At 35.6% G+C, this 68,649-nt stretch overlaps 4 protein-coding genes across 5 annotated transcripts; all 4 read right to left on the reverse strand.

The window, feature by feature from the left end:
• Nucleotides 1-20,440: 20,440 nt before the first annotated feature.
• Nucleotides 20,441-22,630, reverse strand: LOC136814116 (uncharacterized). Its single transcript, XM_067070622.1, has 7 exons — nt 22,587-22,630; nt 22,356-22,432; nt 22,022-22,218; nt 21,693-21,767; nt 21,349-21,578; nt 20,871-21,113; nt 20,441-20,633 (listed from the first exon to the last, which is right to left on the reverse strand). Exons 1-5 carry the CDS (start codon nt 22,628-22,630, stop codon nt 21,459-21,461), a joined length of 513 nt encoding a protein of 170 aa, XP_066926723.1. The 3' UTR covers nt 20,441-20,633; nt 20,871-21,113; nt 21,349-21,458.
• A 14-nt stretch (nt 22,631-22,644) lies between these two features.
• Nucleotides 22,645-23,409, reverse strand: LOC136814117 (uncharacterized). The gene is made up of 3 exons (XM_067070624.1): nt 23,281-23,409; nt 22,965-23,177; nt 22,645-22,825 (listed from the first exon to the last, which is right to left on the reverse strand). The coding sequence occupies exons 1-3, from the start codon at nt 23,328-23,330 to the stop codon at nt 22,645-22,647; spliced, it is 444 nt and encodes a 147-aa protein (XP_066926725.1). The 5' UTR covers nt 23,331-23,409.
• A 4,208-nt stretch (nt 23,410-27,617) lies between these two features.
• LOC136814118 (uncharacterized) lies at nt 27,618-29,191 on the reverse strand. Its single transcript, XM_067070625.1, has 5 exons — nt 29,135-29,191; nt 28,801-28,997; nt 28,472-28,546; nt 28,127-28,357; nt 27,618-27,890 (listed from the first exon to the last, which is right to left on the reverse strand). The coding sequence occupies exons 2-5, from the start codon at nt 28,924-28,926 to the stop codon at nt 27,618-27,620; spliced, it is 705 nt and encodes a 234-aa protein (XP_066926726.1). The 5' UTR covers nt 28,927-28,997; nt 29,135-29,191.
• Nucleotides 29,192-34,634: 5,443 nt separating this feature from the next.
• On the reverse strand, nt 34,635-55,262 carry LOC136814121 (uncharacterized). 2 transcript variants are annotated; one of them, XM_067070629.1, is made up of 15 exons: nt 55,138-55,262; nt 51,228-51,387; nt 49,613-49,790; nt 48,676-48,800; nt 47,412-47,519; nt 46,676-46,870; nt 45,059-45,148; nt 44,590-44,643; nt 43,332-43,385; nt 42,772-42,825; nt 39,001-39,048; nt 38,722-38,790; nt 36,732-37,024; nt 35,807-35,931; nt 34,635-34,734 (listed from the first exon to the last, which is right to left on the reverse strand). In XM_067070629.1, the coding sequence occupies exons 4-15, from the start codon at nt 48,707-48,709 to the stop codon at nt 34,656-34,658; spliced, it is 1,203 nt and encodes a 400-aa protein (XP_066926730.1). In that variant the 5' UTR covers nt 48,710-48,800; nt 49,613-49,790; nt 51,228-51,387; nt 55,138-55,262; the 3' UTR covers nt 34,635-34,655. The 2 variants fall into 2 exon arrangements, with proteins under 2 accessions (XP_066926730.1, XP_066926729.1); XM_067070628.1 differs by lacking the exon at nt 55,138-55,262 and adding an exon at nt 53,685-54,015.
• Between the last annotated feature and the right edge of the window lie 13,387 nt (nt 55,263-68,649).

The following is a 68,649-nucleotide window of genomic DNA, read 5'->3' on the forward strand; positions in this document are numbered from 1 at the left end:
CAGTCTTAGTTGAAGTGTATTAAGCTTATACTAACTGTTTATGAGAGCAATACCGTAAAATATTGAGCGATGTCACAAAGTATTGTCTCGAGCTTGCGAGGGCAATACGTTTGACTGAGGTCAATATTTAAGGTATTGCCCGAATAAACGGTCAGGAAAGGGATTATTACCCGAGTTTGACCTTTTTTGTGTCCATGTTTGGCACTTTTGTATCGATAAAATCAAGGAGAGCTTTCTTTTTTTCCTGGCTTTTTACTTCAAATTGACGTCATAAAAAATAGGAAAAACTATCGAACCAATCGAAACAACGTTACTATAACGACCCAGCGGTCTATACCGTGGAATACAAACTTTTTTCGAACGTCACTGAACCAATCAAATTGCGTAGTTTTGTTTGTATCGAATATTGCCCTGCTACTCGGGTAATAATGGTTGATATACAAAAACAGATCTTATTTGTTAAAAAATCATTTGAAAGTTTTCTATCTGAATAATGGAATTCGGCAATCAGCAAAATAAAATATCTTTAAAAAAATGATTTCATAAATTACGTCACGAGCACCACTTGCCTCGTTTTCAAATGACTGCTGCTAGGGTAATTAAATCCTATGAGAATCAAGTCGTACTTTTATCAATTAAAAACATTGTTAAAAAATCTTTTGGAAGTCAATTGTCATGGTAATGATTCTGAAACGAGACAAACCGTTGGCATAACGTAATTAATGAAACTAATTTTTGCAACTTTTACACGCTTTTTATACCACCATGTTACGCTTTTATTACCCACAATATCGACAAATATTAATCGTTTATTAGGCGAAATTTTCGACTTTAAGTCGTCTTGTAAAATATGTAATGCCCTCCTCGAGCTAATAGCTTCTAGTGAAAACATGCAACCATTTATTTAAAAAAAATTAATTTATATAGAAGAATATAAACTTCAGGTGATTTTTTTCTCCAAAAATTGCAAAATGACCCCCTACAATTCAGCACATAAGAGTAAGTTCTCTTGATAAATATAACGTTTACTCTCGGGTACGTAATAAACAGGGGGTGTGGAATAAGCAGGGTGGGTAAAAATAATCTCAAAACTTAATAAGCGGCGGGGGGGGGGGGTTGGAATAAGAATGTCTTGGGTGGAAAGTATTTGAAATAGAGGCTAATACAGAAGAAAAAGGGCAAAAAAAGGAAATTTTCAAAAACATATTTTCCCAAGAATTAATAAGCAGGGGGGGGGGTTGAATAAGAATGTCCTGGGTGGAAAATTTTCGAAAAATTAATTAGCGGGGGGATGCGTATTAGGTACCTGAGAGTAGTTAAAATTAATAAATGTTCAAAAGCTAAATAAAGTCAAACGTAAAAAAGCAGAAGATCAGAGAAATTAATTGATAAAATAGTTAAAATATTAGGGTCTTTTTGTCAGACTAAGTTTTGATGTTCTGAAATTTTTGTAATACTTTTTACTTTTTTTCCTGTTATATGTAATATCAACATCATCCAGGTTCAACAATTCCTCAATAAGGTTATCTTCATTCCATTTCATTTCTCTTACAAGCTGAGGAAATAAAGTCAGCTGAGTTTGTTTTTCCTTGTATTCAACAACAAGGTCAACTATATAATTTGGCGAGCACTTTTTAGGATTCATGTTTTTGTTACAATGTGGGCATAGTAAAAAAACTTTTCGTAAGTGATTCATCGTGCACAATTTTCTTTTGACATTTAGCAAAACGACATGTGATAAATTTCTCTATTGTAGAAGTCATAATTTCAGAACATGAAAGAACGACGTGATACTTCATGGTGACAGCTTGCCAACTGTATTCTGCATCAGACTCAATTTGGCTATACGTAGTAGTAAATGTGGTAGTCAGCCGCATGTGTTTCAAAAAATTAGTCGCAATATTTGTGAAGATGTAAGTTGTTTCATGCTTTAATGAGGAAATCTATTCAGTGCCCCAAACTGACAAATTCATGCAACCGGTCTTATCAAGAAATTTTGCTTCTCTGACAGTTCTTTTGTTACCACTAACATTAACTTGACGACTTGATACCACTCGTTGAATTTGGCCTTCTATTTTAAACGTGCCAGTTGGTTGAATGGCATTAATATCAGTGACAGAAATAGCATTTACTTCTTCAAAATCAAAATTCAAATTGTGTTTTGGGACTGGAGACAGCTCTGTTCCTTTTATTGAGGGATTGAAGAAACTTCTTCCTGACTTGATAGGTGACACGTTGCTTAAAAGAACTGCTTCTTTTTGTTCACAGAGTGACTTGAAATATTCATGGCTATACGTTTTGTCGGACATCACAAGTACCTTCCTTATTTGAACAGAAGTTATCTTTATATCGACATCAAAATATTGGCGGTTATTGTTTGAAGTTAAATCATCTTCAGGTAAACTATCAAATCTATTTTCATCAATCGTGACAGCTTGGTATCTGATGTTGTTTGGTTCACCCTTCTCATTTTTACCGGTTAGCCACTTTAAAGCATCAACAACCTTTAGTCTACGTACTCTGAGCTCTTTAGATTTATTATCCTTGCCATCAAATTTAAAAACTATAACAGGTATATCTCTGGGCTACCTTGGCAAAACATTTTCAATTTTCTGAACATCATGTGGCAAAGTTAACACATGTCCTTTATAGGCTTTTTGTCCACCATTTGGTTTCGTATAAACTCGAATAACAGGAAAAGCACGGGCAATCAGCATTTCCTCAACTTGCGTAAGACCTTGAAGCTCTACTGGGACCGTGCTAGGTATCATATCATTTTCTTCGCTAAACTTTTTCTGTAAGCATTTTTCTTTCTTACACCTTGTACATTCATAATTATCTGGCGTAAACTTCGTTGACGCTGTTAATTGCCAAGCTTCTTTGCACTTTTGCACTGAGTTGTAGTCATTTCTAAACTTTTATTGAATTTGTTGTTCAATCTTTCATTACAAGCATCACTTTTTTTCTTTTCTTCAAAAGTCTTATTGGATTTTTTGTTTAAATTTTCATTGCTACAATCATCAGTTTTGTTCTTTTCTTCAAAAATCTCATTGGATTTCTTGTTCAATTTTTATTGCTATGAGCATCAGTTTTCTTCTTTGCATTATACCGCTCACGTCGCTTTGCTCTTATATATTCTCTATTTCTTTCATAATATTCTTTCGCGTAATTGCTACTTTTCTCTTTATTCATTTCACGATATTCTTTTGCTTTCTCTTTATTTATCTCACGATATTCTTTTACTTTCTCTTTATTCATCTCACAATATTCTTTTTCAGTTTCTTTATTCATCTCACGATATTCTTTTTTTTTCTTTATTCATTTCATGATATTCTTTCTTAGCTTGTTTCAATTTTTCTTTACTCTTCTCACGATAATCCCTTTCAATTTCAGGTTTTTCTTTATTTCCTTTACTAAATTTGCTTCTTAATGGATAATTTTTTGAATCACAACTTTTTCACACAACTGGTCTAGAAACTGAAAATGTATATTTGATTCAGAGGCATCTGGTATCCTGTTACAATCATCATCTTTAACATAAAATCAGAAAAACCAGCCATTTTTTGGCTATTATAAAGACTTGCTAAATCGTTATAAATCAAAACGTATTCTTTACAGTCATCTATATAACTCCAATGCCCATTTTTAGAAACAGCACATACAAAGTGTTTCCCCTAAATTTCTTACTAATCTTTTTAGAACGTATTTTTTTCCTTGAATCAAAATTTGCTCATCAAAAAATATAACTTGATTTATATCTGAGTGAAATTCAACTAAAAAAACCTTTGGATATGTAAAGGAATCTAAAAATAAGTCTTCACAAATTTTGCCACATGTGCAGCACAACCTTTTCTCACATAGTAGATTCAAAAGTTCTTTCCAATCATTTATGTTCTGTTATGTAATTTAGCATATCATACTCCTGAGCAATCTGTACATTGACCTGTCAATGTAAAACCTACGCGGAATATATTTTTTTCTTCATCGGTCATGTAGTTGTCTGAAAAAATTTCCTGAAAACTGCGCATTACAATCACAATTAGCAAATGATGGACATTTTTCAGCTAAGAAATCCCTAGCCTGGATATCCAGACCGTAAACTATTTCACCGTCTAGTTTTTATAATCTTTTCTCAGGTTTACGGTTTGGTCGAAGTAACTCGTCTGCAGGGATATCTGTCCCTGCATATGCGGGTGTCTCTAATTGGTCAGTACGCGCCCAGTCACTGAGCAGAATTTTCGCTGGGTTTTGATATTTTTCGATGCGCCCGTATAATTTATGGAAAAAGCTGACCTTGCAAAATAAGATAAACAAATGAAAAAGAAAACACAAGTTCATTTCTAAACAAAATGGCCGCTGGAAAGGAGCCTTTATGAATGTGGCTGATGCTTTGATGTACTTTAAAGTGGTTTTGAAAGAGGTTTTATGGTAAGTAATTATGTGTGCCTGCCTGGGTTTACAAAGTTTTGAGATTCTGTCAACAAGGGTTTACTCATAGACTGTGTCATTCAAAACTGTATAAGACTTTTTTAGTTGCACCAGACTCTAAAATTTTAGAAACTTTGTATGTTGAGGTAAGAGTTTTTTTTTCTGAAATTTTGAGTCTGGATACCCAGGCTAAGAAATCCCAAACAGGCTGACGAAATTGAGACAGGAGCATTTCATTTTTAACATTTCCAACATTATAATAGTTCAAATTCAATAATGCAATATATTGTTCTAAACACATATCAATGAGTCTAAAAAATTCACTTTTGAGCTCTAAGTTCTGAATGAATTCTCTCAAAATAATAAAGATTATTTCAAGAAATGAGTCAACAGCACAAGTATAAACTGAGCTTTGCAATCTGCAAGCATTCAAAAAGTGGATATCTGTTATTTCACTTTTCTCATTTAAATCTCTTATCAGAGAAGTCTTTCCTTTTAAATCTCTTTTTAGAGAAGTCTTTCCTTTATCAAATTCATTTGAAGCCTGATAGTATCACTAGAGGATACTTTGTCAGTCATATTAGAGGGATTCTACAGTAGAACCTCTAATTAGCGGACACCATCGGGGAAAGGGGTTGGTGTCCGCTAATTAGAAGTGTCCGTCTTTTAGAAACTTTTGATTTCGGAGCTCCAATTTTGAAATTAGGCCATCCCAGGGTGTCAAAAATACAAAATTGGGGTCTAAAGTACTTATCTGCAGACACTAGGCCATAGAAGAACAAGAGGAAGGTCATTAAAACGCAACAATTTAGTTTTTAACAAATAAAAGAAAGTCAGTGATTTATGATTTCTTTGGCCCACCTGAATTCGTTGAATGGGTCAAGGGAAAACTGGAAATTTGCAGAAGTAATTTGAATAATAAGACTAATAAGTGCTGGAAATAAAAATATCTAAAAAATTTTTTTTTCGATTTTGGACGTCTGTGACCCGTTTGATATTCAATGTCCGCTAATTGGAGAGCTAAAATAGGGGTTTGGCCATTTCGTGCGAAAAAATTTGTCCGCCTTTAAGAGTGTCCGTTAATTAGAGGTTTCACTGTATAAAATATAAAATCTATTTTATACCTTCTACTTTCTGAAACCAACTGGTCCCAAATTGCTTTCGGAATCCCTTTCGTTGCTTTTTGTTGTTTTATTCCAAGCTATGACTTTGGAGCGCTAAAGACGCTAAATTTCTGTTCATGGGTGTTGTTGTATTCCAAGCTATGACTTTGGAGCGCCCAAAACGCGAAATATCTGTTCGCGCGGTCGAGCTAGCTTAAAAGCTCACCACACGGAAATCTTTTAGATGCTGTCACTAGGTTTAATCGTCCCGTTTTTTTTGAACAATTTTTTCGCCAGCTCGATCCCCAGCACGGCCTCGTGAAGCAACATAGGCTCCCTTCGGGAGCAATCAATCATTTTAACCTTTCCGCCCCGAAAGACGTATCTGATACGTTCACCATACGTTCCGAAAGACGTATCTAATACTTTTTTACATATGTCTCTACATTTGGTCTTGTCTCTTTTGCTGAGGTTCTGTAAAGTGCTCAAAATTATCATAATGATAAACTAGAAACCCAGGGCTTTCCGACGATATATAATTCTCATATGTTTCAATCGCATAATTATGCAAATTTATGCCATGCTCTTTCGAAGATTTTTGCCAAGTCCGCGAGAATTCATTTTTTACAAGATGGCGACCAAGAAAACACAGTTTAGAACTGCTGAGGAAATCAATCAATTTTTAGATGATTTAGAGTCAGATTTTGATGATGATGAAAATACTGATGAAAGTATTGTATCTGAAAATGGTGTGAGATTGCTTTACTTCCATTTTGTTGTTGTTTTGAGTGTTTTTTGACCCAAGAATTAGGCAAATATTAGACCATAGACCGACAAAGTAAATGATATATGGGCAAAAACTGAAGTCTTATCTCTGTTTTCTTTCACAGAAATCCCTATCAATGAAGTTGTAGATGAAACGTACCGTAGCAGGCAATTTTGATTCATTTCTTGACGAGCCATTTCCTGAGGAACAGTTAGAGGAGGAAGATCAGATACAGTTTGATGACCGAAATTCAGACAATCACGAAGACCAGTTTGAAGATCAGTTTGAGCAGGTTCAACTTGATAATGATGAAACAGAAAGTGACGGAACCGTCCCCCTTGCGTTCTTCCAAATCGTGCGCGAATTCGTGGGGGTCTAGCTTCAAGAGGTCGAAGATGTCGAACATGCAGCCTGTGTTTTAATGCGCAGCACAGTTGCTGATTCTGATTGATCAAGGTCATCTATCGTCACATTGGGAGGTTTCGGAAACAACAGTAGAGGAGATAATCGAATCTGATGGGGATGGATCTAGCACAAACAGTGACGTTGACCTTCATCAAATAAACTCGACACCAAATGAAAGGGGAAAATCTAAACGAGGAAGAAAGTCAAGACGTGGGAACCGTGGAGTTGGACGTGAGAATCGTGGAGTTGGACGTGGCAGATCAACTAGACAAGATATAGAACGAGATGACAATGATGGAGAAGCAGAACAAGGACGACAAGAGAAAAGGCGTTTTAGATTTTCAGGAACTCCTGGTTGTAAGAATGTACCTGAAGGAAAGTTTGACCCACTCAGTGTATTCAAAATTTTTGTTACCGATGACCTTGTTGAATGTATAGCGTATTCAACCAACCAGTATGTTGAAATTATTATAAACACAGCAGAAATTCAACATCGTATTGCTACTACAAAAAAGAATCAAATGTCAAATGATAGAAGCCTGTAACTACCGATGAAATGTGGATGTATTTAGCTGTGACTATGCTAATGGGGTCATAAAGAAACCAGAATATAATCTCTATTGGAGCAAAAGTCACTTCTTTGCCACACCTATCTTTCCACGTCTAATGAGAAGGGATAGGTTTGAATAGATCAGAAAATGATTAATTTTACTGCCCCAGAGGATGAAAAACCAGACGTCTCAGAAAGCTACGCAATACAATGTATTCGCAATAGATGAATACTTATTATTGTGGAAAGGCCGTTTGTCCTTTCGCGTATATATGCCAAACAAACATGAAAAATATGGTGTCAAATACTAGAGCTGGGTCAGAGAAGAAAATTCGCGTACAAAGAACAAGAATAAGTTTGACTCGAAAACCTTTTTACACAATACTACAAATATTTGGAACAATTTGCCCACTGATCTTCGCCCGTACTAAATCTTTGGTTACATTCGAAGCCAAAGCGAAATCTCATTTTTTTCAATAATCAAAAATTCTTTTTCCTTTTTCTGTTCTTTTTGGTATTCCTGCTTTAGTTACTGTTCTTGTTCTGTTCATAGTGGCCCTTCGTGGAAACAATTCATTAGCTGCCTAAAAGCTATTGAATTTTTCGGAGCATGCCACTTAAAACATATGTTATTATTATTGTTATTATTGTTATTATTATTATTAGAATAATGAGTTTTTTCACGGCACTGGATTTGAACGAAATGTATTTGCTCTTTTTGCTGTGAAAAGGTTAGGAATTTTTACGAGACGATAGTCGATAGCGATAGTCACCTTGTTACCGTATTAGAAAGTCGGAACTCACCTTATTAACATGGTTGTCACCTTTTAACACGGTTGTCACCTTTTAACACAGATGCCGTAATATTGTCACTTTATTCACAAGAAGTGTCACCATTTTAATAATGACGCTGTTTTTGCCTATTCCTGTTCTGCTTTTTGAATTTTAACCCTTGTGGTGCTAATCCCGTCTATAGCCGTGGCAATAGGACCGCTTAGTTGGCAGGCAAGAGACTTTAGTCTTCCTTTGCCATCTAGGAAGATAAATGGATAGAGTACATACTTTGACACATAATTCAAGCCAAGACTAGTTTCTTGGGAAAATACCTAGGAGTATCTACCTTATCGTTTTTTGAAAATTTTGATTTTTGTGGCCCCGGGAACGGGTTTTTGCACCAAAACGAGGCTAATACTTTGGTGCAGCCTGAGGAGCCTTTGAATTTTCAAATTGAGCTGAAATCTGATACACTTGTTCCTTGGCTGAATACCTGGGGATGTTCTTTTTCATTTTTTAAAGATTGTGATTTTTAGGGCCTGAGGACCAGTTTTGGCATCAAAACGTGGCTAAAACTTCAGAGAGTCCAAAAATCATCGGTCTGGGCTGAAATTTGGTACACTTGTACACTGAATCCCCCTGGGGTGTTTTTTTATTACTTTTTGTTTTTGGGCACTAGGTACGAGTGTTAGCGCCAAAATGAGGCTAAAAACTCTGGGAAATTAAATCCAAAAAATATCGCGACTTTTTTGGCTCGTGAAATTTAATCTGGCGAAATTTAATCCTATTAAAGTAACCTCAACGAGTTTTTTGGACCTACCCTGGTGGGGAAGAGGTCCTATAAATTAACCGATGTCCGTCCGTCTGTCCGTCCGTTCGTCCGTCTGTTACCAGCTTTTCTCAAGATTGGCTCATTAGTTTTTTCTGATTTTTGGCACAATGATGCAAAATGGCAATGCCCAAAATGTGAATGAGCCCGATTTTCGAAAAAATATATATATTTGGGCAAATTTGGGCCAAAAACTGCCTAAAAATAGGGTTTTTTGGACTGTGTGCAAAATCCTGTCATTACTTTTTTCTGATTTTTTGTACAAAGATGGAGGGCAAGATTCTCTAAAGAATGGCTGAAGTGGTTTTTCCCGGAAAATTCTTATTCGCCTTTAAAAACGGATTTTCGTATTTTGGGGAAATTCCCTTTAACCAAATAAGAAAATATAGCTTTACTCAATGTTGACTCATAATTTTTTTCTGATTTTTTGTGACAATGATGATAATACCTAAAATGCCCAAAACATGGCCGAGTTCGATTTTTGAGAAAAAAATTTTTCCGGTTGAAAATGCCGGAAATCGCCGTGATTGCAGATTTTCATTGGATTTTTTCCTTATATTCATTTCTATGTTTTTTACACAAAAACATTATTGATAACAATGCTCACCATCAAGCATGATTCAATTGTCAATAAAACTGATTTTTGCGACCAGAACTTTCTATTTATTTTTTCCCTACAACCCTTCCCTCTCCCCCCCATCAACAATCAATGATGAATTTATTGCTTTATGCATTTTCGCTAAAGGCTATATTTTCTAACTGATTTTTTTCATATTTCTCCTCACATTGCTATCTAACTTTCATCATCAGGTAGGTCCATTCAGCATCTAGCTTGTTCATCCTGATTGTAGATTGATTGCTCTTTTTGAGCCAGGCGGTAAATTTTTGATTTTTTTGTTTGAGCGCCTTCAGTTTTTTTAATTTCCTACTTGTCGATGTCGATCAGATGGTTTTGGTCTCATTGCTTGACTGAACCTGTTAGGTGAGAGTTGATTTTACGAGGTGATTTTGGAATATTCAAGTTATGTGATTTCGCTGAATTTCGGGATACCTATTTCCACCAGAGCTTGGAGGTAAAGTGAAAGACAATTCTTTTGTTCGTTTCGATTTTTTCGTATTTGAACTCCTATATGCATGTATAGTACAATTAATTAATTTATTATTTGATGGTGAGGGGGGGGCGGTTCAACCTTAGCTCGCCGGTGTATAAGCTGTAAGAACGAAAAGAAGTTAAAAGAAATGAAACGTTTAAAATGAACTGAAAGTACGAAAAATGACGAGATTTAAAACTTACGGCCTCCCAAATAAATGTACGAAAATCCATGAAACACTATATCAACGTAAAATTGTTACTCATACGCATGCACAGTACAATTTGTTAAATTTAACCGAAATGAAATACACTTCCCCACACAAGGTTATTCTACGTCATCTTTAAATTATATTTTTATAACTAAAACGGGATTGCTCCACATTTACAACATCGAATTCAGAAACTTATACACCACAATGATTTATTACACGTCAAAAATGAGGATGGTTAATTTTTAATTTCTCTATAAATTTGGGTAGCAAATTCTTTCAACTGACCAATTTGTACATATGAGTTTTATACTACTCTTCTGTTTAGGGCATTAAAAACTTTTTTATTTATTTTTTACTTCGGCAGTTGAAAGCTTTGCTACCCTCTCCGTTCACTAGTTCACTCCAACACGACTTCGTATTCGAAGACGGTAACTTATCTAAAAGCTGGTTTTTAAATAATAGCCATAAATGCTAAGTAATACCAACTAAATTAAGTTGGTATTTTGTTGAGTAATTTCAGCAGCTTAATTACACCAAAATATTTCATTATGTTCAATATGATGTTTGTGATATAAACGATTAAAAGTTGGCACCCAATCAGAAGCTAGCGAGGTTCTGAGAGAGTGGTTTTAGAGCGATGAATGAATGAGCCTTATTTTATACTGACTAAAATATTAACAGAATCGTAAAATCAGGGTAAAATCTAATGGATGTCAATTTAAGTGTACATTAAAAATGTTGTTCGTGCTCATTTGACCAAGCAACCCCAAAATTCATGCCATCACGCCAATCTTTTCGCGATTTCAAGCCATCACGCCAGAAAAATTAATTTTCACGATCATGCCTGAAAATCAAACTTTCACGCCCGAAATTCAATCGAAATCGATTAATGTTACAGATAACGTTACGTCTATGTCACACTTAAAGCAATTAGTAAGTAAGGGCTGTTTCCATGCTTTACGACCGTATGATCCGTTGGGATCCTGGCCACTGGCCAACCCAGTTGAAAATTTGTCCTCAATGAAAACATACAATGGAAAAACTGGGTGGGGCACAAGAAGAGAGACAATGTTTTTATCATATTGATGAAAAAACTCCTGAGACATTTTATTGAAGGTTTTTGGAACTGCCTTTTAAAATCCTTCTAAATTTTAAAACGCCTGAAACTGAAGCATCAGGTTTTGGAAATCGATGGTAAACAATGATACCATATTTCCTTAAAATGGACTTTTCATATGGAATTTAGTTTCTAAGGAGGGCCGATAAAAGGAGGAGGATAAAATCTTGGCGGAAATGAACTTTCTAAGTAAAAAATAGCCTGGACCAAACCCTACTTCTTTATGTAGCTGACAATAGTAGGGTTTGTTACGCTTAGATAGATTTCGTGTGCAAGCGTGTTTTCAAAAAGCCTCTAAGTGAAGAAGTGAAGTGCAAAATTCTTATTGCCATCTGCAAAAGAAAGCCAACTGAATTCTCTTGGGACATTAATTTACAACAAGTTTAACTATTTTTAGCTTTTTATGACACATGCAATAAAAGTTGATTCTCACGTTAATTGTTTTCAACAAAAATGCATGTAATTAAGAAATAACATTTCATTAACAAAGAAAAGTTTTCAAACACTCCATTGTCTCTAATAACTCTAGATACACACATGAAAACCATATAACCGTTACAAACCCACACACGGCAAGATTTTTTTTAAAATAGCAGGCCGGTAACTAAGGCCGGTTCAAAAGGGCTATCATATAAAATAAAACACCACCTAGCCGAGAAAGATTTATATTCAAGTTGGTGAAGCAGCGCCGCGATATAGGATCAGCAAAATTTAAAGGAAGAAATTTCGGCGGAAAGAAAATTTGGCGGATTTGGCCGAAATCCGCCAAATTAAGTTCCCACAAAAATGTCTTTTTTCCGCCATCCGCCAAATTAAATTCCCACCACATTAAACTTTTTGAAAATGTGTCCCCTTTAAAGGTGGTTTTTGCTATTCTTTAGCTGTTTTTACGCCATTTAAAGGTTAAATTTTTCAGCAACCGCCAAATTAAATTCCCGCTAAAATTTCTTCCTTTAAGGTAGCTATATGAAATGTTTTAGAAATCCTCTTGCCCATAACAAAATAAATATAAAGGGTTGAGCAATAAAGCATCTAAGGAGGTCCCACCATGGTTTGAGCCGCCGGGCCCAAAGAATTTTTGTAAATTAGGGCCTTATAGCTTGGCTAAAATGGCCTTGGATTAGAAAGCACAATAAGTATCTATAAAACAAGGCTATGTATCAAACCAAGACATTAGATTTCACGATTACCCTGAACAGTACATTTCACCCCATCACGCCTAGATTTGCTTAATTTTACGATCAAACCAGACCTCAATTTCACGCAATCACGCCTTTTCTTAGATTTTCAAGCCATCACGCCGTAAAAACCTCCGATCACGCCATCACACCAATCGCTGGGGGTCCTCTCAATATGATGCGTAGTGTGATAGGAGTAGTGTGATAGGATATAAATTAACACCGCTCAGAAGCTTGTGAGGCTCATAGAGAGCAGTTTTAAAGTGATGATGTAAATAAACAAGGAACCGTAACGGCGTGAAGGCTCAGCGAGGAGGAATAAAAAGTCAATAGATAGTAGAAATTTGTTGTTTCCTAATCGCATAGAATAAAGTCCATAAGAAAAGATTTTGGAGGTAATATAGTTTGCAACTAAGTCATTTCAAATATGTCTCATTTACCAAGAGTATATCAAATGGATCAAATTAGCGAGATACATGATGAAAGGGTATTTGCAAGTATTCTTAACTTTTCAGGTACGAAAATTGTCTATCCAATATTTTGAAAATTTGAAAATTCAGGGCATACTGCCCCGGAGGTCAAAAGTGGCTCCTTCGGAGACTACTTTCTGACAATTATTTAGCAAATTTAGCTTGCTTGATTTTTGGACCCTGACTAAACAGAAATACAGTCCAAAATTGGAAAATTTGTTAGGTCAGTCAGTGACGCCCTTACCCTGCAGGGCCAACGTTTACAGTCTCTGTTTCATTTTTTGTTGACGTTGATAATTTTCCATCTACTAGTGGCGATGTTTATCACATTAGTGTCGAAAATCGTTGTAGTTTTTGTAGTATTTTATTTTTAAAGCAATTTTTCCATCATGTGCCATATATTTACTCTTATTCCATTTTATAGCGATAATCTTTCATCCACTAGTGGCGATGTTAATCACTTTAGTGTGGAAAATCGCTATATTTTTGTAGTGTATATTTTTAAGCAATCTTTTCATCATGTGCTATTTTATATTTACTCTTATTCCATCTTATAGCAATAACTTTCCATCCACTAGTGGCAATATTAATCGCTTTATTGTCGAAAATCGCTGTAGTTTTTGGAGTATTTTATTTTAAAGAAATTTTTCCTTCATATGCTATCTTGCAGGGTGATACTCTTGCACAAATTCTATTTATCTTAATCGTAGATTACACATTACGCGTGTCTCAAACTGTGAAATCCAAATTTCAAACTGTGGTTTCCTTCTCGAATGTAGGCTGGATCCAGGTTACCCTGCTAAACATCTCACCGACACCGATTTTGCTGACGATATTGCATTAACCAGATGCGCAAAAACGTTTCGATGCCTTAGAGTCAATTGTGTTGGTCTTTATCTCAATGAACTAAAAACCGAGTACCTTACTATCAATATTAACGATCCCATAGCTGAAATCAAAACTGTGTCTGGAATTAAACTCAAAAGAGTTTTACTCCTATATTTCATCTGAGAAGGATTTCAAGGTACGCAAAGCACTTGCTTTGAGTGCATGTAATAAACTCAATAACTTTGTTTGGTCGCCTGAGTTCTTAACCTTCCAACTTAAAGTCGAGGTCTTTAAAACCTATGTTGAGCCTATTCTACTCTATGGTTTGGAGACTTAGAAGCTTAGCGCGTCCAGCTTTCGGGCCACTTACCTCGTGCATCCTCTCAGATTATTTCTTCCTTGTTTTTGTGGAAACCCAAGCTACCTTAAAGGAAGAAATTTTGGCGGGAATTTAATTTGGCGGATGGCCGAGAAAGTTTTTTTAGAGGGAATTTAATTTGGCGGATTGACGAAAAAAAACTAAATTTGGCGGGAATTTAATTTGGCGCTTGCTGAAAAATTTATCCTTAAAATGGCGTAAAAACAGCAAAAAAAATGCAAAAACACCTTAAAAGAGATCATTTTTTCGAAAAGTTTAATTTAGCGGGAATTTAATTTGGCGGATGGCGGAAAAAATAAATTTTGGCGGGAACTTAATTTGGCAGATTCTGGCCGAATCCGCCAAATTTTCTTTCCGCCAAAATTTCTTCCTTTAAGGTAGTGGCTCAAAGATCGAGAAAATTTACGTTCCCGAACGTTATCAGTAGGGACACCTGACTCGATCTCCGTGATTTGGACACTGATTGAACACGTTCTGTTAGTTCTTAATCTGTTTTATCATATATTTAGTTAAGAATGTTGTTTGTATCTAAACGATAAAACATAAAATATGTTACAAACACAAGAAATATATCTAATATCCCAACACTAATATGCGTGACCGCGACTCCTATGGCGTCAGCGAGTTTTTGCACTACAGATATTTTTAGACGATCCGAGAAGCATAATATCGACATATCGACGTTTTTAAATAAGAACATTTTAATTCGAAGAGCCTTCTTTGTAATGTTCTTAGTTTTTTTTTGGCTTCAAACCTTAAGTGTTGTTCTTAATTAATTATTTTAATTCATGTGTACGTGAACAAAAAAATGTTCTTCTTTCTATACTTTTGATTTTCCAAAGCCTCCAAATGTTCTTAATTTTTGTTTAAAAAGGTTATTATCTAAACACCGCGTAGTTTGGTGAGAGTAAGATTTAAATTCGAAATGGTGAATCGAGCAGCGCTATATTGCCTATAGCTGGAAAGTTTTGAATCTTTAATGCCTCGTTAAGCGTTAAGCCTTGTGCCCAAAAAGATGATAGAAGAACTGGAGAAATAACGTTAAGACATAAGGGATGAGCAAAGAAAGCCTGGAAGTCCCACCTACAATGCTGGTCAAAATATATTGGGAATTTTGGGTATTTCACCGTTTTTCAGAAATTAAAGTTCGGGCGAGAATGTCGATTTCGGGCTATTGTCAAATTTGGTTCACTTGGGACCAAGAAATTGCCCGAAAACCCCCAAAATCTGCCATTTTTGTCGATGACGTCATCACTCGTACATGAAGTTTCACTTTTTGGAACCAGGATTAAGAGATGCGTCTTGATAAGATCTATCAGAAAATGGTATGGGTCGTAGTGCTTCAATGACTTGATCACGAGATAATTGAGTTTTAATATCATCGATTTTTGCTGACTCAGCAGATTTTGCCCCATTTTCGAAAATAAAAATCTAAATATCTCGTGATCAAGCCATCGAAACACTTCAACCCATACCATTTTCTGATAGTTCTCATTGAGACGCACCTCTTAATCCTGGTTCCAAAAAGTTAAACTTCATGTATGAGTGATGACGTCATCGACAAAAATGGCAAATTTAAGGGGTTTTCGGGCAATTTCTCGGGCCCAAGTGAACCAAAATTGACAAATAACCCCGTTTTCGTCATCTAATCTTTCATGCCTTTCCAATGAACAGGGTTAATTTTATTTTTGAAGGCTTTTTGAAAATCATTTTTAGGGATTTTGTACTGAAAAATGACGTCATGGGACATGGACCCAAAAAAGGGTCCAAAACTTATCCAATTGATTGCGCTTTTTTTCTGGTGCATCTATAACCCCAAAGGGACCACTTTGCCAAATTTCAGCCACATACTATTTTGTTCAAGGTTAAGGCCTTTTTTGAGCTAATTCCCACATACTAAAAGGTCGAGACATAAGGCTACACTGAAGCAGTATTACATGACATTCTTCTCTTGACTAAGAATAAAAGTTACAAAGTTGACTTAAATATCCTAATTACTGTACACACTTACTTGGCTAAATCCTAGACCAGAAACTGCATATAGCACACGCAATACGGTATAAAAGAGCATCACACCAGGCTCGAAGCTAATCACGGCTCGGATCAAACAAGATCAAAAAACGCTGAAAATAGTCCGGAAATAAGACTGAATCGATGAATAACAAGAATTTAAATTATCCAGGGTCGAAAATCCAAGTACAAAAGCACGTTTTGATATAAAAGTCATACACAACTTTTTTCATAAAAGATGCTACACAGAATCACAGAATATTTTTTTATTAAGCTATGAAAATCGTGTCTAAATTTCTTAATTACCCAAGAGACTGGCCATGCTCCAGTGCAAAAAGAAAGATGAGTAGAAAACAAAAGACGCGATAAACAGGTAATCGTGCGATAAAGAGAAACAATACCTTATTGGGACTAATTTTCGCGCGTATTACCTTAAGTGGATTATTTTTGGCGGGGATTAAATGATCTATGTCCAGTACGGAAAAAAAAGTCAGATTGCACTCAAAAGGAACCCCCAAAAGAAAAGACCCCAATAATCACTTATCATGTCAAAAATACTAGGGAGATAATAAAACATATATGAATTTGAACTAAGCCCATAGTCTATTTGAGACATAGAAGGTATAGGATAGGGGCAAAAAGAAGCAAATTGAACTAAGCCCATAGTCTATTGAGACATAGGGGGTATAGAGGCATAGGGGCCCTCGTGGATTTTGATCTTTTTGATCAGTTTGATCAATTAGGGAACTAGGGGTCCTCGTGGATTTTGATCTTTTTGATCAGTTTGATCAATTAGGGAACTTGAAGTCAAAAAGAAGCAAATTGAACTAAGCCCATAGTCTATTTGAGACATAGAAGGTATAGGATAGGGGCAAAAAGAAGCAAATTGAACTAAGCCCATAGTCCATTTGAGACATAGGGGGGTATAGGGGCATAGGGGCCCTCGTGTATTTTGATCTTTTTGATCAGTTTGATCAATTAGGGAACTTGAAGTCAAAAAGAAGCAAATTGAACTAAGCCCATAGTCCATTTGAGACATAGGGGGGCATAGGGGCCCTCGTGTGTTTTGATCTTTTTGATCAGTTTGATCAATTAGGGAACTTGAAGTCAAAAAGAAGCAAATTGAACTAAGCCCATAGTCCATTTGAGACATAGGGGGTATAGAGGCATAGGGGCCCTCGTGGATTTTGATCGTTTTGATCAGTTTGATCAATTAGGGAACTTGAAGTCAAAAAGAAGCAAATTGAACTAAGCCCACAGTCCATTTGAGACATAGGGGGTATAGGGGCATAGGGGTCCTCGTGTATTTTGATCTTTTTGATCAGTTTGATCAATTAGGGAACTTGAAGTCAAAAAGAAGCAAATTGAACTAAGCCCATAGTCTATTGAGACATAGGGGGTATAGAGGCATAGGGGCCCTCGTGGATTTTGATCTTTTTGATCAGTTTGATCAGTTAGGGAACTTGAAGTCAAAAAGAAGCAAATTGAACTAAGCCCATAGTCTATTTGAGACATAGAAGGTATAGGATAAGGGCAAAAAGAAGCAAATTGAACTAAGCCCATAGTCTATTGAGACATAGGGGGTATAGGATAGGGGCAAAAAGAAGCAAATTGAACTAAGCCCATAGTCCATTTGAGACATAGGGGGGTATAGGGGCATAGGGGCTCTCGTGGCTTTTGATCTTTTGATCAGTTTGATCAATTAGGGAACTTGAAGTCAAAAAGAAGCAAATTGAACTAAGCCCATTGTCCATTTGAGACATAGGGGGTATAGGGGCATAGGGGCCCTCGTGGATTTTGATCTTTTTGATCAGTTTGATCAATTAGGGAACTTGAAGTCAAAAAGAAGCAAATTGAACTAAGCCCATAGTCCATTTGAGACATAGGGGGGTATAGGGGCATAGGGGTCCTCGTGGATTTTGATCTTTTTGATCAGTTTGATCAATTAGGGAACTTGAAGTCAAAAGAAGCAAATTGAACTAAGCCCATTGTCCATTTGAGACATAGGGGGTATAGGGGCATAGGGGCCCTCGTGGATTTTGATCTTTTTGATCAGTTTGATCAATTAGGGAACTTGAAGTCAAAAAGAAGCAAATTGAACTAAGCCCATAGTCCATTTGAGACATAGGGGGGTATAGGGGCATAGGGGTCCTCGTGGATTTTGATCTTTTTGATCAGTTTGATCAATTAGGGAACTTGAAGTCAAAAAGAAGCAAATTGAACTAAGCCCATAGTCTATTTGAGACATAGAAGGTATAGGATAGGGGCAAAATGAAGCAAATTGAACTAAGCCCATAGTCCATTTGAGACATAGGGGGGTATAGGGGCATAGGGGCCCTCGTGTGTTTTGATCTTTTTGATCAGTTTGATCAATTAGGGAACTTGAAGTCAAAAAGAAGCAAATTGAACTAAGCCCATAGTCCATTTGAGACATAGGGGGTATAGGGGCATAGGGGTCCTCGTGGATTTTGATCTTTTTGATCAGTTTGATCAATTAGGGAACTCGAAGTCAAAAAGAAGCAAATTGAACTAAGTCCATAGTCTATTTGAGACATAGAAGGTATAGGATAGGGGCAAAAAGAAGCAAATTGAACTAAGCCCATAGTCCATTTGAGACGTGGGGGGGGAAAGGGGCATAGGGGCCCTCGTGTATTTTGATCTTTTTGATCAGTTTGATCAATTAGGGAACTTGAAGTCAAAAAGAAGCAAATTGAACTAAGCCCATAGTCCATTTGAGACATAGGGGGTATAGGGGCATAGGGGTCCTCGTGGATTTTGATCTTTTTGATCAGTTTGATCAATTAGGGAACTTGAAGTCAAAAGAATTAAATTGAACTAAGCCCATAGTCCATTTGAGACATAGGGGGGGTATAGGGGCATAGGGGTCCTCGTGGATTTTGATCTTTTTGATCAGTTTGATCAATTAGGGAACTTGAAGTCAAAAAGAAGCAAATTGAACTAAGCCCATAGTCACGGTCATTCACTACGCGACATTTAGAACGGTTTGCACTGCAATCGCTTCTTTTTTTCGGAAAATAATTTGATGGCGGTGGCCGCCCCACGTGGGCATATCGAATTTGCTCATTTTGACAGTTTGAAAACGAGGCCGTAAAACATCGACAGAAAGTGATCACATGAGTTGTTCTCGAAAACAACCTTGGCAAAAGAAGGTCCTGAAGAAGTGAGGTCTCAACACCATACTTTTCTAATTTTATTGTGGTTTTTGCAAGATATGGTCAATATTGAAGGTACTGGTATGGTGCACGGCTGGAAGAAATAAAAAAAGGATGGAGCAAACTAGAAAGGTAAAATAAAGCTTTTTGGAAAGTAGAGAGGCAGGCCTATCAGCCAGTGAAAAAAAATTTTTTGTGTCATTTTTTTATTTAGACTTCTCTTGGTATGAAAAAGGCTTATATTTTGGCTTTTCGCTAGAATAATCAAGGCAATGGTTCGGTTGATTACTCTTTCTCCCACTGTGTGGAAGACATTTATCTTCTCAATAAAATTGACAATATCCAGTTACAAGAACTTGATTATAAAAATAGGAAGAAAAATTTAATTGGACTGCTTAATTTTGTCATATTTTAGTCTTTTCACAAGGGCATAAATTATTCCGGTAATTCTTTTATTAACTCAGGGGCAGCGCTGCTTTAGTTTAGACAAAATACTCTCACTATAATACTCTCAAGAAAAACTTATAAACTGGAATCAGGTTTATGCAAAGGTTTTCAAACCTACCATAGAAACAATACAAATTGCTAAAATATATATATAAACATTTGAACATTGAACTAAAATTTATGCTTATTGAAATTAATCCACATTCTACTCTTCAGGGGAAAGTTTGGTCTTCTTTGATGGTCGAAGTGAAATTGATTTTGGATGTACCATTTCGTAATGACGACTCATCATAGCATGAACACGTTGAACATCATTCTTCATGGAGTGATAATTGGTTTTCATCTCGTTGAAAGTCTTGTGTATGCTTTCAGCTCCTTGTTCGCCGTAGATTCCAAAGGATGAGCCCCATTTTGCCATGAAGTTAACCGCATGGTCCTCCAAAAGTGCAATTTCGGAGTTATCGTTTCACTTTGAAAATTCCGTCGAAAGAATGATAGTAAATCATCGATATCTTTTTCTGAGAGGTAAGTTTATTATAGTCAATTAAACCAATTCTCTGAATAGATTTTGGAATTGATAAACCAAATAACGACTAATACTGTATAGGTTTTCCTTGAAAATTAGTTTTATCTACTAGTGTGGAAAGGTAAAATGAATATTTAAAAAATGGTGCTCACGTAAGGAATTCAGTTCTTTAGGTGATATTCTATCTGCCCGGTTGATCGCAATGTGGCACTTGCTGTAGAGTCCAAATAGTGATTTGAAATTTCTGTTAAGTTTAATGCTATCATCATGTACCTCAGTTCCTGCGAACCCCTCACTGCAAACAATTATTGGCACTGTGTTGCAAAGTTTTACGATGTTTTCTTCCTAAAAATTTAAACGCAGTAAATGTTTTATTTTCATAGCATATTACCCGTTACTGTTTAACTTCTGGGAAAATGATCAAAATTACTCCATGTCAGACAGATTAATTTAAAGAGGCATTAAATTTGGACAAAATTCAATAAAGTATTAAGAATATTGGTTAATTTGTGGCAAAAAAAATTCAAAACAAAAATCTTTGCTTAGGTAGGCTAGGCCACTATCTGATATAAAACTTCATACATGTAGCATCTTATGTACATGATTGCCAATGAAACTTTTTCCGTGAAATGCCTGTCTGCAAATGTGGAGCTTTTTTAAAAGCGCATCAAGAGCAAGGGTGCATGGACCCTTCTTGATAGAGTTGGTTCCTTGTAATTGGTCTTCTGCATCATCATTTTCTTCTTCTTTCTCTTGATCCTTAACATTCTCTTCTTGATCTTCTTCTGCCACCTGTTTCTTCATAAGCTTTCCAATCTCCTTTTGCTAAAATTATGTAGATAACAAATAATACTTTTATCATATAAATTTTGCAAGATTTAATTTCTTGAGCTAAATAAATGTGAAATTTTCTGCAATGTATATTAGATTATCCAAAATTTATCTTTTGGGACAAAGGTGAAAAATTTATTTCGCTAAAAATAATCCATATTATATAGGTACGAAAGTTTAAATTCAAATTATTAGTATTAGTTTGTGGTTAACGTAATCTTTTGCTAACCTTTTTTGCCACTATTTTCATAAAATGATCAATCCTTGGATTATAAATTTTGAAAATTGCTTCTTCATTTTCAGGATTCCGACTAACTTGCATACACATAGCTGACTGGATCAATCGACATATTCGTTAGCAACATCAATCTCGTCTTCAAGAGCAGCAACGTCATGGTATGTTTTGATTATGCTTGGTTTCATCTCTCCTTTTTCAACTGCAATCTTCAGATCAATAAGCTAGAAATGAAAGGTTCCAAATTTCCTTTAATCTACAAAGCAGTATTAAATTATTAACATATTTACATTCGAATTATCAGAGCGTGGCTCAAAAATTCCATAAGTTGATTATACCTTGCATTCTTTCTCAAGTAAATCATAGAATTTCTTGAAAGTGCCCAAAGAGATATGTAAGGCTGGCAAAGCAACCTGAAATAAAAAATTAATGATTACTTGATTAAAATAACAAGATAAACTACCTAACAGGTTAACCGACTATTCAATTTTTACTTGCCTTTTTGATCATGTGATTTAATTGTGTACCAATCCAAGGAGCATTTGGTAATATGAAAAACAATGAGCAAGTCGATTTTTTATCTTTTGTTATTAACAAAGAAAAGGAGTAAAAGTTACAACAAAATAAGACTTCCAGATCAGGTTTGTTATATGGATTTTGATTTTACCTGGTCAAGTGGCACATTAAAGATTCGTTCTCCGATTACATTTTCATAAAATTTAGCTTTTGCTTTGTCATCGTGCTTTTGAAACTCTTGTAACTTTTCATCGAGTGAATCAAGGGTCCTTAACATACAGTTTCTTTGACTTCGTGGAATTTTCAATTGGCTTTTCGTGATGGTGCAAAATAGACAGGGATATCGACCTGATAAAAAAATATATTTAGTGACTTAGAACTTGCAGGAATATAAAATACATCCTAGTTATTTGGATGAGTTGATCAATGAAACTAAAACTGAAGAATAAAGCACTCAATGTTTTATTTGTGAATATAAAAATTACCTGATGCACCTGAGATACCATAAGCAGCACAAAGGAACTCGTAGTCCCCTGTTATAAAGACCCGGAAACAATATTCACTAGAAATGAAGAAAATTATAAAATAACTTTTATTCAGATAGTGATATAAGATAAAAACTAGGGTTCAAGCAATCTGCATGACAGGATGATGTCACCTGTGTAAAAGAGAATCAAAATGATAGAGTAAATTGAAAAGAAAATCGAATTTATTACTTCCACTTCATTTGCTGGAGCTCGTCGATTTGACTTGTATACATTCCAAATCCAGCCCTCAAATTTGTTCGTAGTCTTTTGCCTCAAAGTATGAGAAGATGACGGTATTGTCTTGACTGTTTGGTTTAGATGTATTACAAACTTGCATGACTCCTTTAAAAGACTTCCCACCGTGGTCTCCGCCTAGTTTAACATGTATTTCTTGATTCATTTGAGGATGGTGAATGAGCTGGTTTTCGCTAAATGAGATTTTTAAAACATTGAGTTAACTATTGTTTCCAGAATCTGTGGGGGTGTTTCTAATGTTATTCTATTTAGTTTTTCAGAATCAGAACTACTGCAATTTTGAAAAAATTGATATTTTTAGGTAAGACTTACTTGTCAAGCTTGTCAACATAGTCAACAACAAATGACGGAAGATTCTTCACATGGCTCCATGGTGCAGATAAGATGTGGTATTGACCTTTTCTATCTTTTTTTTCAAATAAGAAAGGTGACATTTCCACGGCAAACAATTCACCAGCCCACTCACGTGACACCTTACGTTGTTTATGATTTGAAGCCATTTCTATATTAAAAGACAGCATCCACCTGTAAAAAAATTCATTGAATTGACGATAATATTCAGAATGATTAATTTTTTAACCAGGAGATTTCGGCTATGTTTTTAAACATTTTAACTATGTTTATTTACCTTGCCATTGCTTTCATTTTTTCCCAGGACAATCCAAGATCTGACCTCATGGCAACGAGACTTTTTTCGTCTATGAACGGTGTGATATTCGCCTTAGTCAAAATGCTGATTCGAATGTCACGGGAAAACGATTTTAAAAGCGATGAAGTTTGGCATGCTGTTGCTCCACCAGAAACCAAGGAGATGTTGTCTTTAACCCTTTGAGTGCCAGGGTCCTTATTTCTAAGTTATTTTTAAAAAATCGCTAGTTCAAACTTTAAGGGCTTATATCTCCTGATCTAGAAGGAATTAGAAGCTCGTATATAGCTCGTTGGATAGCTTAGAGTCTCTTCTTTCTTTTGGGCGCCTTCGGCGCCGCCCCATTTAGGAAGGGCGTGGTGGGCGGCGGCCAAGGGGGGGGGGGTAGGTTAGGGAATTAAAGCAGTCAGGCCCGCTGCGCGGACCTGACTGAACTGATGAAAAGGTGCCCAGTGGTAAAATTTCAAATCAATTCACTAGAAGACATAGGGGCCCTCGTGGATTTTGATCTTTTTGATCAGTTTGATCAATTAGGGAACTAGGGGTCCTCGTGGATTTTGATCTTTTTGATCAGTTTGATCAGTTAGGGAACTTGAAGTCAAAAAGAAGCAAATTGAACTAAGCCCATAGTCTATTTGAGACATAGAAGGTATAGGATAAGGGCAAAAAGAAGCAAATTGAACTAAGCCCATAGTCTATTGAGACATAGGGGGTATAGGATAGGGGCAAAAAGAAGCAAATTGAACTAAGCCCATAGTCCATTTGAGACATAGGGGGGTATAGGGGCATAGGGGCTCTCGTGGCTTTTGATCTTTTTGATCAGTTTGATCAATTAGGGAACTTGAAGTCAAAAAGAAGCAAATTGAACTAAGCCCATTGTCCATTTGAGACATAGGGGGTATAGGGGCATAGGGGCCCTCGTGGATTTTGATCTTTTTGATCAGTTTGATCAATTAGGGAACTTGAAGTCAAAAAGAAGCAAATTGAACTAAGCCCATAGTCCATTTGAGACATAGGGGGTATAGAGGCATAGGGGCCCTCGTGGATTTTGATCGTTTTGATCAGTTTGATCAATTAGGGAACTTGAAGTCAAAAAGAAGCAAATTGAACTAAGCCCACAGTCCATTTGAGACATAGGGGGTATAGGGGCATAGGGGTCCTCGTGTATTTTGATCTTTTTGATCAGTTTGATCAATTAGGGAACTTGAAGTCAAAAAGAAGCAAATTGAACTAAGCCCATAGTCTATTGAGACATAGGGGGTATAGAGGCATAGGGGCCCTCGTGGATTTTGATCTTTTTGATCAGTTTGATCAGTTAGGGAACTTGAAGTCAAAAAGAAGCAAATTGAACTAAGCCCATAGTCTATTTGAGACATAGAAGGTATAGGATAAGGGCAAAAAGAAGCAAATTGAACTAAGCCCATAGTCTATTGAGACATAGGGGGTATAGGATAGGGGCAAAAAGAAGCAAATTGAACTAAGCCCATAGTCCATTTGAGACATAGGGGGTATAGGGGCATAGGGGCTCTCGTGGCTTTTGATCTTTTTGATCAGTTTGATCAATTAGGGAACTTGAAGTCAAAAAGAAGCAAATTGAACTAAGCCCATTGTCCATTTGAGACATAGGGGGTATAGGGGCATAGGGGCCCTCGTGGATTTTGATCTTTTTGATCAGTTTGATCAATTAGGGAACTTGAAGTCAAAAAGAAGCAAATTGAACTAAGCCCATAGTCCATTTGAGACATAGGGGGGTATAGGGGCATAGGGGTCCTCGTGGATTTTGATCTTTTTGATCAGTTTGATCAATTAGGGAACTTGAAGTCAAAAAGAAGCAAATTGAACTAAGCCCATAGTCCATTTGAGACATAGAAGGTATAGGATAGGGGCAAAATGAAGCAAATTGAACTAAGCCCATAGTCCATTTGAGACATAGGGGGGTATAGGGGCATAGGGGCCCTCGTGTGTTTTGATCTTTTTGATCAGTTTGATCAATTAGGGAACTTGAAGTCAAAAAGAAGCAAATTGAACTAAGCCCATAGTCCATTTGAGACATAGGGGGTATAGGGGCATAGGGGTCCTCGTGGATTTTGATCTTTTTGATCAGTTTGATCAATTAGGGAACTCGAAGTCAAAAAGAAGCAAATTGAACTAAGTCCATAGTCTATTTGAGACATAGAAGGTATAGGATAGGGGCAAAAAGAAGCAAATTGAACTAAGCCCATAGTCCATTTGAGACGTGGGGGGGGGAAAGGGGCATAGGGGCCCTCGTGTATTTTGATCTTTTTGATCAGTTTGATCAATTAGGGAACTTGAAGTCAAAAAGAAGCAAATTGAACTAAGCCCATAGTCCATTTGAGACATAGGGGGTATAGGGGCATAGGGGTCCTCGTGGATTTTGATCTTTTTGATCAGTTTGATCAATTAGGGAACTTGAAGTCAAAAAGAATTAAATTGAACTAAGCCCATAGTCCATTTGAGACATAGGGGGGGGTATAGGGGCATAGGGGTCCTCGTGGATTTTGATCTTTTTGATCAGTTTGATCAATTAGGGAACTTGAAGTCAAAAAGAAGCAAATTGAACTAAGCCCATAGTCACGGTCATTCACTACGCGACATTTAGAACGGTTTGCACTGCAATCGCTTCTTTTTTTCGGAAAATAATTTGATGGCGGTGGCCGCCCCACGTGGGCATATCGAATTTGCTCATTTTGACAGTTTGAAAACGAGGCCGTAAAACATCGACAGAAAGTGATCACATGAGTTGTTCTCGAAAACAACCTTGGCAAAAGAAGGTCCTGAAGAAGTGAGGTCTCAACACCATACTTTTCTAATTTTATTGTGGTTTTTGCAAGATATGGTCAATATTGAAGGTACTGGTATGGTGCACGGCTGGAAGAAATAAAAAAGGATGGAGCAAACTAGAAAGGTAAAATAAAGCTTTTTGGAAAGTAGAGAGGCAGGCCTATCAGCCAGTGAAAAAAAATTTTTTGTGTCATTTTTTTATTTAGACTTCTCTTGGTATGAAAAAGGCTTATATTTTGGCTTTTCGCTAGAATAATCAAGGCAATGGTTCGGTTGATTACTCTTTCTCCCACTGTGTGGAAGACATTTATCTTCTCAATAAAATTGACAATATCCAGTTACAAGAACTTGATTATAAAAATAGGAAGAAAAATTTAATTGGACTGCTTAATTTTGTCATATTTTAGTCTTTTCACAAGGGCATAAATTATTCCGGTAATTCTTTTATTAACTCAGGGGCAGCGCTGCTTTAGTTTAGACAAAATACTCTCACTATAATACTCTCAAGAAAAACTTATAAACTGGAATCAGGTTTATGCAAAGGTTTTCAAACCTACCATAGAAACAATACAAATTGCTAAAATATATATATAAACATTTGAACATTGAACTAAAATTTATGCTTATTGAAATTAATCCACATTCTACTCTTCAGGGGAAAGTTTGGTCTTCTTTGATGGTCGAAGTGAAATTGATTTTGGATGTACCATTTCGTAATGACGACTCATCATAGCATGAACACGTTGAACATCATTCTTCATGGAGTGATAATTGGTTTTCATCTCGTTGAAAGTCTTGTGTATGCTTTCAGCTCCTTGTTCGCCGTAGATTCCAAAGGATGAGCCCCATTTTGCCATGAAGTTAACCGCATGGTCCTCCAAAAGGTGCAATTTCGGAGTTATCGTTTCACTTTGAAAATTCCGTCGAAAGAATGATAGTAAATCATCGATATCTTTTTCTGAGAGGTAAGTTTATTATAGTCAATTAAACCAATTCTCTGAATAGATTTTGGAATTGATAAACCAAATAACGACTAATACTGTATAGGTTTTCCTTGAAAATTAGTTTTATCTACTAGTGTGGAAAGGTAAAATGAATATTTAAAAAATGGTGCTCACGTAAGGAATTCAGTTCTTTAGGTGATATTCTATCTGCCCGGTTGATCGCAATGTGGCACTTGCTGTAGAGTCCAAATAGTGATTTGAAATTTCTGTTAAGTTTAATGCTATCATCATGTACCTCAGTTCCTGCGAACCCCTCACTGCAAACAATTATTGGCACTGTGTTGCAAAGTTTTACGATGTTTTCTTCCTAAAAATTTAAACGCAGTAAATGTTTTATTTTCATAGCATATTACCCGTTACTGTTTAACTTCTGGGAAAATGATCAAAATTACTCCATGTCAGACAGATTAATTTAAAGAGGCATTAAATTTGGACAAAATTCAATAAAGTATTAAGAATATTGGTTAATTTGTGGCAAAAAAAATTCAAAACAAAAATCTTTGCTTAGGTAGGCTAGGCCACTATCTGATATAAAACTTCATACATGTAGCATCTTATGTACATGATTGCCATGAAACTTTTTCCGTGAAATGCCTGTCTGCAAATGTGGAGCTTTTTTAAAAGCGCATCAAGAGCAAGGGTGCATGGACCCTTCTTGATAGAGTTGGTTCCTTGTAATTGGTCTTCTGCATCATCATTTTCTTCTTCTTTCTCTTGATCCTTAACATTCTCTTCTTGATCTTCTTCTGCCACCTGTTTCTTCATAAGCTTTCCAATCTCCTTTTGCTAAAATTATGTAGATAACAAATAATACTTTTATCATATAAATTTTGCAAGATTTAATTTCTTGAGCTAAATAAATGTGAAATTTTCTGCAATGTATATTAGATTATCCAAAATTTATCTTTTGGGACAAAGGTGAAAAATTTTATTTCGCTAAAAATAATCCATATTATATAGGTACGAAAGTTTAAATTCAAATTATTAGTATTAGTTTGTGGTTAACGTAATCTTTTGCTAACCTTTTTTGCCACTATTTTCATAAAATGATCAATCCTTGGATTATAAATTTTGAAAATTGCTTCTTCATTTTCAGGATTCCGACTAACTTGCATACACATAGCTGACTGGATCAAATCGACATATTCGTTAGCAACATCAATCTCGTCTTCAAGAGCAGCAACGTCATGGTATGTTTTGATTATGCTTGGTTTCATCTCTCCTTTTTCAACTGCAATCTTCAGATCAATAAGCTAGAAATGAAAGGTTCCAAATTTCCTTTAATCTACAAAGCAGTATTAAATTATTAACATATTTACATTCGAATTATCAGAGCGTGGCTCAAAAATTCCATAAGTTGATTATACCTTGCATTCTTTCTCAAGTAAATCATAGAATTTCTTGAAAGTGCCCAAAGAGATATGTAAGGCTGGCAAAGCAACCTGAAATAAAAAATTAATGATTACTTGATTAAAATAACAAGATAAACTACCTAACAGGTTAACCGACTATTCAATTTTTACTTGCCTTTTTGATCATGTGATTTAATTGTGTACCAATCCAAGGAGCATTTGGTAATATGAAAAACAATGAGCAAGTCGATTTTTTATCTTTTGTTATTAACAAAGAAAAGGAGTAAAAGTTACAACAAAATAAGACTTCCAGATCAGGTTTGTTATATGGATTTTGATTTTACCTGGTCAAGTGGCACATTAAAGATTCGTTCTCCGATTACATTTTCATAAAATTTAGCTTTTGCTTTGTCATCGTGCTTTTGAAACTCTTGTAACTTTTCATCGAGTGAATCAAGGGTCCTTAACATACAGTTTCTTTGACTTCGTGGAATTTTCAATTGGCTTTTCGTGATGGTGCAAAATAGACAGGGATATCGACCTGATAAAAAAATATATTTAGTGACTTAGAACTTGCAGGAATATAAAATACATCCTAGTTATTTGGATGAGTTGATCAATGAAACTAAAACTGAAGAATAAAGCACTCAATGTTTTATTTGTGAATATAAAAATTACCTGATGCACCTGAGATACCATAAGCAGCACAAAGGAACTCGTAGTCCCCTGTTATAAAGACCCGGAAACAATATTCACTAGAAATGAAGAAAATTATAAAATAACTTTTATTCAGATAGTGATATAAGATAAAAACTAGGGTTCAAGCAATCTGCATGACAGGATGATGTCACCTGTGTAAAAGAGAATCAAAATGATAGAGTAAATTGAAAAGAAAATCGAATTTATTACTTCCACTTCATTTGCTGGAGCTCGTCGATTTGACTTGTATACATTCCAAATCCAGCCCTCAAATTTGTTCGTAGTCTTTTGCCTCAAAGTATGAGAAGATGACGGTATTGTCTTGACTGTTTGGTTTAGATGTATTACAAACTTGCATGACTCCTTTAAAAGACTTCCCACCGTGGTCTCCGCCTAGTTTAACATGTATTTCTTGATTCATTTGAGGATGGTGAATGAGCTGGTTTTCGCTAAATGAGATTTTTAAAACATTGAGTTAACTATTGTTTCCAGAATCTGTGGGGGTGTTTCTAATGTTATTCTATTTAGTTTTTCAGAATCAGAACTACTGCAATTTTGAAAAAATTGATATTTTTAGGTAAGACTTACTTGTCAAGCTTGTCAACATAGTCAACAACAAATGACGGAAGATTCTTCACATGGCTCCATGGTGCAGATAAGATGTGGTATTGACCTTTTCTATCTTTTTTTTCAAATAAGAAAGGTGACATTTCCACGGCAAACAATTCACCAGCCCACTCACGTGACACCTTACGTTGTTTATGATTTGAAGCCATTTCTATATATAAAAAGACAGCATCCACCTGTAAAAAATTCATTGAATTGACGATAATTCATTCAGAATGATTAATTTTTTAACCAGAGATTTCGGCTATGTTTTTAAACATTTTAACTATGTTTATTTACCTTGCCCTTGCTTTCATTTTTTCCCAGGACAATCCAAGATCTGACCTCATGGCAACGAGACTTTTTTCGTCTATGAACGGTGTGATATTCGCCTTAGTCAAAATGCTGATTCGAATGTCACGGGAAAACGATTTTAAAAGCGATGAAGTTTGGCATGCTGTTGCTCCACCAGAAACCAAGGAGATGTTGTCTTTAACCTTTGAGTGCCAGGGTCCTTATTTCTAAGTTATTTTTAAAAAATCGCTAGTTCAAACTTTAAGGGCTTATATCTCCTGATCTAGAAGGAATTAGAAGCTCGTATATAGCTCGTTGGATAGCTTAGAGTCTCTTCTTTCTTTTGGGCGCCTTCGGCGCCGCCCCATTTAGGAAGGGCGCGGACCTGACTGAACTGATGAAAAGGTGCCCAGTGGTAAAATTTCAAATCAATTCACTAGAAGACAGAATAAAGTAAAACAGGGCCAAATTTGGAGGTTCTTGGATCACTCGTTGACCAAAAATAGTCAAAAAACGGTCAGAATCTCAAAAAAGTGAATTTTTGTCAATTTTTTGCATTTTTTTGACTTTTTTGCTTAAAATTTCGCTGGAAAGACTCACTTTTGAATTTTTTTTTGCTTGACCATAAAGGACAATCTAATTCCTACGAGTTCGACCAAAAATAACGATTTCTAACTCAAACTGGGCATTACAGGAGGGCTTCGCCCTCCTATATAGCCCATGTCGTATATATACGACATCGGCACTTAAAGGGTTAAGAAAGTTGTTGCGTCTTTGCAATGTTCGCTTTGTCACTTCAGTGCTGTCTTTCCGAGCGTTTGGAACTTGTGTCATGATCATTGGCTATTAATGGATGTATATTACTTTAATTTTCAATATTAAGCAGATATTCGACAAGAAAAATCGGATATCGAAAATTATTCAGTCGAGCTTGATGATATTCGACGAAGCGAAGCTGAGTCGAATATCATTAAAGCGAGACTGAATAATTTCGATATCCGATTTTTCACGTTGAATATATGGTTTATCGTTCACCAATTAGCAGAAATGTATTTTACTTTTTGTCCCATTATTTTGTCATTCAGTCTTTCTCTCTTTTTATAACATTTTCGAACGTTTTACTATCTTATTATTAAGGATGTCAATTTCATTGTTTTTTTTTCTCTTTAATTACAAAACGTTCGAATTTCCTTTCTCTTTTTGTTAAAAAGAACTTTCTTTTATCTGTTTTTATTTATGTGACATTTAAATAATTATTTGATCAAAAAACTATTTTCTTGATACTCGCTGCTACAGAAGAGATATTTTGCTATCGGATATCTAAAAATATTCGACAGTGCGTTTTGCTTCGAGGTGGACGATAATCGTGATAATTCTTATAAGTTTTATCAATAATTAGTCCCTTCAAGGTACTCTCGAAATTTATCCTCCCTTATTATTCTTATAGTTTTCCCTTTCTCACTCAGACTTATTCAAAACCTGACCCTTTTTTTAAATTTGACTTCAAACCCGATTCGTTAGATATGAAAATTATAGGACAATATTTACCCCACTTACTTTGAAGCACAGAATTCTATTGATAATATACATCGAAAAAATCCACGTTACCTCTATTTATTCAGGATTTAGCCAAGGCTTGATTGGTTTTTATTGAACAAATAATCTAAGTTTATATTTTTCTTAGCTTTTAACTTTTTTAGCAATATTTTTATACGATTCAAAAAGAACTTTTTTTGAGGCTCTAGTAAAATCCTTAAAATGTATAAATATATTTCTTACCCTCGGGCCACCTGATGAAATGGCGATAGCTTTATTTGGCATTTCAGAGTTAGCCATCTTGTGTCGTATTACCGAGGCTGCAGCTTGCTCAGCGATCTTGGGTAGCTGTGAAGTTGTCGGCATGTTTAAAATATCAATCAATTTGAAATGTTCACAATGCTTCTCATGTATAGATTTTTTCTCTATGCCATCTAGTGAAAAAGTTTCTCCACATCCCTTTTCGCAACCAAGTTTTAAAGACATCAACAATCGACTAATATGCCGACTTGGTACAATGTCAGTGGATGTTATATTTTTTTTACAAGTTGGACATTGCAATTTGTCAAGTGCACTCCCCCTCAACTGACCTTAATAAACATTTAAAACAAAAATTGTGCTCGCACCCCAAAATCATGACTGGTCTTCTGCTCAATTGCAGGCAGTAGTTACATTTGCATAAATTCAATTGAGGATTGTACTTCTCTTCAAAATCTTTTAAAAATAAGTTTTCTGAGAAGGTGACTTCGATGCGAGCGGCAATTTCTATACTGGCTTGCCTTGTCCAAAACACTGGCTCGGCCTTTTTCGATGGTCTTCCTTTTGGAATCGATTTCTTTGCTTTACGTCCCCCACTTTGATTGTCGAGCCATTGTTTATTATAGTGGTGACACACGTTGCAATTTTCACTGTGGGGAAGCCAGGCTGGTATCGAAATTGGATTTACTGAAGCGGTGGGGCGTTTTTTAATGTTTCTCATTTTGGTAAAGCAGTTAAAACACAATTTGTTCGGCAGCTGAAGACCATTATTCGCTGATAAGTCCAAGTAAAACACATTCTCTAGGTCGGTTATATTTTCCCTGGTTAGGTCAGAAAGATTTATTGTTCTCAAGTTTTTGAACAGACATCCACAAACCAGACACAGGTTGTCAAGGGCATCATCATGACTCACTATTTCTAGCAATCTTGTCAATCAAAACCGTAAGAAGTCAATCTCGGTTGTTTCACTTGGTCTGCAACTTTTTCTGGTTGTGTTTTGCTTTTGGAACAAAAATTTTCCCGCGCAAAATATTTTCGAACGTTTTGACGATATTTTCGAATGTTTTGACGATTCGAATCTTGTTTTTCAAGATGGCGGATCAAAATGACAACACGGAAATGGGTTTCAGATTCCGAAAAGTGGCTGTCTATAATCTTCATTATCTTTTATAAAAAAAATGACACAATTAAGTTTACTTCGGTACAGGTTTGGAAATTTACTTGCCTTTTCAGGTTTTTTTTGTTTTTGCAATAACTTTGCTTCGTTCTTTCTCTTCAAGTCGATATTTGGCCCCTACTGCATGGAAATTCTCATGCTGATTTTGGCAGATTTTTGTATTCAAAACAGATATTAGGAGTATTTGGCTTTTTAAATTTCATTTTGAGCAACCTGTTTGTCCTTTTTAGTCAAAAAAACATCAAATTACATGTTTATTTTCCACAATATTAACTTTTTTGTGTTTTGACGCCCGCCTTACGCCATGCCGCTTCAACAAACGCCCGTGGACATTTTCAAAAACGCCCATTTTGTCAAATCTCGCGCCAAAAGCCAAAGTGAATGGCCGTGTAGTCCATTTGAGACATAGGGGGTATAGGGGCATAGGGGCCCTCGTGTATTTTGATCTTTTTGATCAGTTTGATCAATTAAGCAAATTGAACTAAGCCCATAGTCCATTTGAGACATAGGGGGTATAGGGGCATAGGGGTCCTCGTGGATTTTGATCTTTTTGATCAGTTTGATCAATTAGGGAACTTGAAGTCAAAAAGAAGCAAATTGAACTAAGCCCATAGTCTATTGAGACATAGGGGGTATAGAGGCATAGGGGCCCTCGTGGATTTTGATCAGTTTGATCAATTAGGGAACTTGAAGTCAAAAAGAAGCAAATTGAACTAAGCCCATAGTCCATTTGAGACATAGGGGGTATAGGGGCATAGGGGTCCTCGTGGATTTTGATCTTTTTGATCAGTTTGATCAATTAGGGAATTTGAAGTCAAAAAGAAGCAAATTGAACTAAGCCCATAGTCCATTTGAGACATAGGGGGGTATAGGGGCATAGGGGCCCTCGTGGATTTTGATCTTTTTGATCAGTTTGATCAATTAGGGAACTTGAAGCCAAAAAGAAGCAAATTGAACTAAGCCCATAGTCCATTTCAGACATAGGGGGTATAGGGGCATAGGGGCCCTCGTGGATTTTGATCTTTTTGATCAGTTTGATCAATAAGGGGACTTGACGTATAATTTTCTATGAATTGATAAGCTTCTTTAAGACCAAAACGAGCTCTTAACAATCATCTGTAACGATGCAAGCATTTTGGCCCTGATCATCCTGGACTGTCAACGAAGCCAAAACAGAAGAATTTCTTAAGATTTGATACGTTTGATTGATTTTATCTGACATGTGAATCTTTTTTACAAAACAATAAGAAAATAAGTTACATTACAAACTACTAGTATGCATAGTTATATATAAAGTTATGAATAATGGTTTCGGGCTAACACCACAAACAAGAAAAAACTTATTTGTTCGGGGATTTCTCCCCATTTGAATCAACTGCTCAAAATTGATTCGACAAAAAATATCATGGTTATATTTATTAAGTTTCGTACGTAAAAGTGACCGTATATCATTTTTATTATCGCAGATCCGGAGATCTGGAAGTTAAAGTTTTTTTTATTTTTTTTTTTATTATACAATACCAAAATCAGAAAAAAAACAAGAAACTAAAAAACAAAAGACTCTCCTGACTGTCCAAATTACTTTTAATTTCCAACATCATCACCATCAGCATCATCAAACTCAAGCCTTCACCGCTTCTGTGGTGTCTGACCATCTTCTACCCTCTGCCATTTTTGTTTCGATAGAAACTGTTCTCTATGGGCTTTCCTAATGTAACAGAAAGTAAAATTAAAATCATTATTAAAAGGTATAAGATTGATTGCCTTTAGCCTCCTTGCAATCCTGTATTGGCAGTGTAGTCAAAATCGATCGTAACAGAAAAAGGTTTTCCATCCATTATAATAGAGATGAGAAGAAGGAAAAGTTTCCAATAGCTTTCTTCTCAGCATTTATACTAAATACTTATTTTCCTGCGTGCATCTTGTTGGGGTCCTACATAGCCTCCCCCTTAAACGAAAAGTTTCGATAACTTTTGAAAGAATTTTCGCCATAAAATTTAGCAAGTGTGCATCAAATATAAATTGACATCTTGTGACAAACTTTCAGGATCAATGATAGGCATAATTTTTATGCCTAAAATAGACCTCCTTCTAACTTTCTCTCACTTCAATATTTTGTCTGTCAGCTCCCACTGACAAAAGGTTTCGGGGCGTTGGGTAATTGTTTGCCAACTGTCACGTGTCCGGACAAAATTACCCATTTTTTGCCCACATGACCCTATATTTGGACATCTCCGGATATGAAAATGGTATTGAGTTGAAATTTTTAGCATGATAAGATAAAGTAATGATAAAGTAGGACTCCTATCAAAATTTCAGGTCATTCTGACCACCTGTTATCTAGAAAGTGAGTATTATATGTAAAACACGGACCGGTTTGACACTTGACCGAACAAACTAGAAATTTTGCAAATCATATAATATCATCAATGCCTATCACTGGTCAAAAACGAGTCTGAGAGAGTTAGTTGGGCGGGGTTTCCCCAAAAACTTTCAAAGGAGGAGGGGGGGGGGCAAAATGTTTTGAAATTGAAAGTGTGTTTAACTGATTACAAAAAAATTTGCTTGTAGAAAAAAATTGTTCAGAATTCCATTGAAAAGAAAATGGCATGTAACCGATGCACAAATTCTATTTAAGCGTCTAATGATCTATTAAATAATGTGGCTTTTGGTTGTTTGAAAGTAAGCAGGACATAGAAACATGAGGTACAGGAGAATTTTAGAGAAAACTTCCAAATATGGAAAAAGTAAAACATAAATAAATAAATAAAACATTATACCCATTTTCGTCCTCCATATTGTTGAAGACTGTGGCGTATTCTTTAGACGACATGCCGATTTTAACAAGATTGTTTTTCAGCTCTTGTGGCATGTTCTCTGGGGAAGATTTTTCCAGAAAGATTGCCTGTAATAGTAACATTTACATTTGTTAAAGCAGAAATTTGGGAACTAGTGGGGTCGTTAATCATAATTTACGGGAAAACAATATGATCTAGCTGAAACTTTCTCCAGACCTTCTCTATAGGATGGTTATACCTCAGAAAAATTCCCCTAAAATCCCAAGGACCTTTTCAGTCAATCCAATTAAAGAATTGTATAACTTCATGCCAACTTTTTCTTGGCTGTGTCATTAAAAAAACTGATTCCATATCTTAAGGGAAGAAGTTTTCGTGGAATTTAATTTCACGGTTTTGAGTGTCAACCGCGAAATTAAATTCCGTGAAACACATAAAATTAGTTAACAATTTCTCACGAGAAAGTTTAAGCACAAAAATAACGATAATTATATGGAAAAAGTTCATGCTGTTTTAAAAAAACGTAAAAAACCTTCCTTGTGCTCGTTGGTTGAGCGATAGTTTATGTAAAACATATGTTATAGAGTGAAGTAATTTAAGCAAAAAATTTGCTTATGCTATACGTTGAAATATTCGTTAAAAAGTTAGGAGCTCTATTTCACTGAAATATAAACTGTAGTCTCCATTGTGTTCCAAGGTTTTTAGCCTAATTGACGTTACAATTTGACAATTGTAACTTTCGTGGGACTTTTTGTCTCACTTTGACGTAAAATTTTGCTGATGTTTTGGGCCATAATTAATGAACAAGAAAATATCATAAAAATGTATCGATGATAAGGCAGAGATGACCGAGTTTTCAAAATTATCGGGTAATCCCTTTAAAATTTCGTCGATCCAAAATTATTCTTACCAACTTGTTGTTGCCGGTGCCTTTATTACATCTTAATTGCACGATCTTGCAGATTTTCTTTTTTTCCAGATAGGAAAATATTGCCGTCACCAAAGTGCCGACGGTAAACTTTGCGTTTTTCTTCTTCTGCTTAACAACATACGCATTGCCAAATTTTTCGGACACCAGTTTAGTGAACGACACCATGTCTCCGGATATGTTGACGACTCTTCTGACCAAATCGAAGTCGATCCCAGAGTCGTCTTCATCCGGAATAACGACCTTTTCCAGCGTTGTGCCTGTCCCAATGATACCTGGATAAATTAATCAATGCAATCTAAACTTATTTTGTTGATTTGAAAGGGATGCCGAGGATCACAGTGACGGTTATGACGGCGAATCTCGACTCTATAAAATCGAGAACAATAGTTGTCACTGTCTTTGAGAAACTTCAACTCTCCACGAATCAACTACAGGACGCCTGTTTGAAGTATGGCATGAAAATCAATGCTACAAAATGCAAAGCCATAACACCAGCCCTCAGCCAGTTGTAATTGACAATAAAAATGTTGACACTTTTCAAGACTTCATTTTCCTTGGATCAAATGTTCCTAGTACCTCCACGGACGTCAAAAGACGAATTGCACTTGCAAATATTGCCTTTGGAAAACTAAAACAGAAGATCTGATTAAGGAGAGATGTCTCAAATGCTTTTAAAATTCGACTGTACAAAGCTCTCATTCTCCCAATCGCAATATACGGCGCGGAAACCAGGTCTCTAAGAAAGCTTGATGAAAACAAGCTCTCAGTTTTCGAAAACAATTGTATTCGCTCCATTCTACTGGGGATTAGACTCGAAGACCGAATATCACTCAAACGGCTACGTAAGAGAGCAAAACTCAAAATGCCAATTGTCTATATGATAAAAAAAGAGACGCGTGTCTTGGTTTGGGCATGTAGCAAGACTGCCCGAGGAAAGTCTAGCCAAAATATGTTTGAAAAATGAATTCCAAGGCACACAAAGAAGAGGTAGACCTGCAAAAAGATGGCAAGATAAAATCAGGGAAGACACAGGTCTTCCCTTAGCAACGGCAGAACGATACGCACGTGACAGAACCAGATGGCGAGAGAAAGTACACAAGTGGGCGAAGCCTCAACCAGAGGTGTGCTGATAAGTAAGTAAGTAAAGTTTAGTGCAGTTTCACGTATTAACGAAGTAGCTATATTTCAAATTCTGTGCTACAAAGAGTTTAGAAAAAATATCATCAATGCTTTTATAAAATTCGACCAACTCAGGAGTACCATTTCAATACATTGGAAAGTTGACTCAAAAGATAGAAAGTAGATGTCTTTTACTTTCGGCCAAAGATATATAACCTTTCTTCTAAAGTTATGGTGGTTTGCGAAAAGTGTGAATATTTTGATAAAATCACTGCGAGCTTGTTTTTGAGGGCAATACCGTAAATATTGACCTCTATCAAATATTGCCCTCGCAAGCTCGGACAATACTTGTTGACAAATTTGTTATAGTTCCAAAACGCTTTCGAATGTTTTGATGATCACCTATTTTCAGGAGATATGACTTTTCTTCCCAGAAATTGTTAAATGTCAAATAAATTTATGGCGATTCGAATGTTTTTTCTTTTTCTACGGGTGGTTCATTTGTCTGTCGGAAGGAAAAGAAAAAAGTAGAAAAACAAGCGAAACTGTCTTTTTTTCTTACTTTGTTTTATAATACCTTATTATTTATTTACTGGATTTATGGCTTGACCTAGCATCAGTTGTAATGCTACGATACTACGAACTATTGTTTTGGCTAGAGAAACTTTGATGTTAATTGTTGATTCTCAATATCCTAGCTTAAAATAATTTTTGAAAGTAGAAAATTTATTTCGAGATTCTTCAGGATTTCATGAAATATGAAATCAGTTTTCTATGGCCAGGCACGGTCACGGAAAAGTTGGTATGAAGGTTTTGTCACTCAGATGACAAATAAACAGTACATACTTACATAATTGATTGAGAGATATTCTGATGATCTGAATTGCAATTTTCATGCTCGTATCATCAATCAACATATCTAGAAGAAACAAATTTATATTTTCTCCTTGTACTTTCAAAACAACGTTTCTTTTTCCTTACCTAAAAGGGATATAGATAGAAAATACATACATGGAAATTTGGGATAGCAAAATCTCATCTTTTCAACTACGCACTAGAACAACTTTTTGGCGTATTTTTTTCAAGTAGGGCTTTTATCGTCTATGATACACATGTGTTTTACCCATACCTGTTCCTGCTTCTCTTTCTCTTTCTTCGTCTTCGTTAGATTCTGATCCTGAAGAAAAAAATCATGGTATCTTACTTTTGTGTAAAAAACACACCCCTGCCTCAGTGCCCTGAGCCTGAGTCTGAAAAAAAATGAAAATCGGTCGGGAGAAGATTTTGAAGAAAAATATCCAGTTGTAGAAATGTGAGCCTCTTTTTTCATCGGTGTGAATTTAGGATTATGTTCTAAGGGATTACCCATGGCGTTCTAAATCTACAGACCTAGTAAACGTATGCATTTTTATGACACAAGTTCATATACAGTACAATTTTTGGACCTACCACGGAGGTCCTATAAATTAACTGATGTTCGTTCGTTCGTTCGTTCGTTAGTTAGTTTGTCTGTTGCCAGCTTTTCTAGAGATTCGCTCATTATTTTTTTCTGATTTTTGGCACAATGATGCAAAACGGCAATGCCCAAAATGTGACGGAGCCGGATTTTTGAGAAAATATTTTTTGGGGCAAATTTGGGCCAAAAACTACCTAAAAATAGGGTTTTTTGGACTTTGTGCAAAATTCTGTCATTACTTTTTACTGATTTTTTGTACAAAGATGGAGGGCAAGGTTCTGTAAAGAATGGCTGAAGTGGTTTTTCCCGGAAAATTCTTATTCGCCTTAAAAAACGGATTTTCATATTTTGGGGAAATTCCCTTTAACCATTTACAAGGAAATTAAGCTTTCTAGAGATTGGCTCATTATTTTTTTCTGATTTTTAGCACAAAGATGTATTAGCAATGCCCAATGTATGACAGTATCCGATTTTAGATAAAAAAAATTTTCCGGTCGAAAATGCTTGGAATATGCCGGAAATCGCCGTTTTTTTTAATTCTAGAGGGATTTTTATCTTATACCGTGTGCGCCACAAAAAAGTTTCTCTCTTTCAAACTTATTTTCTTGAAATCCAAAATTTTTAAAAGAACCATTCCTATTTCATTGGAAAGAAGAAAGATAAACTTAAAATTTGATGGGTCATTTATTAAATTCGATTCATTAGATCAAAAGTTATGCTCAATTGAATAAAAAAATTACTTTCGGAAAGTGCTCAAAAACGTTAAAAACCGACCTATCAAATTAAACAGAAGCATAATTACATGATACATCAGTATTTTCGTTTCAGTCATTAAAAATGATAATTAGCTGTCTAAATGACCTCTTCTTATTTAAAGGAAGGTTGAATTTCAATGAAAGGAAGAAAATTCTTCGAAAAAGGCCAAAAAATCTGGTAAAATTCATAAAAATACATCAAATATGGGTTTCGAGGTAGATCCAGCCTTACATAGACTTTATCCAGGCTAGAACCAAAAATCTGAGAAAAATTTCGGTAAATTTAAATTAAATTGATTTTGATGAAGATTTTAAACCCTTTTGACCCTTCAGTTTCAAAATTTATGTGTTTAGTTACTGAAAAATGCTCTTAATCATGTAAAGGCTATTGCGATTGCCAATTTAAAGTAAAAATTTGATAGGTCGATTTCAAACGTTTTCGATCACATTCTGAAATTAACTTTTTTATTCAATTGAGCATAACTTTTGATTTAATGAATCGAATTTAATAAATGACCCATCAAATTTTAAGTTTATCTTTCTTCTTTTCAATGAAATAGGAATGGTTGTTTTAAAGTTTTTAGATTTCAAGAAAATTAGTTTTAAAGAGAGAAACTTTTTTGTGGCGCACCCGGTAGTTCTTTGTTTTTTCGCATAAAAACATTAATGATAGCAACGCCCAAGATTCGGCATGGTTTCATTTTCAATAAAACTGATTTTTGTGGCCGGAACTTACTAAAGATCACCGGAACAGCCGATTATCGCCGGAAAAACGGTTTTTCTTAAATTTCTCGAGTTTTATTCGATATATTTTCATGAAATTTCGCACACTAATGCAAAATGGACATTTTTAAAAGGTGACGGAGACTGATTTTCGAAAATATGATTTACCGGTCCGAAATGCCGGAAAAACCGTTTGTTTTTTTTCTCGAGATTTCATCATTAGTTTTTTCTGATTTTTTGCACAAAGATGCATATTAGCAATGCCCAAAGTATGACAGAATCCGATTTTTAAGAAAAAAAATTTTCCGGTCGAAAATGCTTGGAATATGCTGGAAATCTTTGTTTTTCATATTTTCTTGGGATTTTTATAAAATATTTTTTCTTTACTTTTACAAGCTGCAATCTGCATTTTCTTACTATTATTCTCATTTTTTCCTATTTTCATCTGATGCTTATCATCAGGTAGGTCCATTCAGCATATTGCTTGTTTTACCTGTTTCTTGCCAAGTGCAAGTGTGTTTTTTGACCGGGGTAGCCTGGGTTCTGTAAAATTTCACCGGGTGGACATTTTTTATTTTAATTTCTCACTGGGGTAGGTCACTCAGCTTCAAATGTCTGGGGTGAGTCATTTCTTCACTGGTGCTTAAATTTAGGCTATTTTAGAGCAAATTTTTCACCGGGGTGGATCTGACCGGGTCACTGATTCAGGGGTGTAAAAACAGTGTGTAATCCTCTCTTTTTTAAATAAGCACTTGTAAATCATTCTAGTTTTGAACTAGCCAAGAAACCTGGTTATGACAAACAGTTTGTAAAACTGTTATCTTATCTTCTGATAGTTTTTACTTTAACAAAAAAAAAAAAAAGTATTTCTCTCAACTTTCCCCAACCGTTGAAAGACTTTTCATCACACAGTCCAATACAATGCTAACATAAGTTACAGTAGTACATGAATTAGACGAGTTGAGCTTATCACCAAAGAATTAAAACCATTAGCCGTTTAGCAACCATGGTTCCCAATTCGGAAAAGTGAAATCGCGAAATCGGAAGCGAGGGATGTACTTCCGAAGTGGAACTTAATTTCCTCTTCAAAGGGGGTCCAATCTATTTTTCCTCACACTGGGAAATTACTCATACGGTCCTTTATCAGTTAACATGAGCTTCCTTTAGTCGAAAGACGCAACTCTAGCAACAACTCGGACTTTTTTTATATAAAAATTACCGTAGTCCGAAGTCTAATATGAACTAAGATAAATATGCCATTAAGTTCGGTCATTTAGTTCAGTTGAAATCGGACGCGAAAAAAAATTCCTCAAAAATCGGGTTCCATCATATGTTAGGGTATCCAGATGACCATCTTTGTGCAAAATATCAAAAGAAACTAACGAACCAATTTCGAGAAAACCCCCAAAATTGCAAAATCTGTTTTTCAGGTCGTTTTTCCCCAAAATCGACCGCGAAATTTTTTTCTCAAAAATCGAGTTCAGTCACACTCGGGGGTTTATACCCTGCCTGAGTATCAGAGGACAAGTTTTCTGTGAAAATATTGACCTCTGACGACGAATGCTATGATATTTCATCGTGCATGCCTGAACCATTTGCAAAATCTAATTGCCATTATCTCAAAGAACTACTTAAAACCAATGGGATGGAGAGAATACATTGCCTTACTTGAAACAGTCCTATTCAGCAAATATAAACCTTGTGCTTAGAACTAAAATAATTAAACCATTAGAAAGCTCTTGATTTTCCAAAAACTATGATAAAAAAATGACATTTTGAACAAAACTAAAAACTTGGCATTATTTTTCTTAAATCTTACATTTTCGACGGTGAAAAAAATTGCCTATCTCTGCCCAATATAGAACCTCAAGGTAGGTCCAAAAGTTGGATGTGTTATAAATCATAATTATCGCGATTAACAACAAGCCAACAAGCCTGTGCAGATTACTATTTATTTACTACATACCTTCTTCCGCGTCGTCTTTCTCAGGTGTTGTAGCCCTTTCCTCCAGTGCCGCATCTAGAAAATAAGCGAGTCAATTTAGTTGTCAAAATGTGGACCCATACATTGAAGAAGGAAAGCAGTCACAGGAAGTAGAATCACCTACACAATTTAACTGTCCTATTTTGCTACAAGGGTTTGAATTTAAACATGAGGATGATGATGAAGGTTACGTAATTGTTTATTTAACGTTGACCAATGGGATGGAGAGAATACATTGCCTTACTTGAAACAGTCCTATTTAGCAAATATAAACCTTGTGCTTAGAACTAAAATAATTAAACCATTAGAAAGCTCTTGATTTTCCAAAAACTATGATGAAAAAATGACATTTTGAACAAAACTAAAAACTTGGCATTATTTTTCTTAAATCTTACATTTTCGACGGTGAAAAAAATTGCCTATCTCTGCCCAATATAGAACCTCAAGGTAGGTCCAAAAGTTGGATGTGTTATAAATCATAATTATCGCGATTAACAACAAGCCAACAAGCCTGTGCAGATTACTATTTATTTACTACATACCTTCTTCCGCGTCGTCTTTCTCAGGTGTTGTAGCCCTTTCCTCCAGTGCCGCATCTAGAAATAAGCGAGTCAATTTAGTTGTCAAAATGTGGACCCATACATTGAAGAAGGAAAGCAGTCACAGGAAGTAGAATCACCTACACAATTTAACTGTCCTATTTTGCTACAAGGGTTTGAATTTAAACATGAGGATGATGATGAAGGTTACGTAATTGTTTATTTAACGTTGACAAAAAAGGTAGCTACAAAGGCTAATACTGTAAACGTCAACCTTACTTTACAAATTAGTTATTTATATACAATATTTTATGTCTCAGTAGGACTAGAGATCTTTTTGAGAAAGAGTACAGTCCTAGGACTCTCTCTCACTCGCCATTTATAGTCTTTATGTGTTTATTCTTCGTTAAGGGTTCTTGCTTCCTCGCTGAGTTTCTTAAATCTTTTTTCTTTCGTTGTTGGTGTAATCAGAGATTTGGGAAAGAAAGATAGGAATTGAATTCATAGACACGTTTTTATGATATATATTCCTTTCTTTTCCTTTCAATTCGGAAACTCTCAGAAGGGGAGGTGCTGTTCAACTATATGTACGTGAAACGACTATAAAAAGATCATTAAAAGACATTTTTATTTCAATTTTGATTATTTGAAACACAACGATGACGATGAAGTAGTATTCATATGGGAATGCTCAATTTAACAAAGGAAGTCTTTTCAGATTGGAATGAAAGTTTTTTATTTGAATGAAACTCTGCACTCTGTCGCAAGGACTAACAAGCGATACTTTTATGGACCTACCTGGTTATCAAACTAATCAGTGAACATTGAAACAATGAAACACATAAGACATAACTGGTCAAAATACAAAAAAATAAAGAAAATGAAAGCATATCTATTGAGAGAAACTATCAACACTATTGAAAAAGATTTTTGAAAAAGAAATAAAAAAGCTATTAAGCGCTTTTCTTTATAAAAACCACTATCAGAAAAATGCACAGCTTAATAAATAAGGTTAGAAAAATAATAATAAAAAAACAATTTGGCTAATAACATTGATATATGCTCATAAATAGTGATTCTTATAGATAAAGACTCGTTTTTCAGCCAAAAAAATAATAAGTGTTTACAGAAAACTCAAATCATTACCCTCCACCGTGACATTTTCATCGCAAAAAAACTAATAAAAATAATAATAACAATAATAATAATAACAATAACAAGCCAACAAGCCTGTGCAGATTACTATTTATTTACTACATACCTTCTTCCGCGTCGTCTTTCTCAGGTGTTGTATCGCTTTCCTTCATTGTCGCATCTAGAACACAAGCGAGTCATTTTGATTTCCACTATTGATAGCAGCCACATAAAAGATTTAGCCAGTATAATCATTTGAGCATATTGAAAACAAAACCAGCAATGTATATTAAAGAACATCACGGGTGCAGAGGGGAACATGGGTCAATTCGCATAGTGCAAACCGTATTTGAAGTCGTTTTTTTAAGGTGGAGTCCTGAATGGAAGCCCATTTTCACTTTTTTTTAAAAGGACCTCGCATCATTCAATACATATTCGTATTCCTGAAAGAGGGAATTTCCCATCCTAACCACAATAGTTTAGCTAGCTATGGTGTATATGCAGTTGGCTAGCTTCAAGGCGAAAGTCCTTGGGAGAAAACTTTTTTAAGGAAAAAAGATTGAAACAAACATTTGAGTGTAAATTTAAAAACTCACCTTTGTCATCCAATTTATTGACAAACCATAACAAATTTTGGACAACAGCTGACAATCTCAGCACCAACGCCTTCGCTTTCCCGTAATTTCCTGAGATATCAAAATGGGAAAATGAAGAAGAGAACACTAACAGGGACGTGGTGATCGAAAATGGGCATTGTCGGCACTTTGATTAGCCTGTACCAAACCCTACTTCTTTATGTAGCTGACGATATTAGGCATAGTAGGGTTTGTTACGTTTAGAAAGATTTTGTGTGCAAGCGTGTTTTCAAAAAGTCTATACGTGGAGTGTATTCTTCTTATTGCCATCTGGAAAAGAAAGCCAACTCTAATAACCACAGGAAAAAAAATTAAAATGGTCGTGAATCTCAAAACTTTCCCTACCTTGTGATTTCTTCAATTGTCTACATGGATAAAAATAACATTGTAATATGTCAGGGTTGAGAAAGTAGATTTCACCAGAGATTTGGGAAAGGAAGATAGGAATTGAATTCATAGACACGTTTTTATGATATATATTCCTTTCTTTTCCTTTCAATTCGGAACTCTGAGAAGGGGAGGTGCTGTTCAACTATATGTACGTGAAACGACTATAAAAAGATCATTAAAAGACATTTTTATTTCAATTTTGATTATTTGAAACACAACGATGAAGTAGTATTCATATGGGAATACTTTATTCAACAAAGGAAGTCTTTTCAGATTTGAATGAAAGTTTTTGTATGTGAATGAAACTCTGCACTCTGTCGCAAGGACTAAAAACTAAATTTATGAATATCTTAGCAGCAAGAATTTTTGGAAGTCAAATGTAAATTTGTCCAGGTAGAAAATATTACCAGGATTCTGTTGATAGAGTCAGTTTTTCTTGGCACGGGCTCAAAAGATTTGGCAAAGAGGTTTTATAATTCCTTACTCTGATTGGCAGAAAAGGTTGTTATGTAGTTATACTTCAATGATTTCAAAAGAAACAAAAGACTATAACAGCACATATTCTATACATGAATACGCCGATACCTATCTTCCTTTCCCAAATCTCTGATTTCACAGGCATGTGAATTTCGAAACTTTCCTAACCTTGTGATTTTTTTGATTTCCAATGTAGATAAAATAATGTCAGTGGTATATTGGGGGTATATTTTAGGGTCCGGAATTTAGATTTAAGAGGCTCGGAAAGTTTCCGAATACCCAGCCTTGTGATTTCTTCAAATCACCATGAGAGAGATAAGAATAACAGAAATATTACATGGTTGAGATTTTAAATTTAACAGGCTTGTCAGTTCCCCTATTCAATTCGCAATGATACGGATAAAAATAACAGAAATATTACATGGTTGAGAATTAGATTTAACAGGCTTGTCAAGTTCCTAGCTGGTAAATTTGCGATTTTACTTTTTGGATGGATTGCTCCAAATTTGGGTTTATTTGAAGAACCACAAGTGATTATTCAATCAAAAGTGACATTCACCGGAGACATTTTTCAAAATTTTCGCGGGGATTAATTTTCGTGGATAGGGCCAAAATCCGCGAAATCCGCGAAATTTAATCCCCCCGAAATCTTATCCCATTAAAGTAGAACGATTCCTATTTCCCTTTCCTAAATTTCAGGTTTAATCTTACCAGTTAGAAATTGAATATCTTCATATTTCATCATCACCTCCCTAACTTCATTATGGAAGGCGCCAAAAGTTTTGTTTGCTTCGGTTGTCAGTCTGTACTCCTTAACTTTGGGTTCGACAACCAGCACCTTTTCTTCAATGAGACTGTATTCTGTATCGTTGTCGGCGACAGAGTACAGTTGTGCCAAATGGTTAACTAAAAATATCAAGTATTTCTAGTTTAATTTGGTTTTCAAAGTTTAGAGTTTCGGGTGGTATTATGGTTATGACGGAAAAAAATTCGGGATTAATTTCCCGAGAAAAACTAAAAAATGTGAACGAGGAGAGTCTACCCCGAATTTAACAGGAAAAGTAAGTGCATGAGGGCAAGAAAAAAATACGATGTTTCAAATATAGTTTTTCCTGTTTTTTTAGTATCTTTGAAGTTTTGAGGGCTTATAGTTATTTCTTCGACACTAAGAATATTGGCAAAAAATAAGAAAATTCATGTTGTTACTCTTGTAACAGTTAATTAATTTATTTTAACCTCTTAAGTTGACAATGCCCGTAAATAAATTGTAAAAATCCTTCGCCCACTGCCAATTATTATGGAACAGAGAATTCTCCCTTTTATTTGACCTTAACGAAGTTCTTGTTCATCAATTTTTCTTGCAATATCTCCAAGTATAGATTCGAAAAGGATTGAAGTAATAGAAAACACATGTTAACTATATTTTTAGTTAGATAAAAAAACAAACCCAAGTTCAATTCGAAATTGTCGATTAGAGCATTCACTTCCTCGTTCTTCATACAAGAATAGCTCCTCATAGGTTGGAAATTTGGCATTGTCAAAGTGCCAAATGAATCTAAAAATTAAAAAAAACGTCTGAGGGAAGTTGAGGTTTTTTCAAAAGGGGCGCCAAAAAGGGAGAGTCATAAAGCGCCTACACATTTTTTTTATAAGCAACTCTATTTTTCACTTCAGGGCTAAGGTTACAGAGCATTTCAAGCTAATTTCTGGAAAATTTGTCTAGGCCCCCCTCACATTATACCTTTATAATGCATTTCAGGTGAGTGGAACCATTTCCATTTGTTAGAATTATATATTTTTTCTTCAATAACAATAGATAGCCAAAATATTTTCAGGCCGCATCCCTTAGCAACCAGGTTGCTTATAAAAAAATGTGTACTTAGGGTGGGGTGAATGAAATTTTTAAAATGCAAAAAGAACTTCACCCCCTCCCGACAAAGGCGAAACTATATTATTTGACAGAACCTTTTGATTTTGCTGAATTTCTAGTATGTATTACAAAACTTTTATCAACAATCTCTGCTTGGTTTAGCTAACCTGATATTCAGATGGTGAATTTTTTATCGGTGCGCTAAAGCTCTAAAGGACAGGATGAAAATAACTATCTGACGAATTTCGCAGTATCTAGTACTAGTGATATAACTTTTTGAATTGCGCCATTCTGCTCAAAATTATATTTTTTCTCCTTTCGGCGCTCCATTTGAAATTTTTCCAAAATAGCGCGGTCTCCGCAAAAAAACACAAGTCAAATTCAGATGGTAAATTTTCATCGTGTCTTTAGAGCTTTAGCGTACTGATAGAAAATATCACCATCTGAATATCAGGTTAAGTTTAGCTGACATTGTTACCATGATTTGCGCTGACTAAGAAGATTTAATATTTCTTTCTTGTAGTTTTGCTAAAAAAAACTCTGTTTTTAATTTTAAGTACATAAAGGTTTTAAGATTAAAAATCAAGATTTGAGGTCGATTATTCTATACAGGCATATATGTTATTGTACAGGATGTGTATGTTGAAGGCAATAATTCGACACACTAAGTGGTCTGATGCCTTCAATTTGTATATGATGCTATCATACATACCAGTTTACATTTTTTGATCCTGGCCCTGGGTCATTTTGTGCATTAGTTTTTAAAAATACCCCCAAAAAGCCCGTTTTAAGAAATATTTCCCTATCTAAAGCAAAATATTTAATTAGCTAAACAATATACCTATTTTGAAAACCAACAGATATTCCATATTCATCTCTAATGATGCTGTAAGACATAGTTTGGCTGATTTAAACCAAAAAAGTTGAACTGCGACGTTTGCATGTTATAATTGCAATTCCCTGTGACTGAAAAATAAAACGATCATAGGCGGTTGATAAGCAGATATTCAATAGGTAAAAGTCGGTTACGGAGATTTATTAACCCGACGGCGAGGTGATGTTATATTCAACGACGCGAAGGGTTAATCAATCGAATATCCAACGAAAACTATAGGCGATTTTAATAGTCTGTATTGTATTCAACAAAATCATACAGACTATTATTAATGTGCCATAAAGCGGGTGAATGTTTCTGCATTATTTCTGTTTCCGTATTTTTAACAAATAACTAGTAATGATAGCTAAAAAGTGTTTAAAAATGGTTTTCAAATCGAAGCATAAAATAAGCAATAAGCTTCAAATGTCCACTAATTGTTTTAATATTACAACACGTATTGAATACATCAATCCAGGTCCGTTTAATTGAGAAGTTGATTAACTTAAGTTAAAGTTTAAGTTAATTCAAAAAATAATTCGACTAAACCAAACCAAATCGGAACTATGGGTTAACCCTTTTGATTTACGCCAGTACTCCATTGACTTTTTTGTACGATTATATCATATTATCAGGATATTTATCCAAACACAGGAGTACTCGCGTAAGTGTTAATCCGTTGATCAAAAGATTCTTAGTTCTCGACTAGTACCCATAATTATCAGAGTTTTTTTTTAATTTTAAGTTATTCAATTATCTTTGATTTTAGGTTCCATTGAGTTCGATTTGATAGTTTGAATATACATCATAATATCCGCATTTTCAGATAGAACTATTTAGATTTAAAAGAGAAGATAATGAAACTAAATACACTAATAAGATCAAACAGTGAAGTGTAACTTACCAGTCTCGCGGTTTAGTTCACCACCGTCGTATAAGGTGAGAAAGTCACGAAGTTGTCGTCCTTCGGCAATCTTTGTCGATTGAGAAAGAATCCCGTGCGCAGTGAAAAATCCCATAACTTCGTCTTGAAGTGCAAAAATCCTAGAGCCATTCGCAGCCATTAACTCACCCAATTTATCCTAAAGGTAAAGATAAAAAAATTGATTTGTTATCGATGTTAGTTCGATATAAAATGTCTTTTCATCCTAATGCATCAAAATTTTTAAGAATATACACGTTTTAAAACTTCTTCCTATTTGAGCTGAAAGTCCGTTAGTATAAGTAATACAGTATTAATTTACTTATAATATAATAACCAATAATGAAACTTCTTCCTGGACAGCCTATGGTAACTATACTCATAGCATGCAGAGGGGTCCTTAGCCCACCCCTCAGATTTTAGCCCCCCCCCTCAACCATAAATACATCAGCCCCCCCCCTTAACAATTTTTGACCTGGAATTGACTCTGTTCAGACATAAAAATCATCATGGTGAGACAGATCTGTGGCAAATGGCAAAATTGTGTATGAAAACAGTTGGGTTACATCACCATCACATAAAATGTATCAGCATTTACAACCTGTCTGTGATAAGAAATTGACTATAACAATTTTTCTGTTCAAATGTATGAGCCCCCCTCAGTGTCTAAAATACAGCCCCCAACCCTTACTCGAGCTCCAGCCCCCCCCTAAACTGAAGGGGGTTCATGCTATGATACTACTTGCTATCTTTAGTTAAAAGGCTTAACCATACTAGCCCTAAGCTTTTTTGGTTTGGCATGGTCGTGCTTGTAAACTACTTACTACCCACGCTCGACCCCATGGTGAACCTTATAATCCTGGGTTTGAGCCTGTACGGGTAGTCTCTCTAGGCTTCTGCAATGCGGACTTAACATATTGATATTGTCCAAGTCTTAATAAACTTCATCACACTTTTTTTTAAGGTTTGAAAATATTTATTTGTGTCAGAAAATGGACTTAAAAGCTAAAGATAAGGTCAAAATACGACACAAAAGTGGAAATTTCGAGAAATTTGACTGTTCTGGACTGAATGACTGTTTTTATATGGAAAATTGGGATGAAAAACTGACAAAAGTTTTTTTTAAGATTTTGAGAACCTTAATTTACGAAACACGAATATCAAGTTTGACACTTTGATTTTAATTTTTTCTCCAAAATAATAAAAAAATAGTGACCTTTATATATTTTTTCAAATGTTATCACTTAAGAATATTTTAGGATTCAGCAAATTTTTGGAAAAATTAAAAGAAGTGCTTTTTACTACTTTTCCAACGATACCAAATTTGTTATAATTGAGGCACTAGAAATGATAATTAAAACAAAAAAGAGTGTACACTTATCGTATAAACTTTTACTGGAGAATAATTGTATTATATTGCTATCTACTAGAAAAACTTAATGTGACATTTTTCTAGTGGGGATACCGATAGAGATAAAAATTCTAAATTGAGTGTATTTTCCAACGGGACGATTTTTAGTCCTATTTTTTATTTGCTAGAAATCCCAACGGGACTGTGATACAGGGGTGTAAAATAAGATTAAGTGATTAAGCATACCTGTTCCCTGACTTATCATTATCCAGAGCACAACCTCCTCTCTCCATCCCCTCTTAACGTTAACGACTGAATGGCCCATGCAGGAGGAGAAAAGTGAAATCAATGCAAGCACCACTACTGTTTTTTCTTGATTCAACGTTGTAGACAATACATCACATACCTGTAAATAAAAATATATGGATTCCATCAACTAAACCAATTTATTTTGTCTCAATCCACCCCTGAAGAATCAATATCGTACTAGGGGGTACTAGGTTTCAGGGATGTTGGGTATGTGTGGCCCTGACCTCCGAAACCCGACCTTAGAGAGACTGGTTTTTGACAAATCTTTCAAGAACGTGTGAAAAAAGCGACCGTGCTGAGAGAGACATTTTTCCAAATTTTTGCCTTTTAATTGAAATTGAAAATTTTTGCTCAAAATATTCAAAATCCTGAACTTTTGAGAAACAAAAATTTAACTTTCGTGTTTTTGTAACCCTTTGAGAGACTTTACAAATCTGAAAAAGGGACCCTCATCACTCGCACATACCCGGTACTACACCCTCCTCCTTCCGGCATCCTATAAGGTCCCACAGTCAGATGGGTCCTACCACAGTCTTTAAGATTTACCGTGATTCCCAAAACTGGCAATTTCGATAGTTCTGATATGCGACCATAAAAGTTGTTAGGCATGGATATTTGTTTCAAGCTAAGAAGTTTCAAATGAATGTATTTCCCATCATAAACTAATATACCTTGAGGGAAGAAATTTTTGCGGAAGTAATTTCGCGGTTTTGAGTGTCAACCGCGAAATTAAATTCTGCGAAACACATAAAATCTTGAATGTTCACTGATTGATCACTAACTCTTGATCTAAATATTATTTCTTGTCGATGACAAGATATTACAAAGTAATTAAGGAATGGAGAAGAATGTGAGCATAATTATTTTATTTATAAGCATCGCTTTATAAGAAACAAATTAATCTTTTTTTTGGATATTTCGATAAAATTATTTTTAAAAAGGCAATCGATCGGTTAATATACCATATACTGAGTCAGCAGCGCGTTAGCAGTTAAAAGCAAGAACGTTGAAAAAACACATACTTTTTATTCCAATGTTTGTTATTTGCAATAAGCATTGCAAGTTTTCTGGACTTCACTTTTGTGATAACAAAAAGAACACTTTTATTGTTAGCTATAAACAATAAACTGATGTAACGCGCGTTATTGTCAATTTTTTTAATCGGTAGTCGGACTGATATTAGATAACCTGATATTCAGATGGTGATATTTTTTATCGGTACGCTAAAACTCTAAAGACACGATGAAAATATACCATCTGACAAATTTGACTTGTGTTCTTTGCAGGGACCGCACTATTTTGGAGTCCGGGCACGAACTAAAAACAATCACGAAATTTCAAATGGAGCGCCGAAAGGAGAAAAAATACAATTTTGAGCAGAATGGCGCAATTCAAAAAGTTGTATCACTAGCTACTGTGTAATTCCTCAGATGGTTATTTGCATCGTGTCTTTAGAGCTTTAGCATACCTATAGAAAATTCACCATCTGAATATCAGGTAAATATTAGATGGCTAGAAACCTCGATCGATTGCCTTTAATATTTGTAAGCGTACTATAAAACCGAATGCGAAAAAAACAACCAACACGGTATTACGCACCGGAATTGGCTAACAAGAGCAGAAATATTTTGTTGTCATATGGCAACGCCGCCTATTTTTTTCCGTATACGGTCGGAAAAATCTTTCATGGTCAGAAAAATCTTTTAATGGTCGGAAAAATCCTAGCGCAACTGGCCGGCGTTGCACCCATGCCCATGTATGCACTAGTGCAGGTGTGTGGGTACTATTGAGTTATAGACAGTTAGCCTTACTCGTTACGGTTAGAATACCTATATATAGATATTTGTCGTTCTTTAAATTGTTTGAAATTGCGTAGTTTGACAGCAGTTCGGTAGCCTAGTGGTTAGCGAGGCAGATTCAGAATCATTGACAAAAGTACTTTAGTGGTCTCGAAATTCTACGGTTTTGAAAATATTTCTAAGTTTTGGACTTTCCCGACCATCAAGGATCTTTTCGACCGTCTACGGAAAAAAATACGCGGCAACGCCACCCTGTAAAGGGTTAAAGCTGGGACTTCATGACACTTTTGTTCCCTTGAGACAAAAACTGAAAAACTCGGATTAAGTGGGACATCTTTTTGTTTTTTTTCCAAGATTGAAGACAAAAAGTAAACTATCCCTGAAAAGGATTAATTAAGTTTTGCAGCTTTTAGGTTGTGGGTACAAGTTCAATTAAAGTATTCTAACTTAAATGGTAGCTTTACATACACCAATGCTTTTTTCCTCATTTTTCGACAATGTCACTTTTTTGGCATTTTTCACTTTCTATGCAAAAAAAAGTGGGGGAAAGTTAATTATTAAATTTTTCTTTACTATTTTATCAATATATACTTACTCATGAAGCCATATACCAAAAATTAGCATCCAAAAACAATTCTACTGGTCACAAGGGCTTTTCAAACATTGTTCACTTTTCTCCAAAATCAGTGTTTTTCCGTCTGCCATTTTGAATCAGTGTTTTTATTTGAAAAGTGCTTGTCTCACACCGTGATCAGAACATTACATCATTATATATCAACGGAAAGCTTAGACTCTCTACTTTCTTTTTCTTTTTTTTCAACGATCAGAAAGCAAGCCAATTAAAGATATTGCGCGAGAAAGACATGCCTATCAAATTGCGTATATGTACGACATTCGGAACGTCTCAAGGACGTATATGTACGACATTCGGGTCCAAAAGGTTAATTAAAAAAAAAGTTTTCTTATTTTCTCGATGTCGGATATATCCGACACAATAAGCAAAATTTCGATCTTCGTGGTTCCATCTACCATTTTTGAAATGACGGATATATCCGACATTGGCAAATAGGAATGAAAAATACATGTCGGGTATATCCGACAATGTCAAATACATTCGCCAACTGCTTGATCATCGGTGATGGTGATATTTTCTATCGGTACGCTAAAGCTCTAAAGGCGGAAACAGATAGTTTTAAGGAAAAGGTCTCTCCTAGAAAATCGGATCTGTTTCCCCATTTTTCAAAAAAAGCTGTCTCCTGGAAAAGGGAAACAGATATTTTGGGGGAAATGGGCTCGTTGGCTGCTTCTGTAAAGGCACGATGAAAATATACCATCTGACGAATTTGCCTTGTGTTTTGTGCGGGGACCGCGCAATTTGGGAGTTCGGGCACGAACTAAAAACAATCACGAAATTTCAAATGGAGCGCTAAAAGGATAAAAATATAATTTTTTGAGAGTACAAAACAGTTTTGGTGTTTCGCGGCACGCGACAAAAAGTTGACTTAAAATTTTCCGTAGAGACAGGGGCATTTTCCTCAGATGTTAGTTTTGAGCGATCTTTAAGGGCTTCAGCGTGTCGCGTTAAGTTAAGAAAACTCCACAGCTGTTACACGTTTTTTTTTTATAAGAACGTCAAAAATTTTCGAAGCCTTCGGATGTTCTTAGTTTTTTGGATTTGAAGCCTAAAAATGTTCTTAAAATGTTCTTATTTTCAGCATTTTTTGAGCATTTTGATGTAATTTCTTAAGAAATTGCATGTTTTTAAGTCTCCAAAGCCTTAGTATGTTCTTAGAATGTTCTTAAATTTTTGGGCCTCGAAGCCTTATGTTCTTATATAGTTTGTTCTTATATAAAAAAAAACGTGTATCAGGTTAGATATACAGTATCCGACATTTGGCAAAAGGAGTGAAAATTCAAATGTCGAATATATTCGACAATGATTCGACAATGGCAAATAGGAAACATGTTGAAAAAACCCTCGACACGGAAAGGGTTAAGTTCCACTAGAGAAAATCTAAAAGATACAAACAATGACAGAAATAACTTACTCTACTCAACAAACCAGGCACCAAATCCCAATCGAATTTGACCTGCTTGTTCAGATTGTTCTTTAATTTCTTGGTTGTATGGTCGACATCCATTTTACTTTGTACGCTATTAATGTGCTCTGTGGTAAGAAGCTGTCCTATTTTCTCTAAAAACTAAACTGATACTGAGAAAAATGCGAAAGCAAAATGATTGTGTAAAAAATAAAAAAAATATCCGCTGACCAAAGACATCATGTAAAGGTTTTTCAACGTCCTTTCAATGAAATTGTTTGGCAGCTGGGCTGCACCGCTGTACCTATTTCAAAAAGGTGTTAAGTTATCATGTCAAAACAATCTTAAAACGTCCATTCAAGATGATATTGGGATGTCGAAAAGACGTTAAGCACATGGCGATGAAATATATTTTTAGTTTTACGTCAATAAAAGAAAATGCACAAAAGGTCGCTTCTTTAAGATATTATTCTTTTTCGACGCCTTTGAGAACAACAAGAAAAGTACTATGGCTAATTTTTTCATATCAGATTCATAATATAAGTGTATGGTGTTGTGGTGGAGACGTGCTGGTTAATATAGTATTCGATTGGTTTGAAATTGTACTTACAATTTTTCAGTGGAAATATTACAGTGCCGTAGGAAGCATTTTTGTTTTTGGGGGGGGGGGGCTAAATTTCAGTGACACCGCGAGGGGGGCGATTTTGAAAATTGGAGCCTGTAGATGGTCTAAAAATGCATCAAAATAGTTATAGTAGTTGTGATATAAAAAGAAAAAAATATTATTAAATTCGGTTTTTCAAAAAAACACTTTTGAAAAAATTATTGGGGGGGCATTGCCCCCCTTGCCCCCACCGGTTGCTACGGCACTGTATTATCATGGATGGGTTGTTGTACAAAGTTTTAAAAATAATCTGATAATTTTTTGAGGTCTTAGAGAAGAAATGTTCAAAGTTTGATTGACTAAAGTAATTTTTTTTAAAGAAAAGCCCTGGTAGACAAAAGTATTTTTCTACTACTTTGGCCCGATTCGCCAAATAATTTTAATCTTTGCCAAAGTATTTTCTTTCATTTGATAGAATAAAAATAAATTCAAACCACCTTGCTTTAGGTGAAATTTTTATAAACTCTTTTTTTTATATAAGAACCAGTAAATTCGAGTTGAGTATTTTTTTGCACTTTCAGCCTCAAATTGTTCTTATTCTGTTCTTACTTTTTGGTGGGGAAAAAGTTTTTTGAGCAAGAGATTTTCCATCCAAGGTATATAATAAGAGTTTCACTGAATCTTGGCGAATTTTTTTTTATGTATACAGTATGGTGTATCTACACGTTTTTTTTTTATATAAGAACAAAGTATATAAGAACATAAGGCTTCGAGAGGTCAAAGAATTAAAAACATGCTAAGAACATTTGTAGGCTTTAATAGTATAGAAATAAGAACATTTTAATTCAAGGCCAATTTGTGAGAGGACAAAATCATTCAACCAATCAAAATGGAGAAAATATACAGAATAAATAATTAAAAAAAAAGTAATTAAAGGGAGATTGCGTTCCTTAAAGTTATACTTTTAAACATCTAATAACAAATTTCAGCACGTGTCTCTTCGGCATGAAATTTGATTGGTTAATAGTAGTAGAACAAATAAAAGATCTGATTGGTCGATTTCTCTTTGTTTCGAGGAAGGGGTAATTATATTATGATGTAATTGGAAGGAACGAAGGGAATGAATAGATATTTTTAAGAGTATATGGGCATTATGTACTTTCCATATAAAGATTATTTCGATTTTCGGTCATTTTCCTTTTCAAAAAAGCGTTTGAAAGTTATGTTTTTGTTTTTTTCTGGGAAACATTTTTATCTTTGTTTTGATTATTTGCCAATATTTTTTCTCTTTCTGAGTGCTACTTTTTTATGAAGAGATTGTCATGTGGCTCATGGTAGCACATGTAAAAATAAATGAGAAAAGACATTACTTGACTATAGTATGTTGTTTCTGAGGCTCCCCCAGTCTACCTTGAATTCACGCATTCACGCACAATTTTTTCCTAATTCACGTATTCACGGGCAAAAAAATCGCATTTCACGTTCACGCAGAGAAAATTTGTAATTCCACAAAAAAATGTCAGACCTCTCCCTTAAAAGGTTGTATTTCAGGCTGATAGTATTAGCCAAATTCTGGAGCCGCTCGCTGCGCTGCCGTGCGCAGCTTGTAGGGACAAAAACTACTTTCGCTTTCGTTTTTAGGCGGCATTCGCAGATATTTGGTAAGAAAACAGTGAGACTCCCCCTTCTTTTTACCAGCAAAAAATAGGAAAAAGAGATTGGATTTATGTTGGAACTTTTATTGGATTTCAAGAAAAAACCTCTTCCTAACATGAAACGTTTATAATCACTCATAGTTTGGGGAATTTTCAATTATCCCGGCCTCAGTCTTTGGCCTATAGCCTATGAACTTTTGTACTGTATATGCTTTATTTGGGCTATTACTTTTCGTAGAAAAACTTTTTCTGCTCACTTTGGGCCTCAGTTGAGTATGATAGGTAGATTTTGGGTTGGGAAATAGGTAAAAAGTAAAATTATACATAATCATGTTTGAGTGTTTGAGAGTATTTTGACTTGACTTCATGTTATGTTTTTCTTATCTTTACCACACCAAAATTATCCAACAAAATAGAATTTATAAATTATTTTCAAGCATAAAAATATTTGGCTGAAGCAAATTTTTTACAAATTTTATATATTTAATGATAAAGTAAAAACGGATAAAACATCTCGAAATTTTACTATTATAATTTTTATGACAGTACTTTATTCTGTTGGGAAGTTGTAAGCTTTTCCACCAAACAGAATTGAGCACTGATAACTAATATAATCCAAATAAAAAAATAATTTCACACAGTGCTTTAGACATCATAACTTTGCCTGAAAATGCAATGACTACAAAGTGGATTTTTACCGTCAAGGGCTCTAACCTGGGACAGTCTGACAAAACATGGGACAGCAATTTGGCAATCATTTTACCGAACCTTCAAAGTCATTTAAATTAACATAGTCGCAAATCATAGAAAACAAACTTGTTGTCAACAGGATTTAACAGTGAAAATACAGTCCAGAAAGTCAACCATCCCATGATATGACCACTCGTCCCAAGTTAGAGCTGTTGACGGTATGCCGGATATCCAAAACAATAACAATCCATTATATGATATACACAGTCATGTCAATGTCGTAACATGCTTTCAATTTTTTGCGGTACTTCCAAAATTTCAGAATTTTTGGGCACTTTCTTCGGATTTGCTTATCCTTTTCTTTTCCTGGATCCAATCAAAACCTGCACGTAAAACGTACCCCAAAATCAGTCACTTTTATAACATTATAACTTGTCTTTGACGACTGTGGGAAGATTCAACGACAAAATTTTGAGAGTTAAGTTTATACTTCAGCGCAGTCAGTGATGAATCCGATATGACCGATGGTGTCTCAGCCATTTTTGAGATGAATAAAATGAATCATGAAATTTTTGTTATCTTAAGAGATGGGTGAAACCATGTTTGAACTATGAGCCTATATCTTGGATATCTCTCTCATATCAAAACTGTTCAATGCGATCGAAAAAATCTTTCCCAGCTGAATTCCATGATAGGGAATGTTTGTGAAGCTATCATAGTCATTGTTTGCACCAATATAAAGTTACTTCTGCAAGTTAGTAGTCTCCATCAACAGCTTTCGAAAGCAGCAAAATCGACAAAACTTACTTGAGTGAAGTTTGTAAACAAAAAAGCAAGATTCACACATTCATTATGTTCAAAAAGTGTTGTCTGTTATTCCAATGTATGATAGAAGTCTATTCCAACACATTTGATGTTGGTTCCAAGCAGTTTTCTTCTTCTTTCTTCCCAAGAATCACCAAATCTACTCAAAAAGCACTGTTTTGCAGTGCTTCCCCAGCAAAAAATGTAAACAAAATGGCTTCCGCCTCGATTTTTGTCCCGACACGCGCATCAACTGCATGCAGCGCAGCGAGCGGCTCCAGAATTTGGCTAATGGGGATTATTAAATTGACCCTGTATCTGACATGTACGGAAGCCGAGAAGGGACATCCAAACTTTCTTTTTTGTCGACTTTTTTTCTTTTTTTGCCGACATTTTTTCTTTTTTTGCTGAGTTTTTTTCTTTTTTTGCTGACTTTTTTTCTTTTTTTGCCGACTTTTTTTCTTTTTTTGCCGACTTTTTTTTTTTTTGATTTGCCGACTTTTTTTCTTTTTTTGCGGACCTTTTTTCTTTTTTTGCCGACATTTTTTCTTTTTTAGCTGACTTTTTTTCTTTTTTTGCCGACTTTTTTTCTTTTTTTGCGGACTTTTTTTCTTTTTTTGCGGACTTTTTTTTCTTTTTTTCAAAAAACCCCCGGGTTTAAAAATGGCATGGTTTGTTATGTTTTAGTGTGTGCTTCACACGATCATTTTCGTTTTCTTATAAGCATCAATTTTATAAGAAACTAATCAATAGCTTTTGATCTAATGGGATTTGGTCTTCGGTTATTGAGTCTTTCAAAGCAGACAACAGAACTTGCTTCACAAAACCACGTTAATGCACAATCCCACATTTTCTTGTAAGAACCTAATCACCGAAAGTTATTGAATTGTTTCCTATAATGATGATACTTATAAACAGAATTTTGAACGTTTTATGTGCATCCCTTATTAGCTTTGTAAGAACCTATCACCAAAAGCTATTTTCTATTAAATCAAGAGTTATTGAGTTTTTTCATATAAATATGATGCTTATAACAAATAATCATAAATCCCTTTATTTGCTTTGAAAGAGTCTGCTAAATCGCGTGCCACGCGTGCCTACGTGCTATGCGTGCCAGCGTGCCTACGTGCCTGCGTGCCAACGTGCCTTGGCGTGCCAACGTGCCTTGGCATGCCAGCGTGCCAACGTGCTTTGGCGTGCGAACGTGCCGGCGTGCCATCCAAATTTGGCGTGCCATCCGAATTTTGGCGTGCCATCCGAATTTTGGCGTGCCATCCGAATTTTGGCGTGCCATCCGAATTTCGGCGTGCCATCCGAATTTTGGCGTGCCATCCGAATTTCGGCGTGCCATCCGAATTTTGGCGTGCCATCGGAATTTCGGCGTGCTCGTCCGAATATTTACCGAAATTTCGGTAAAGGTTGGTGGAGAAGATGACACAACTTGGACCCCCCCAATATGGACCCCATTGTGGACCCCAAATATGGACCCCCTCAAAATTAGCGGGAAAGCATTTCACTGTTAGGTAGATCCATTCAGCATGAATTAAATAGTCGAGGTGTTTTGTATACACAGTATACAGTAATGTTCCGTTACCGTTCCTTTTGTTTTCTTAGCAAAATAACAAGTTTTTGGTGCAAAATTCCCGTAACAGATAAATTTCCACTAAAACAGATAAAAGTTTTGGTATGTGATTAAATTGTTGAATTTTCTTAACTTTTTTCTTTAAGACATAGAAAATGACAATCCTAAATAGCGAAAAAACGAAATTTGAATTTTGGAAGTTGTATCTGGAAATAGGGAATGCTGTACATGTTAATAACGAGGTGGCAGTTTATTGCCTTGAACGGCTTTTTGGCAAATCGCCAAATAATTCCGAATTGAGAGAATTTAAAGCGGAGGCTAAAAATCTCATAGACGAATGTGAAGACGAAGACCAAACTAAACAAGAAGAAATTGCATTGTTCTACACTCCAAAGAAAAGTAAATGTCGCTTTTGTGACATAGATCTAGTAACATCAACAAAAACTGCGACTACGTTTTTTGACGAAGAGCATGGCATAAGAAATGGCTGGAGATTCAAATTAAGTTGCCCAAAATGCCATGTGACGGAATATGGAACATTTTATTCCAAAGGAAAATTCAGATACTTGGATATTGATTCAGAGGATGAAAAATGGTTTGTTAGTACAGAGGATACTGTGGTTTCTACTGCTCTTCTGCAACGATACGAAGTTGAATTGTTGTATGCCAACCTGCCTTTTCGATGCAAGTCACAAATATTTAACAGATTGTTTGGATCGTTAAATACTAAAGCAACATCAAAGGAAGTTAAAAAGTAAGAAATATGTAACAATTGATATTTGGTATTCTTTATTCACCCCTGAAATTTCAAAATTCATTACCGGTGTCACCGTAAAAAATACTCCCCAAAATTTATACTCCCCAGTCATTATTTACTGGAAAATAATGACTCCCTGCAGGAAATCTTAACTCCCCTGAAAAAATGAAATATTGGCATATCTCGATCGGCATTGGTCCCAAAAATCATCCTTTTTTTCTCAAATTTGGTACACTTTAATGGCTTACTTAATGACCGCTATATGGATAATAATTCAGATTATCAATGGTAATTCAGACCGTGTACGGAAAAAAAATTTTTTTCTCACTTTTTATTATTTATAGTAAGGATGATGTGTACCAAATTTCATGCAAAAAGGACAACTAGATTAAAAATAGAAGTAGCAAATAATAGCAAGTACAGTTCCTTAAAAACCATTAAGAGATAATTCAACTTAGAATTGTTCGAATTAGAATACTTAGAATTAACGCACCCTGTATTAATGCACTTTGTAATAATAACACATTTTGTAATACCTGACGCACTTTGTATTCCCCCCACCTTTTGAAATTTTTGGAGAAAATAATTCTATCTTAGCAGAAGTGGGAGAGGAAACTATGCGATATACATGATGTTCCTTTAAATTTTAGAATGCATTGTATATGATGACGCATGCCATCTCAAAAGATACGCAATGAATCGGAGAGACGTATCAGAAAGGCTGGCAGACATGGATTATCGATCTGATAGATTCCATTTCAAAAATCATGTCGACTTATGGTGTCGTGCAAATTGTAACCCTGATCACAGTGAAACACTGGATAACGTAGGTTATTTCGTTAAAAATAATAGATTACCAACATTTAATCAGTTACAATATTTCGTTAGGCTTTCTATTATACTTTAATATAGAAAGGGTGTTAAACCATAAATGAATTCAAATTATTTTTTAATTTAATTCAGGTCAATACGGAAGTTTGTGAGCAGCTCTTTTCGTGGTTTTCAAAGTACAAGGTAATGACAAAACACATGAACAGAGAAAGATACACCTTCATCGTGTTATATTTTATGCATATGCATAATGAAAGGGTGTCACTTGAAAATGGTGAAGCTGATGAATAGATGACAAATGTTCCTTTTCGATTCGCACTCCCCCGGCAACGACGTTTGGTAACTGTTTCTTCTTGCGACGTTCGAGTGTAAACAGCGTTCTAATCGTTTAAATCGTGAAATGGTTTTCTGTACTGTTATTTCAAATTCTGTGTAAGCGTTCAGCTCGTCGGATATGTCTTCATCGTCGGACAACTGCTCCATAATTTTATCATCAAAGTCTTTTATCTTTTTTTATTTGCTTTCCAACGTGAGAGTCAAAAACTTCAGGGGAATGTGCTTTAATATTTATATCATTCTGTATTCTTTTAAACTTTGTATGATTATTTCGTAGATTGTTTTTTAAAGGGCATAGCAAGAGTACTTTATTGGATTGCATGAAAATTTCGGGGAATGAAAATTTCGAGGTTTCGCGGTCGAGTTAGAAAAACCGTGAAATCAAAATGCCGCGAATAAATGTATTTGGAGTTCAATGGCGAAATTAAAATGCAAATTGAAATTGAAATGCAATTTTTAGCTAAAAATCGTGCAATTCGAGTTATTGTCCTAAAAATACCTTAGAAACACAATTAAGTACCCTTTTTTTTTGGATACCGCGAAATTCGCATTTCGGCTTTCGGCCGCGAAATTAAAACGCCAACAAATGCAATTTTGGCAAAGAAAACGCGAAATTAAAATGGCCGCAAAATTTTCATGCAATAAAGTAAATTTAAGAGCATTTTTCATAAGTGTCGCATATGATAATATTTAACTGAGCAAAGTAGCGGAGTAGGACCAAGTTTGTAGTTTTCTAGTGCTCTTTTTTATAATGACGGATATTTCCTGAGCGTCTTTTGAACGGAAGTACATCGTAATTTCTCAATACTTGGAACATTTAAATAATGTTGGAAATTTTCAAAGTTTTGGCACTATTTCATTATTTTTGGTAATATTTCTATGTACCTTAAGGGAAAAAATTTTCGAGGAAAAAACGCCAATTTTAGGGTAAAATTTCAAAATTCAAGATTCTATGTGTTTCGCGGAATTTAATTTCGCGGTTTTTCCAAAAAACGCGAAATTAAATTCCGCGAAAATTTCTTCCCTTAAGGTATTCAACACCTTTCATTATTTGCTGCGCGCTCTAATTTGATGCGTAATTTCAATATTTCCTGGGCGATTTCAATATTGTATATACTTTTCAGTCCTGACTGTATTGCACTAAATGTGCGCGCAGCAAAATATTGAGATCGCGCAGAGAAAAAAATTAACCGCGCAGCAAACTTTGAAATTGTACAGCAAATGTTGAAATCGAGATAAATATTTTCGTAAGAACAATGAATGTTTCTTGGCTGTTTTAAAAGAACAATAAATATTTTGTTGTTCTTAAAAAGATGATTGAAAAAAATACCATGAAATCGTTAGTGGGATAATAAAATAATTTCATTTAGATAATGGCCTTTTTTGTCCAAAAATACAATTCTAGGGCTTTTGAAAATGTTGGTGTTTCGCAAATTCAAAAAAGATGGTCGGCCCGGGATAGTTCAAGCGGGTATAACCATATTGAAATTCGAGCCGTTACTAACAACCCTGCGGGGCCCAGGGCGCCGGGCATACACCCGTCACAGTGACAAGCCGTCGAAGGATTGTAAAGGTGTCTGGTTACAGCTGAGAATTTAGACAAAAGTAAGATCAAATGCCACGAAGGCCCCTATGCCCCTATACCCCCTATGTCTCAAATGGACTATGGGCTTAGTTCAATTTGCTTCTTTTTGACGTCAAGTTCCCTAATTGATCAAACTGATCAAAAAGATCAAATTCCACGAGGGCCCCTATGCCCCTATACACCCTATGTCTCCAATGGACTAAGGGCTTAGTTCAATTTGCTTCTTTTTGACGTCAAGTTCCCTAATTGATCAAAAAGATCAAACTCTACGAGGGACCCTATGCCCCTATGTCTCAAATGGACTATGGGCTTTGTTTAATTTGTGTCTTTTTGACGTCAAGTTCCCAAATTGATCAAACTGATCAAAAAGATCAAATTCCACGAGGGCCCCTATGCCCCTATACCCCCCTATGTCTCAAATGGAGTAAGGGCTTAGTTCAATTTGCTTCTTTTTGACGTCAAGTTCCCTAATTGATCAAACTGATCAAAAAGATCAAAATCCACGAGGGCCCCTATGCCTCTATACCCCCTATGTCTCAATAGAATATGGGCGTAGTTCAATTTGCTTCTTTTTGACTTCAAGTTCCCTAATTGATCAAACTGATCAAAAATATCAAAATCCACGAGGGCCCCTATGCCCCTATACACCCTATGTCTCCAATGGACTAAGGGCTTAGTTCAATTTGCTTCTTTTTGACGTCAAGTTCCCTAATTGATCAAAAAGATCAAATTCTACGAGGGCCCCTATGCCCCTATACCCACTATGTCTCAAATGGACTATGGGCTTTGTTCAATTTGCTTCTTTTTGACGTCAAGTTCCCTAATTGATCAAAAAGATCAAAAAGATCAAATTCCACGAAGGCCCCTATGCCCCTATACCCCCTATGTCTCAAATGGACTATGGGCTTAGTTCAATTTGCTTCTTTTTGACGTCAAGTTCCCTAATTGATCAAACTGATCAAAAAGATCAATCAAAAAGATCAAAATCCACGAGGGCCCCTATGCCCCTATACCCCCTATGTCTCAAATGGACTATGGGCTTAGTTCAATTTGCTTCTTTTTGACGTCAAGTTCCCTAATTGATCAAACTGATCAAAAAGATCAAATTCCACGAGGGCCCCTATGCCCCTATACACCCTATGTCTCCAATGGACTAAGGGCTTAGTTTCAATTTGCTTCTTTTTGACGTCAAGTTCCCTAATTGATCAAAAAGATCAAACTCTACGAGGGCCCCTATGCCCCTATGTCTCAAATGGACTATGGCTTGTTTATTTGTGTCTTTTTGACGTCAAGTTCCAAATTGATCAAACTGATCAAAAAGATCAAATTCACGAGGGCCCCTATGCCCCTATACCCCCTATGTCTCAAATGGACTAAGGGCTTAGTTCAATTTGCTTCTTTTTGACGTCAAATTCCCTAATTGATCAAACTGATCAAAAAGATCAAAATCCACGAGGGCCCCTATGCCTCTATACCCCCTATGTCTCAATAGAATATGGGCGTAGTTCAATTTGCTTCTTTTTGACTTCAAGTTCCCTAATTGATCAAACTGATCAAAAATATCAAAATCCACGAGGGCCCCTATGCCCCTATACACCCTATGTCTCCAATGGACTAAGGGCTTAGTTCAATTTGCTTCTTTTTGACGTCAAGTTCCCTAATTGATCAAAAAGATCAAATTCTACGAGGGCCCCTATGCCCCTATACCCACTATGTCTCAAATGGACTATGGGCTTTGTTCAATTTGCTTCTTTTTGACGTCAAGTTCCCTAATTGATCAAAAAGATCAAATTCCACGAAGGCCCCTATGTCTCAAATGGACTATGGGCTTAGTTCAATTTGCTTCTTTTTGACGTCAAGTTCCCTAATTGATCAAACTGATCAAAAAGATCAATCAAAAAGATCAAAATCCACGAGGGCCCCTATGCCCCTATACCCCCCTATGTCTGAAATGGACTATGGGCTTAGTTCAATTTCCTTGTTTTTGACGTCAAGTTCCCTAATTGATCAAACTGATCAAAAAGATCAAATTCCACGAAGGCCCCTATGCCCCTATACCCACTATGTCTCAAATGGACTATGGGCTTTGTTCAATTTGCTTCTTTTTGACGTCAAGTTCCCTAATTGATCAAAAAGATCAAAAAGATCAATTTCCACGAAGGCCCCTATGCCCCTATACCCCCCTATGTCTCAAATGGACTATGGGCTTTGTTCAATTTGTGTCTTTTTGACGTCAAGTTCCCTAATTGATCAAACTGATCAAAAAGATTAAATTCCACGAAGGCCTATGCCCCTATACCCCCTATGTCTCAAATGGACTATGGCTTAGTTCAATTTGCTTCTTTTGACGTCAAGTTCCCTAATTGATCAAACTGATCAAAAAGATCAATCAAAAAGATCAAAATCCACGAGGGCCCTATGCCCCTATACCCCTATGTCTGAAAGGGACTATGGGCTTAGTTCATTTGCTTGTTTTGACGTCAAGTTCCCTAATTGATCAAACTGATCAAAAAGATCAAATTCCACGAAGGCCCCTATGCCCCTATACCCCCTATGTCTCAAATGGACTATGGGGCTTAGTTCATTTGCTTCTTTTGACGTCAAGTTCCCTAATTGATCAAACTGATCAAAAAGATCAAATTCTACGAGGGCCCCTATGCCCCTATACACCCTATGTCTCCAATGGACTATGGGCTTTGTTCAATTTGTGTCTTTTTGACGTCAAGTTCCCTAATTGATCAAACTGATCAAAAAGATCAAATTCCACGAAGGCCCCTATGCCCATATACCCCCCTGTCTCAAATGGACTATGGGCTTTGTTCAATTTGTGTCTTTTTGACGTCAAGTTCCCTAATTGATCAAGCTGATCAAAAAGATCAATCAAAAAGATCAAATTCCACGAGGGCCCCTATACCCACTATGTCTGAAATGGACTATGGGCTTAGTTCAATTTGCTTGTTTTTGACGTCAAGTTCCCTAATTGATCAAACTGATCAAAAAGATCAAATTCTACGAGGGCCCCTATGCCCCTATACCCACTATGTCTCAAATGGACTATGGGCTTTGTCCAATTTGTGTCTTTTTGACGTCAAGTTCCCAAATTGATGTCCCTTTACCCCCTGTGTCTCCAATGGATTATTGGCCTAGTTCATTTTGTGTCTTTTTGACGTCAAGTTCCCTAATTGATCAAAAAGATCAAAAAGATCAATTTCCACGAAGGCCCCTATGCCCCTATACTCCCCTATGTCTCAAATGGACTATGGGCTTTGTTCAATTTGTGTCTTTTTGACGTCAAGTTCCCTAATTGATCAAACTGATCAAAAAGATTAAATTCCACGAAGGCCCCTATGCCCCTATACCCCCTATGTCTCAAATGGACTATGGGCTTAGTTCAATTTGCTTCTTTTTGACGTCAAGTTCCCTAATTGATCAAACTGATCAAAAAGATCAATCAAAAAGATCAAAATCCACGAGGGCCCCTATGCCCCTATACCCCCCTATGTCTGAAATGGACTATGGGCTTAGTTCAATTTGCTTGTTTTTGACGTCAAGTTCCCTAATTGATCAAACTGATCAAAAAGATCAAATTCCACGAAGGCCCCTATGCCCCTATACCCCCTATGTCTCAAATGGACTATGGGCTTAGTTCAATTTGCTTCTTTTTGACGTCAAGTTCCCTAATTGATCAAACTGATCAAAAAGATCAAATTCTACGAGGGCCCCTATGCCCCTATACACCCTATGTCTCCAATGGACTATGGGCTTTGTTCAATTTGTGTCTTTTTGACGTCAAGTTCCCTAATTGATCAAACTGATCAAAAAGATCAAATTCCACGAAGGCCCCTATGCCCATATACCCCCTATGTCTCAAATGGACTATGGGCTTTGTTCAATTTGTGTCTTTTTGACGTCAAGTTCCCTAATTGATCAAGCTGATCAAAAAGATCAATCAAAAAGATCAAATTCCACGAGGGCCCCTATACCCACTATGTCTGAAATGGACTATGGGCTTAGTTCAATTTGCTTGTTTTTGACGTCAAGTTCCCTAATTGATCAAACTGATCAAAAAGATCAAATTCTACGAGGGCCCCTATGCCCCTATACCCACTATGTCTCAAATGGACTATGGGCTTTGTCCAATTTGTGTCTTTTTGACGTCAAGTTCCCAAATTGATGTCCCTTTACCCCCTGTGTCTCCAATGGATTATTGGCCTAGTTCATTTTGTGTCTTTTTGACGTCAAGTTCCCTAATTGATCAAAAAGATCTAAAGGATTTTTTGAGTGTTTTTGAGGTCAGTTTGAATTATTATCTCCTTTAGATATACCAGATGGTGAAGGGTCTTTTAGAGCATCCATTAGTTCCTATCGCAAAAAGAATTTTTTGATTCAATTTGTTGTCAATCTGACTCTTCTGTCCATACTGGACATTTATGCGTTTGGCTGCTCGATGAAAGAGTTCATTAGAAACTGGTAACTTCTAGATGACCGTTGTCTATGCTTGAATCAAAAATAAAGATATGTCTCTAAAAAGTTCGTGATATGGTTAAGAAACATTGACTCGACTAAACATCAATCAAATCCAACCAACCAATCGTGTATGTAACCAATAATCGCAGATCGAGCAAACACTAAAATCTTAAATAATCCTACTCAGTTCAGCTCAAGCTGCACATATTT

This window comes from Clytia hemisphaerica, unplaced genomic scaffold (genome assembly GCF_902728285.1).
Source record: "Clytia hemisphaerica strain Z4C2 unplaced genomic scaffold, Clytia hemisphaerica genome assembly, whole genome shotgun sequence".
In the NCBI taxonomy this organism is placed as follows: Eukaryota; Metazoa; Cnidaria; class Hydrozoa; order Leptothecata; family Clytiidae; genus Clytia; species Clytia hemisphaerica.

Bases quoted from the DNA above. Each gene is read 5' to 3' on its own strand.
- LOC136814116 (XM_067070622.1), bottom strand. From the start codon at position 22,630: ATGTATACAAGTCAAATCGACGAGCTCCAGCAAATGAAGTGGAA. The intron at 22,433-22,586 runs GTAATAAATTCG...CTTCATTTCTAG, and splicing joins CTCCAGCAAATGAAGTGGAA to TGAATATTGTTTCCGGGTCT. The intron at 21,579-21,692 runs GTATAATCAACT...TTTCATTTCTAG, and splicing joins TACTTGAGAAAGAATGCAAG to CTTATTGATCTGAAGATTGC.
- LOC136814121 (XM_067070629.1), bottom strand. From the start codon at position 48,709: ATGAATATGGAATATCTGTTGGTTTTCAAAATAG. The intron at 44,644-45,058 runs GTGAGTTTTTAA...CTTGTGTTCTAG, and splicing joins CAATAAATTGGATGACAAAG to ATGCGACAATGAAGGAAAGC. The intron at 39,049-42,771 runs GTATGTAGTAAA...TTTTTTCTTCAG, and splicing joins GAAAGACGACGCGGAAGAAG to GATCAGAATCTAACGAAGAC.
- LOC136814118 (XM_067070625.1), bottom strand. From the start codon at position 28,926: ATGTTAAGGACCCTTGATTCACTCGATGAAAAGTTACAAGAGTTTCAA. The intron at 28,547-28,800 runs GTAAAATCAAAA...TTTTTATTTCAG, and splicing joins TTAATGTGCCACTTGACCAG to GTTGCTTTGCCAGCCTTACA. The intron at 27,891-28,126 runs GTTAGCAAAAGA...ACATAATTTTAG, and splicing joins TGAAAATAGTGGCAAAAAAG to CAAAAGGAGATTGGAAAGCT.
- LOC136814117 (XM_067070624.1), bottom strand. From the start codon at position 23,330: ATGAGGTCAGATCTTGGATTGTCCTGGGAAAAAATGAAAGCAATGGCA. The intron at 23,178-23,280 runs GTAAATAAACAT...ATTTTTTTACAG, and splicing joins AAAATGAAAGCAATGGCAAG to GTGGATGCTGTCTTTTAATA. The intron at 22,826-22,964 runs GTAAGTCTTACC...AATCTCATTTAG, and splicing joins TATGTTGACAAGCTTGACAA to CGAAAACCAGCTCATTCACC.